The following is a 72089-nucleotide window of genomic DNA, read 5'->3' as shown; positions in this document are numbered from 1 at the left end:
CCGGAGTCCATTAAAACAAAAATAACACAACGCCGCTCGCTATCGGAGCTCCCTATTGTGTGTGCAAATCTAAGCATTATAGTCATCATCAAGGATCCAAACTGGTTATTAAGTTAATATTGTTTGGTTGAACTTTGTGACACAAGCGCTGTCGTGCTCAGTGACTCATACACACACACACACAAATGACTTCCACAAGAGGAAATCCTGTGTGACATCATGACAGGATGCACGGGGAGTTTTTACAGCAGGTGATGGAGCACCTTTTCCCATAATGCATCATCATTAAGTACATATGGGAATGGATTTGATCATATTCTGATCAGTTTCATTCATTCTAACCCTTTAAAGGAGACAGTTCCCCAGTGAACCAAAACATTGTGACCACTCCCAGATGAAGGGAAGAAAAACGACTTTAAAGGTCCCACTTGGCCCACGGGGTCAAACTGAGGACCTTCTCACTTCAAGACTAACATGTAAAAAATGTAAGGCTGACTAATATTGAATTGATAATGTTGTCACTCCTGAATGTTTAGTCTACTGTATCTCAACTGAACACAAAACAGCTGAGGTGTTCATTGTGTGATATATTTCCAGTTAGCTATACTTGCTAACTTATCTGTGTCATGATACAATAGGTGAACTGGAAAACAGTTGCATTAAAAATAACTCCTTATCATTGTTTTATTATTAATGTATCGTATATTTGACTGTAACTTAAAAGTCCATAAAAATCTAGTCACTGAATAAGTCAACAGACTCAATATTTGGGTTTTTTCTCAGATTCAACAATCGTATACTGTAGCACATCGGGATATATGAGATGTGCATGAATGTGTGTATTTGAATATGTATACAGGTGCATGTATCAATTACATATTAACTATGATATATGGATTAATATAAATGTAAGTCTTGGTTTTAGTTGCATTGAGGACCCCAGAATAGAAATAAACAAATACTTAACAAATGACCTATATGTCTCTCTATATATATTATTACTATATCTGACACTCACCACCTGTAGGCTGGTTGGATCTCTATTAAAGGTTTTTTAGCATGATTCCACTGCACTCTGTACTTGAACACTGACCCAGATTTGCCGCAAAAAAAAAAAAAAATGTCTGCAAGTGTGAAACTTATCAGACCACTGTTGCAGAATAATTCACTTCTCTGTTTTCCATTTGTATGCTCAGCCTCAAATATCACATATTTGCTATGAGAGAGACCACCTGTGGTCAAAACGCTGCTTCACGTGCAGCCGCCTTCTCCTCAGCAGATACACAACAGCTCTACATGTTGTTGCTGACGTTTGTCACATGCAAAAGAACTTGCTTTTATTGTTCCTGGCTGATAAAAACTGAAGCAGATACTGTGACTTCATGCACATTGGTCACACATTTTTTTTTTTTACATGTGCATACTTATATTATGTGAAGCAACTTGCTCTGAGCGTGATGTCAATAAGTGAGGAATGACTGTGACCTGACAGGCTTTTTATCAAGCAGACGGCAGTGGCTGTTTAACCCGCTAAATATCCTGCATGGTGTTGATCTTTTCATTACCCTGACATCCATCCCTCTGAGTCATGCATACAAGCACACACATGCTTGACTATGTGTGTATATGTATGTGTATGTGTATATGTGTGTGTGTGTGTGTGTGTGTGTGTTGTCTTTCTTTGGTGTCACGTAGCAAAGCAATGTGCCTCCTTCTCCTCGCTATAACGTCAGCAGCACGGAGCCTGAAGAAACCGTAGCTACGCTGAATATAACACGAGGGGACGTCTGCTGGAGTCGTGTTAGCGTGTTATAGCGATTAGACCAGTGCCAGTGGGTGAAGAAGGTCCATTTATGGGAACATATGAAACGTGACTGGCAGAGAGAGCAGTCTCTGGGAGCGGGAGCGGCGTGGAGACAAAGGGGCAGGAAGGTCAACGCAGAGGGCCTTGAGAAAACCAGAGGCAGAGAAAAGATGGATGGAGAGGGGAAGAATAGGAGAGAGAGAGAGGCGATGCTGAGAACTCATTAGAGAGAAATGTGGACGACAGCGTGAGGTTAAAGGGAGGGAGCGGAAGGTGAAGCCGAGAGACACGAAGAGAAAAATACCTCCTTCAAATGAACTGAACCTTTACAGCACGTTTCTGGTTTACAGTACGAGATATACACTGCAAAAACTCAAAATCTTACCAAGAATATTTGTCTTATTTCTAGGCAAAATGTCATTTCTAGTCAAAACAGATCTCATTATACTTAAAATAAGAAACATCACATTAAAAAGTAGCTTGTTTTTAGACAGTCTTTTTTTTTTTTTTTTTTTACTTCTTTCAAGCATATTTTCACTTGAAATAAGTAGAAAAATCAGATAGTGGAGCAAGTTTTTCTTCCTTATTACACAAAATACTTGCTTTCTTGCTTATTCTACTTATTTCAAGTGAATATTTGTTTGAAAAAAGAAAAAAATATATATCTAAAAACAAGTAAATTTTTAGGTGATTCGTTTTGACTAGAAATGAGACATTTTGACAAGAAACAGGACAAATATTCTTGGAAAGATTTTGAGTTTTTACAGTGCAGTCCATTAATTCACTCCTTTCCTACCTCTCCCACTCACTGACCATCTTCTGCTTGTTCCTGCATGAAGCTCAAACCATCTCAGATCGTGACGATGAGTTCACTGGACTCTGGGCTTTCACATTAAACCTGAAAATCAATTTCTCCTCCTTATTTGATTGTCCTGAACTGGATCCATGACTCTATAGACCTCACTACAGAAATGAACATGTGGAAGCTTGAATAGTTTTCTTTTTTTTAAATCTCAGTGACATTTGCTGAAGGAAACTATGGTTTAATGCAGCTTGGGTTTTATTTTTGTTGCTCTAACCATCGGTTCCAACAGTTGTGATTACATCGCTCTACCCAAAGTAAATGCTGCAGATGTTTGGAGCGTCTAAAAATAGGACGGAGGAACTGGACTCCATCAATCACATGTCCAGGTTAGTCAAGGTGGGAGAAACATCCACTGAGAGTTCACAGATGAACTCTGTGGTTAAACTTCGACCTGCTGTACCTGCTCTTGTTGTTCACGCTCTCAGTTTGGAGATGTTGTAACAACGCTGTCGGCCTCCAAATGACTGGTTTAGATCATCTGGTTAAAATGTCAGTGTGTTTGAAATGTTGAAGTCTTTCTTGCCCGGTTGGACCAACTTTTCAACAACGCTGCCATATTTCCACAATTACTTTGATGGGTATATTATTAGTTATAACCAACAGAACCAAAAGCCAGAGAGTTAAGAAGAATAAAACTCCCATTAAAATAAAAGTACAGTTTGTTTTTTTCCTGTTTTCATATGAACAAATTCTTCTATACAGCTTCCAGCTAAATCTAATAATGAAAAAAGATAAATCGGAGAGAAAGCAAAACAAGTTGTCAAGATGACAGATCCAAGTCTGTGACACCTCCTCTACAAATTGCTCAGTGATGTTTTACATTCTGTACATGTCTTTGTAACTAGAGGGAGTAGCTCCTCTGGTGTTCGCTTCACTTTAAAGAGGAGGATGAAAAATAGAAAAAATATGAGTTGTAATTCTGAGCTCAGTGGAGATTTAAAGGAAAAACAGCTCAACTCAAAAGTGAGGACAGATCACGGGACGTTTTCTGCTCCAAAATCTTAGGCTTACGTCGTCACTGTGTGGATTTCCCATCAGTGTCCAGCTATGAAATGTTACTGCAGGTTCTCCATCGCCGGTGTTTTGTTAACAGTCACATCCAAAACAATCTTCCCTGAGTGCCGTAATACTGTCCAGACGACGCTATTTATGATTGTGTAACTGCAAATGTGACATTTTCAGGAAGTCATTCAGTCAGCCGCTTCCTCCGGCCGCCCCAGATTACAGGGCCGTGAGTGAGCTGGTGGCATGGCGCCACACTTCACCACCACATTAGCCTTTCGTCACCTCTGAGACATTCGCCCAGGTGTTTCACCGCGGTCACTGTCACGGTTTATTGTAGCTCTGACTGACGGGGGGGCGGTTCCTCCCCTCGTCAAGGGGTGTAATTATGACCGTGGGTTTGGCAGCCGATGGTGTTACTGTCATTGTCTGTCTGCAGTGACACAGAGGGAGAGAGAGAGAGAAGGAGAAGAAGAGGAGGAGGAGGAGGAGGAGGAAGGGTGATGATGATAGAGACTCAGTGTCTCTGCAGAGGAGGAGGGGGCAAACACAAAAGGATGTTTGAGATAGACAACAAAGGACAACAGAATTCCAGCCATACATAAGTGATGTGTGTGTGTGTGTGGCGTACCTGTGCAAGTATGCACTCAAATGTATATTCAAATTCAATGACAATGACATAAATACAGTGTGACATGAAAAAGCAAGTACTGTAAATCTATGCCCATACTGTAGATGAGATATGACCAGAGGTGTATAAAGTAGCCTACTAAGTAATTACTAAATAAAAGTAGAAATACCAATAACTGAAAATGACTTTGGTAAAAAAAGTCACCCATAAGAAAATCACTTAAGGGGACAACGAGGAGTTTTGGAAAAGCGAAGTGTTTCCACACTACATTTATGAGCCTCCGCACTGTGAAATTCTTTGACCGGCGCAAGACAGACTCATGTTTTCATTCATCAAGAATTAAAGTCAGAGGTTGGAAGACGATCACATACCGTCGTAGTTCCCACCATAAACGGTGATTCGGCGGCGTTATTCTCATGACTCGCCACGAAACCGAAAGTAAAGAAACGCTGGTCGGCTCGCCCAGCATTTCCACCACCACTAATAATAACAAAATAACCATAGAGACAAAACCATAGATTTATCGAAAATGGGCCCATTAACAAGTGTGGGTAGCGTAGATTCATCCACATTAACGTGAGACTTCTTTATAACCAAATAGAAACTGCTCGTTGTCCCTTTAAAGCCGCTGTACGGACTTTTCATTGATTTTGGCGGCCCCTGAGGACGAAAGCGGCGGACTGCATTTCCCACCGTCATGAAGACGTTTGTCTGGCCGGCGTGTGTAGATTTGTTTTGAAACGTCGGAAAGAAGACGGGACTTGCTTTTTTTTTTTTTTTTTAGCAGTGTAATGTATCTATTCGTATCGTTTCGTCAGTGGTCCGACCCGGCCATGCCTTCCACAGGTATAGAATTAGACTACTTAGAAATAGCGTATCTTCACACTGATGGGCTCATTTGCTGTTGTAGGAAACAGAGACACATCAGCAGAAACCAGAGACTTTTGCGTATCCAGTTAAAGGCTCCGTACAGGGGTTTTAAGTAAAAGTCTACTTAAAGTAGCTCACATTAAATGTACCTAAGTATCAAAAGTATCTTGTGAAAAAATATACTCAAGTATCAAAAGTACAAGTACAAGTAAAGTACAAAGTATTTTGATCATATAAAGAAGCAAAACAACCACTTGTTCACTTTATTTCACTTTCAGGTGAATTAAATAGATGTGGCAGCATATATATATAAAGCAAGCATCTGTCTGTGTGTACGTATATGACCATTTAGTAGCCCGGGTGTTGAATATGCTAAATCAACTTGGAGTCCAGGCGTTTATAAGAACCAGGCGGATATGACAATAGGTCTGAATACAAGACCAGGTATAGCAACCAATAAAAAAATTGAAATTGTTTATTGTTTATTGGATGGATCCCCATTAGCTGCCGCCTTGGTGACCACTAATCTTTATTCCTTCATCTGAAATATACCCAAAATGTGCACATGATTAATTATTGAAGACGAATTAATAAATAAACGTACAGCAGATATGTAATAGATAAAGAACTATAGCAGCTGGTAAATAACTCTTCAAGTCTTAATGGTAGCAGCAGTGATGAGTCAAAGCTGCATGTGTTTGGACTCAGACAGACTCTCAGACCACAGGAAGGATGTTAACCAGGCTACAACAGACCAGTAGTTGCTGACGAAGGAGGGTTTTTTTTTTTCTTATTTCACAGTTCCTCATACATTTGTGGACCAAACTTCTCTGAGGAAAAGGGAAGAAGACTTCATTACATATTTAGTCATTTCTAGGTCATATTAGCCTTACCCCGTCATTGAAAACCAGTGGAGGGGAAATGAGAGGAAGCGTGGGGACAGAGAGAAACGGTGGCATCTCAAGATCTCAGGGCCAGACACAACCAGAGCCACATCAGACTGTATAATTAATTCCTGTGAATCATATCTACACAACTGATCTAGAAAACAGCTCACAACACTGCACTGCACTGCCAAACGCAGCGAAGCAGCAACAAAACAAGCTTTGTACGTCGCACCGATTCAGTTTTTGTGCTGGTTTTTGTTCCAAAAAAAGACTGTGAAAGTTTAGTGCAAAACTTCTGATAACTTACGGTATGTGTTATCTAAAAAACCTAAAATAACCCAGCTTTGAGAGAAAATCATGCAATGCTTAGTCATTTTATTTGGTCGGTATTAACACTCCTCGTGACCTGAGAAGTCTGTGCTTCCCTGAAAACACACTTCAAACAAACAGAGGCCAATATTCATGACACTAAAGCCATTTTTTCCAGCTCATATTTACATGATCAAGGATGATAAGCGATCTGTGATTCTTTGGGAAACATGTTGAACAAGAGCTGCCAGATTAATGCTTTGTAAAAAAAAAACAAAAAAAAAAAACAGAGTCACTTCTGTTAAAGTTTTTTTTGGCTAAAATCTCCAAACAGAATTTGCATGAATCACAGAGAAGTCATGATAGAAAACTCTGTCATGTCACTGGGGAAAAAACAAGTTATTAATCTGTGAATATGAAGCATCAGTACCAAGAAACCTCTTTCACAACTCCCCCTGCACACAATATATTTCTTGTTTCATATTTCACAAGCCTTTTGACTTTTTTTTTTTGCTGATTTACGACGCCAACTTTCCTTTCATTTGTCTCCTCAGTCCTGGACCAGGTGTGTGTGTGTGTGTGTGTGTGTGTGTGTGTGTGCACCATGAGTTTACTGTTAATCACAGCCTATTTAAAACAACAGTTTTGATGATTAACTGTGTCTCAAGCGCTTTTATAGATCACAGAAAAGCAGCGCAGAAGATGCAAATAATAGTGGTTTTTTAACAGCCTCTTCTGGTGAAACCTGTCAAGGCTTTTGAAATTTCCGAGCAGCGCTTTGAAGCTTTTCTCACGTTACAGCGAAAGAAACAGAAACAGCCGACTCCTGCCAACGAGTGCAGGTGTGTGGCTTCTGCCCCAGTTCCCAAGGAAAGGCAGGTGAAGCCGGCTGATTCAGGGTTATGATGTGTGCTGGTGTTAATAGCTCTTGTTTTGCGTGGCCAACATTTTCTGTGGCTGTGTGTGTGTGGACCGGACCTGTTGGACTTGGTCCCTCCCTGTGGTTGGTTGGTTTGTTTGTTTGTTTGATGCTGCTGCTCTCACATCTTCATTTGATGTCTTGTCACTTTCAATACATCACATTTTAGAGGAAATATTTCCAATTACATACAGTAGGGGTAAGTATATGGGGCTAACTAAAAGGTATACTTCACCCAAAATCAATAATTCACCAATTTTCTACTCACCGTCATGCCAAGGAAGGGTTTGGAGAACTTTCAGAGTCATCAGAACTCTTTTGGAGTTCCAGGGGAACGGATTTTCATATAATGGCGGCGGATAGAGTTCACTTTTGAATCGTCCAAAACACACACTATGAAACATCCAGATACCTCCATACTGCTCGTCTGTACTGACCCAAGTGTCCTGAAGCCGCCACATGGAAAAGGTGTTTGGAAAAAAAATAATTTGATCTGTTTTTATCCTTGTTGTAGCAGTAGCTCCCAGTGGCTCTGTTGATGTTTGTGCACAATGCACGAGATGCGCAAGATGTTCGTTCCACCATTGGATGTATGATGTAAACACGGAAGAACATCTAACAGAGCCACTGGGAGCTACTGCTACAACAAGGCTAGAAACAGAGATCAAATAAATTTTTTCCGAACTTGGGTCAGTACAGACAAGCAGTATGGAGGTATCTGGATGTTTCATAGTGTGTGTTTTGGACGATTCAAAAGTGAACTCTATCCACCGCCATTATATGAAAACCTGTCACCAGCCGGACCCCCCCTGGAACTACAAAAGCATTTTGATGACTCTGAAAGTTCTCCAAACCCTTCCTTGGCATGACGGTGAGTAGAAAATTGGTGAATTATCGATTTTGGGAGATGTATCCCTTTAAGGAAAAGTTTTATCTTCATTCATCCAGAATATCTCTCCAGGTTAACAACACAGTGAGACTAAAGCACATGGCACAAGAAGACCTGAGTCTCGCCCTTCCTTTGGCCTATAGTTTCTCTGTTTTAAAGGGGAACTATGCAAATCCGTTTTGCTAACCCTCCTCCCGGCCATGTGCATTTGTTTTCAACGAAGCCGCCGAGAAATCAATCCATGGAGCGGTGGATAACGTTATTTTATCATGTGTTATCATAAACAAGAATGGATTACAGGGCGCGTTTGTGTCGCAGTGAAACAGAGACTAGAGCTGGGACACCGGGTCGGAGGCTCTGATCTTGCAAGGTTGGTTTTCAGCCAAGAGACGCTGGGTGGAAGGCAGAGAGCCTCCATTCTCCCTGTAGCAAGTTACAAGTCATTTATTTAACCATCACAATTACTCTGAAGCTGTTTGATTAAGGTAAAAATATAGCAGAGTTAAGATAAAAAATCCTGCATAGTTCCTCTCTAAATTCCAGTTGAGTCTCCCACCACACCGCGAGCAGCAGCTGTTCCTCTCCATCTGAGTCATGCAGGAGTAATGAAAGTGGGAGAGGGCGGCTCCTGAGCTGATGCCAGAAACGACCTGATGGTGGAATTCATCCCAGTTGGACTCATGTCTCCTCCTGACAGATGTCACCTCCTGATGAACAGACATCTGTCAGCGGTGCGATTTTACCCTCAGTCAGATGGCGAAGCCCGGGTGGGAAGAGAGACATTCTGCTCTACGCCGAGCTTAGTGTCTGTGTGTGAACATGATAAATCCTGTGTAGCTGTTTAGTGTCACTGGATTATTGTCTCTATTGTTTCCCTTATTATTAATTACTGTTGTATTTAACTATAATGATAAATATGTCTTTTCCTCCAAATATTAGATATAAATGTAGTTTAATAAAATTTGAACACTCTACCTCTATAACCTTTAATTTTTCTAACTTTAATCTCTACAGCTTGGATGACACATGCATGTTTTCTATATTACTGGAAGATAGTCATACAGTGAGTGACATACAGAGTGTACTATAACTATAATGTCGAAATATAGAGCACACTTAACTCTTTTTTATACAAGACAAAACACAAATAGAGGAAATGTTATTTCAAGGCACTTAAACCTATATAACATACAAATTAGTTTTGATATAAAAACATATTTCATCATCTTAGATGTTTGTGTTTTTATTTGAAGGATCCTATAAAGTATGAATGTGAATTTTTTCCTCCTTCTAAATGAATGGAGTGTTTTTTTTTCTTCTTTTTTGTATTTGAGTCTTGTGATAAGGTAAATCAGCCAACACCAACTGTGCCTTCTATCCAACCTCTTCGTCTTGTCGCCCACCCAGGAGGAGTGAGTCTCTCACGGCCTCAGTCCCACCACAGGGCAGCTGACAGGTAAAAAAAGAAAGAAAAGAAAACACACACACACATGCACACTATCACACTTATACATGTTCATTCTCACACACACACACAGTCAGAAGTATCTCTCTTTCACACACACACTCCCACGTAAATCCGAACCCTGTGTGCCGACCCCGGCCTCGCCCTGAGAAATGTGTCATATCGATGCTGAGAAGCAGGTCAAGCATTCTGTAAGTGCAGCAAACTGAGATAATTGTAACATAGACTTGCTCTCGGCTTATTATTATTAAAACACCAACCGCCCCCGCCAAAAAAAAAAAACATCCAGACCCCGCCCCCTTCAGGCCCAACCCTCCTCCTCAACTCGCACAACATTCAAAACAACATGCTTTTCCACAGGCGGTGTGGCCTCTCCACTGGTGCAAAGGGCCGACGAGTGGCAGCAGCAGCGGCGGCGGTGGCGGTGGTGGTGGTGGTGGTGAGGCGATCGTTTTTAGGATGGACAGGTCATGAAATGCTCTGCGACAGAGTGATTAGTGAGCCGGGCTAACGAGCAGCCTGATTGGTCTGATCTCTGGCTCACCGCGGCCCTCTCCTGATCCTTCCCCTTGATGTGGATCCGTGTGATGTTCGACGGGTATTAGGTCACAGAGGCGGCAAGGCCGGTCTTAGAAACGCTCCGACTTTTCAAGTCACTCCCAACGACTGGTACCCCGTCCTCCTCCTCCACCGCCGCCACCGCCACCATGGCCTCTTAGCTATTCCTTTGAACCTCAGGGATGAAGGGTTGAGGGTGCAAGGAAGCATGACCAAGAGTGATCAAGCACATGTGAACGTATGTGTAGGTATGGGTGGATGTTAGAGAAAGGGGTGGGGGGACACAGCCAGCCTTAGGGAGGGGGAGTTGACTGAGGCCACAACGGGTTCACAGACAGTATCTCCGACTTTGGGTTGTTGTTAATTCCCGCTAGAGCTGGAAATTCTGTGGCCTGGTGCCCTCATTTATGGTGGGATGTGTGAGCTGCTGGTACAGACTTGTTGCAGGATTAACACCACAGACTTTGATGTAAAGCGAGTGACCAGAAAAAACCTAGAATAAACTGGTATAATGTGGCGTGGTGTTATAGGACGAAATCTCTCCAGAAACAACATGTAGAGTGCAATTTACATTTATTTATACCAATGATTTGTCCAAACCATTGACAAGACCAATGATGTGAACCTCTGCACTCTTTTTTTTTTTTTTACCTTCCATCCACTCTTTTCTGGGCAAATTGAGTCGTAGGCAACTGGACTTGTATTTGTCTGGGAGGACGTTTCGCCTCTTATCCAAGGGGCTTCATCAGTTCGTACGCAACAAGTCTCACTAGTCCACACTAGCTAGACAAAGACAGTGGAGTAAGACCCAGGTATTTAACCTCTGTGGGAGTGGTCCATCCACTCCAATCATTAATTAATTAATTAATTAATTAATTCATTCATTCATTCATTCATACTGTTACCACCTCACAGCTGTTTGCCTCCACCACACAGACTAGTTTCAGGTGGCATTTTTGCCATTTTTGCTGTGTGAATACACTTGAGTAATGGCTAAAAAGTGTTTTGTGAGGTCACACTGACCTTGACCTTTGACCTTTGACCACCAAACCATCAAATCAGTCCGTCTTTAAGTCCAAGTTGAACATCTAAACCAAATATGAGGACGTCACCCCACGGTGTTATGGCAACATTGCATTCACGTGATCAAAACTGCATTATGTGAGGTCACTGTGAACTTGATCCTTAAAGCCTTTGACCATCAAAACCAACAAAGCAAATGTAAAGGTAACGACCTGTGGTTTGATTCCATGTGACCATTATGTGCCAGTGGGAAGCCAGTTGGGGATCATCCATTCATCTTGTTGCTCCATAGCGACACCTACTGGTGGACGAGTCTGGTTCTCCCATGTGGCGCCTGTAGTGCAGATGTAGAGCAACTTATATGAGTGAAGGAAAACATCTACACCCACACACTGTAGTTGATATTCATCTGAACCAATATACTATCTGACAATGACAAGCTCTGCTATACATGGGAAACTGGGATGCTCCAACTGGAAGAAGAACAAGACGATGAAGAAGATGAAGACGAAGAACAAGAACAAGAAGTGATTTTTTTAAAAACAAAAAACACACACTTTATATACAATTAATCTACATTTCTAAGTGCAACAATGCCCAAAGACAATGCAGATTTACATATGAATAAAATCAATAAATATGTAAATAATTGGGGCAATCACTCAGATAGAAAACATCCAAACTGCAGTTCATCTCTAGCAACAGTACAAAGGATGTTTTTGTGGCACCAAATGTAGAAGAAAAAGAAAAAGAAGAAGTCTCAATAAAAATGTAATATTTTAAGGAGGTAGGTAATACCTATTACCATATCTATCAATGATTTATGGTTACTCAGTGAATGTTTGTGGTTCCTGAAATAAATAATGAAGAAAAATGTTAGAAAATTGAATTATCTGGAAAAAAAATAAAGCCAGGAAAATCAGTGTGTATTGGGAAAATATCTCAACCTTGTTACATTAGGTTGGAAGGATCAAGACCTCAAAAGCTGCTATTGAAAAGCCTGCAAGCCTTAAGAACCGCTCGCGGCCATCTACTGGAAATCTGTAACATCTGGATATAATGGGTCCATTCTGTACCGAACAAATATGAAAAATCCCCCGCCCCCAATATCGGCAGCATTGTGCATCATGTGTACTGATGCGGTCAATTCACATAAAAAAAAGAAAAAAAAGAGAGCAGTCCTATGTCTGTTTGTGTCAGATGACCTGGATCTAATTATAACCAACACACTTAGGGAGATATTCACCCATCAGACGTGAGAGTTCACTTCAGAGACAAAAAGCAGAGAAAAAATAATACTAATGTGTGAAATGTCACGTGTGCATCAGATTAATTGGATTAAACTACAGGTATAGCTGTTACATTGCGTGCAGTGGGCTTAAGGCTACTCTCTCACTCCTGGTGGGTGATTCCTCTCTTTGTGTACCAGCAGGTTTTCCCTCTGACCAGACAAAGAGATTAGGGAAGATATACAGCGACTGTCATTTGCCATTGCCCCTGCTCTTTTCATGCTGTGACCAAGTGGCCTGCAGGGAGCAACCACTTAAAGGCAATCCATGAGTCTCCTGGGCCTTGTGTCTGCTGACCTTTCCTTGTGTATGTGTGGTTTTTTTTGTTGTTTTTTTTACAGACACAGTCAAGACCCAACCTGAAAGAAAGGGAAGAGGCTGCTATACAACAGCAGGATTGTGGGTCAAACACTCAAAGGAAGATAAAAGCTTCCTTGGTGGAAATAATGCATGACGCTTCATTGGAAACAGATCCATATGTCAGAGGTTTTTGCTGAAGGAGCATTGAGGTTAATGAACTCTATTTAAATGGGTTTTGTTATGCTTCTTCTGATTGCGTTCTTATGGAGGAAGATATTTGACTTCAAGAGTGTGCACACATATGACACATCCAATAAATTCAATACTGCTCCCCTATACTGTACACCTCTGTGGAAACAAAGGAGCAGAAAGGGGGTGGGGTTGTTGTGTGTGTGTTTTTTAATAAGACCTTTGAGGTACACACAAATAGACAGCTTCCTATAGACATAATCTCCTGTCACATGAGATGACCCACAATAAGCGATTCAGGAAATAGCCGGATGATAACAATGAAGCGGACGGAGATCATCATGAGTGAGCTAACGAGACAACTCATCTTAATTAAGAGCATCATTAATGGGTAAATGACTCGATAAGGGGTTTTTTTTTTGGGGGGGGGGGGGGGGGGGGGGGTTAATGTTGCAGGAGGATTATTGCTCCTACGGAAACACGAGGGAAATCACCCGAGGATGGGGAGTGACCCACATTTGGGAGGAGTAAAGATGGGGGTGCACGCGACCCCCATTCCCCTAACCAGCACCCCCATATCCCCCCCTGGGCAGCCCACTGATTGGTTCATTACCCATGGTGAACACATCTACTACCCCCCACTCACACAAACACACACACATGTACTGACCCTGCCCCCCCTCTCCAGTCTGTCTATGATCATCCTGCCAGTGTCCAGATTCCTTCAGATTCGTAAATAGCTCCACACTTTCCCCATCTGCTGGAATGCAGAAAATATTTTGCCTCTTTGACGTTAGATTTTTACAAATCCTGCTCACAGAGAAGGAAATAATCAATCAACATAAACTAAATTTACAGATTATTTTTCCTAATTAGATTCTTTAAGACAATAAATTTGTGACTTTTGGTCGGTAAAGTGAAAGAAAAATGACAAATACTGTAGGTGCAACATCCATCTGGCCGTATAGATGTAAGACCAACAGATACAAGAATTCCTTTATTCCCACTGTCACTAGTCTTTTAAACACTATTACATGAGTCTTTTAACTATAGCTCCTTTTTTTGTCTTTACTGTATGCTGCTTTTTATTTTTATTGTATCATGTTTTTTATGTTGTATTTTATTATTTGTATCATGTTCTCATGCTGTATTTATTATGTCCACTGTTTGGTGAGTTTTCATGTGTCTATGTATATATGACGTGGTTCTTCTCTCTACTTGCTGCACAACAAATTGCCCCATTGGGGATAATAAAGACACCTTGAACCTTGAAAATGCTTAATTATATCAAACACTATCCAAATGAATATACTGTATGTTCTTTCTTTGCATTAGTCAGATACATTTAAAGTTTGAAATATCCTTGGGCAGATGTGTTAAATGATCTTGCACCTATTAGCAGACAGGTGTATAGGCTGTTTTATACCTGCAGGCGTTGTCACACCCTTGCACCAAGATGGTCTACTTTCACCTCAGATCAACACCAGGAGCTCTATTTATCTGGACACTTCTGCAGAGGCGGGAGTGGTACTGTTAAAACACATATATTTCAAGTTGTTCTTCAGGGCTGAATCCTGCCATCTCTACACGGAAAGACCCCCCCGCCTCCTCCACCACCTCCCCTTGATGGAGCACACTCTCATCACCTCCTCCAGGGGGGATTTGGATGAACACTCTCTGAAGGTCAAAGTTGTGACCGTGTTGCATACTAGATGGTTATACCTTTACCATCTGATGCCCGTGCCTCCCTGCTCTCCATTGGCTGTCACCCCTGGTTACTGCTGCTTCGCTGGGTCGCTGGCCATTGTCCTCAGGCGGCGGTGTTTGCTGGCAGCTGCGCTCAGATGGAGGCGGAGAGGACCACAGACGTGCTGCCGTTATGTGTTCGCAACTGGTTGAAAAGATAACAAAGGAATACATATCATACTGCAGAATAATGCAAGCAGAAACATAGCCTACCTTGTGATAGGGATAGGAGATCAGGAGATGGTAGATAATAGGGCGATTAGGACAAATAGTGTCTCAGCACATAGCTTCAGTTCAGACACATTAAATAGGCTACAATTGCACAAAATGAGCTTTCTTTGTTCACATTAACATACACTATCCTCTGAATAGCTTAACCCAGAGATCCAATGACAAGGGGATGGTTTAGAAGTGGTGATGCTCAGCAAGATGGAACCATAGATGTAATCTATTACAAGTAACATCCATCAAAAAATAACATAAAAGAGACCATTTGCTAATTTGAAGAATTATGGTGCATACAGTATATTTCCGCTGGCCTTTGTGAACCCAGTATCTCATTGACCACCTGTATCGCTGTAGCCTGTCTGCCTTAGTCTTTGGCGCCCTCAAGTGTGCAAAACAACAAAAGTACAGTGGGATCCAAACATCTGAGATTACTTCAGACTGACATTACAGTAAAATGATAAACAAGACATAATGAGAAAAAACTTTTGAACTTGTCTTGATTATATTAATTTGCACATAGTAAAAATAGATAGATAGATAGATAGATAGATAGATAGATAGATAGATAGATAGATAGATAGATAGATAGATAGATAGATAGATAGATAGTCTCTATTGTCATTCAGACATTAGGCCGCCTACACCAAATGCTATTGTAGAACGAATAAAAATTTGCATTAGGCCACAATAAAAACAAATGGATTAAAATATCGTAATAAAAAATAAATATTGATCACATGCTCAGAATGTGTTCAGTGTGTGTGTGTGTGTGTGTGTGTGTGTGTGTTTGTTGTGTGTGTCCAAACAGTCCGCAATGAAATACCATGGATGTAATGTGCTGCCATGATGTGAGTTTTTTTTTTTTTTTTACCCTTCGCGCTTTCCGTAGTGCAGCTGTGTTGCGTCTCCATAGCAACAGTTGCCGCGTTTACGTGCCTACGCCTGGACGTTAATGTTGGCATTTAAACAGTTCAGCTCGGTAATATTTGGACTAAAATTATCCACAAAGTACTTCAAAGAAGCGTGGTGGCGACGCGGGACCACATCTCCACATTTGAGACAAGGTTTGTCCACACGTTTGTTGTCTTTTGGTTTTTAAGATGAAAGTAATAAACTTTACAAAGGCTGTTTGTTTGTTTGTTTGTGCACATTTAGGTGTCGCGTTTAACGGAAGCTAATGTGCACGACGGAATGATAACCTTTATTCTTACAGACACACTTTGATGTTTTGGTAGTTTTTAAGAGCTAGTAACACAACTTCAATCGATGTCAAATGACAAAGTTGGCTTACCTGTACTTGAATTGTTGTTATGGTTAGCTCAAATTACGTCATTTGTTTACAGTTCTCCTTAAATGAGTTGGTTGTTTGGTCCTCCAAGGTCATAATATGGTCTGGGTCTCAATTATCACTTCCAATCCATTTTTTTTTTCTGATTTTCCAAACAAAAACAGAGAAAAACAAAATATCCGTCTGCTTTTTTCTGCTTTTATTTTGATTTTTATGCACATCACTTCCTCTTCCTGTCTGCCCCCGAGCTACTGACTGTACTAAATGAGAAATGAGAAATAAAATCACGTGTATTCATTTGTCCCCCATTTAATTACGGTTCTTTCTTTCTTTCTTTCTTTCTTTCTTTCTTTCTTTCTTTCTTTCTTTCTTTCTTTTATTTATCTGTTTATTTATTTATCTGTTTATTTATTTGACAATCCAAGTGTTGCCGTCATATGTTTGGTTCTCCAAGGTCATATGTGGTCTGGTTCTCAATCATCATTCCCAATCTATTTTGTTTTCTTTTCCTCCATACAAAAACAGAGATGTATTTATTTATTTATAGCTATATATACATATAGCTTTTATTTTGACACTTCCTCTTCCTGTCTGTCCACCGAGCTACTGACTCCACTAAATGAGAAATGAGAAATAAAATCGGATATATTCATTTTTCCCCCTGATTTACTTACAGATTATTTTTCATTCACATTTTTCAGTTTTATCCACATATGACAAAGAGTTAAAAAGAGTGAAACAGCAGCGTATCAAATCCAGGATTTGTTGTTCTTCTAACATAAATTATTTTATTCTGCCAGATGATGGAGCGGAAAAGAGTTGTTTCTTTCGGGCCACTGGTGCCACATCCTCCCAGCAAACCTCCTGAGCCCAAGCGCCCAACTCGAAGTGACGTACGCTTCCCTATAATCAGAAAATGCTCCCTGATTGAACAGAATGGCCTCTACTCAGATGATATCACGATACCCAAGTATCAGGTAAAAACACCATGAGCTCATCATTTATATGATGCTAAGTCCTCGCTCTGGTTTAAACTAAGAAGGACTGTTTATTTATTAGTTTCTTACAGCTGGACCTGAACTCTGGCAGAGGTCACGGGGTCAATCCAGCCTTCAGCCACCCAAATACAACATGCCAAAAGGTGAGATACAACATTTTAAGGCATGTAAACACTTTACATGATCCTAGTATTTCTCATATGCATGTTATTCTAAAATAAATGAATTGTTCTGTATAATCTCTGCCCGGCTGCACTGTTTTCCATAGTAACAACCATCAAGACCACATGTGACAAGTTGAGGTCTGTTGGTAAGGATTTCCGTCGACCTGTCTCACACCCCTCTCAGAATCCTTACTTCTGCCAACGTGGAGTTACGCCCAAAGTTCAGATTCCCTACCAAACCAATCCTGGGCAGATACCCCGCAAGTTAGAGATAGAGAGGTTTGTACTCTTTGTGCGTCTACATTGTATGGCAAAACAGCTCATTACATGCCCTGTAGTCATAATATACTACAGGACTAGTCCATGTAGTAGGAGGTCCATCGATTATTTCAACTGCTTACTGTTGTGACTTATTTACACTTTATTTGTTTTATTGTAGATGTCGAAGGGAATACTTGAAGATAGATCTTGAAGAGCTCCTGGAGGAAAAAGGCGTAAACTCTAGTCTTATAATGCCAAGACGTCCCAGCAGTCATGCTGAGGACGTGACACCTGAATCATCCTGTCTCCCGCTGGAGGTGAGCCAGTCACCGCTGCAAATCTTGTCTGTGCTGTTTTGGTTCCTGTTAAACAGTGATATCTAACACTTTGGGGTCCAGCAGCAGCAGCACCTCACACCACACTCATCTTCCCTGTGTTTCTTACTCAGATATTTGACAGTGTGGAGTATGACTGCTGGACTCCACAGGACTGGCTTGCCCTGGGCAAAGATGAAGTATCACCTGATCAAAAACCTATACCAGCAAAAGCGCTGCTACCTACAGACGACCCTGCATCCTCCGGTGAAATGTCCTCAGAAAAACATTTTAGCAGAGTCAACCAAGACTTTAGTTTTTTTGCTCTTTTTATTCTCTCTGTCTCGGTCTCTGTCTTCTCTCTCTTTAGACGAGGATGCAACCGACGCCTGCCTGGAGTACAGCTGGCATTTAGTTGGGGTCCTTAACTACAGTGAAAAGAAAGGCCAGTACCTGGTGGAGAAGGTTCGCCAACAGAGCGAAGTGACAGACGATGAGGAAAATCGTATTTCAAATGAAGAACAAAAAAAGAGCAAATTTCCTGGTTTGTTTTTATATCACTGTGCCGTAAATTGATGGTATTGACTCAGAATTTGTTGAATTGTTTTGTAACCCTCTCTCCCTCTCTCTCTCTTGCACAGAAAAAGTCCCTTTTCACCCAGGCACTCAGTACTGGGTGCCCAGGATCAGACTGTTCTTCTTCGCTGAGGACCCGCGGGTCTTTGTTGAGCGGCTTCAGTTTGCCCTGCACCTGAGGAAGCAAACAGAGGACCTGATCGCCTTCAACCGACCCGCGGACTGCATGCCCGTCTGGAGCGGAGGACCGTTTCTTGAAACCCACAGTCTTCAGTGTATTAAAAAGTTTGCTCTTTCAACCCCTGGGCTCAGGCAGGCAACGTAAGTGAAGTCTTTGTTAACTCACTGTTGTAATTTCCCCCACCAGTACTGGCCTGGTGTTTAAAGGGATACTTCACCCAAAATCGATAATTCACCAATTTTCTACTCACCGTCATGCCAAGAAAGGGTTTGGAGAACTTTCAGAGTCATCAAAATGCTTTTGGAGTTCACTTTTGAATCGTCCAAAACACACACTATAAAACATCCAGATACCTCCATACTGCTCGTCTGTACTGACCCAAGTGTCCTGAAGCCGCCACATGGAAAAGTTGTTCAGAAAACAATAATTTGATCTCTGTTTTTAGCCTTGTTGTAGCAGTAGCTCCCAGTGGCTGCGCGAGATGCGCGAGATTTGCTGTGAGATGTTCTTCCGTGTTTACATCTTTACATGTTTAAATCTCATGTGCACAAACATCAACACAGCCACTGGGAGCTGCTACTACAACAAGGCTAAAAACAGAGATCTGACTAAGAAGAGAATTGACTAACGAATGAAAGTTGAATAAGCAAATATTATCTTTGCAGGGCTGAAAGGTTTATCAGAGACCTGGAGAAGGATATTAGTCTGGAATTTCACTTTGCTACGAACCGTATGATCTATGACAAAGTTGCGATGAGCATCTCAGAGGAGTTTTCATACCTCAACGTGCAAAAGAAGAAACCTGAGTCTGTACCACAACAAGGTGAGATACATTTGTTCAAGTCACTTGAGTCAAGATTAAAGAAATGTTTCAGCATCCAAAACCTGGTATTCATCTCAAAATCTAATCACTGGGTTGTTTTACGCACAGGGTGCTTCCCAATTCCTCACATTGACTTTAAGGCGAGGCGAGCTGCATTCATCTTCCGCTCCTATCTGACAAGGGCAGAGGCGATTCATGCGATGTCTGCAGTGTGGTATGAGTGTAACAAAGTCACAACCATGAAGTTGTTCAACGTCACCTCGAACAAACCCCTGCGACTGGACGATTTCGAAGCCCTCCAGATTCAAATTCAAACAAAGGTATTTATTGTAGCATTAAAGCTTTTGTTTTACCAGAGCTAGGCAAGGAAAGGGAGAGCTTTTAATGAAATGGTGAATGCATAGTTTGCTTTAACAATGGGTCACTAAGTAACATGGCTCGTTGCGATCATCAAATCACTTTCAAACCCTGGCCAAGAAGCTGAACTGGTGCACAACAATTATAAAAACAAATGACATAATACAAACATTTCATCATTCAAGAATAGCAGGTGCACATTTCTGTTACTGTAGTTTATATTTTATAAGAGCCTTGAATTCACCCATGAGGAAATGAGACCAGACAGTTGAAGAGAGTTCTGAATGTGCTTAATCACTTGTTGAACAAACTAAAACTAAACTGAAATAAAAAATCAAGCTGAAAAACTAAATGAAAATAAAAACTAATGAAAATTTTAAAACTATAATAACCTTGGTGCTCACACAGAGACATAAAATCACAAACACTGATTCATTTTCTCTCGTCTTCAGACAAACCTGTTTCTTCGGGAGCAGTGGAGGATCATGCTGAGCAACATTGTCACCTCCAATCTGGGACGTATCGGGAAGGGCACGTTCAACCTGAACGAGTCTCGATGGGAGATGTACTCGACGTCCAAGCTGTTCAGCATGATGGGCGTGGTGCGCTTTAAGATGCAGGAGTCTCTACGTAACCTGGTGCACAACTCGCTGCTCAGCCTGACCGGCCTTGTGCTGGGCGCCTGCCACGGCGTGCTCAACTGTCCCCAGGACCTGGTCTGGGGGAAAGACCTCATCACCAGCCCTTACACGTAGGACAACATGCACTTCATCCTAGTCCTACTTAGTATAAACACACACCACTGGAAACAGGGCTGGGTATCACTACTGATTTACTGATTTAATTTGATTCCGATTCACAAGGTCCCGATTCGATTCAACGTTGATTCATTTAGAGATATTTCAAATATCAATTTTGCATGGTTATGAAAGAGATTTTCACAAAACTAATGTTGCAAATTGTACAAAGATGAAACTCTCTCTAACCTGTTGTATTATTAAAAATATTCATGTTTACATTAAATTGACCAAAAAGCAGTTACATTAATGCACATTCATTTAAGTTTTTAGTGTAGTTTTAGTTTATTTGTTCGCACCAAAAAAAAGACAAATGAGGATCGATATGAATCGGAAAATTGTTTTTTTTAAACCCAGCCCTAACTGTAAACATCACACACTTTTATTCTGTATTGTTTTATTCTCTCATTATATCCTGAATTCAAGTTTAGGTGACACAAGCATTTATACTGTTGAATAAGTAGCATTATGCTGCTGATGTTAATGCATTGTTCCTATCTAGCCCAAAAAAGAACGCTGTCTTCATGTTGGACTTGATCCTGGACCAGAACGGGGTTCACTATAGCACACCGCCGGAGAACTTTCAGCCATCTGTCATTAGCCTGTTTGATAGAAGCATCGCGGCCACGTACAATGTACCGCGGCTCGAGAAGGTGAAGTTGAATATGCACCTCTCCGTCACCTCAATCCCACAGCATCAAGTTGAAAACGTGAACAAGGAATTTAACTCCTCCTCTCTTGTCCACTCAAGTTAGTGATGCAGAAGTTGTTAATCGGTGGCGATCCGTTGCTCGAGACGGTGCATTCATGGGAGCCACACGTCAATGAGCTGAGGGAGAAGGTCCGCCACGCACTGATACAAGCAGTCATACCCCTCAAGGCTTACGCTGCTGAATATGTACAGTATTTGGATCTACACAACCAGGACATAGACACCCTTCTCAGGTAAATGTGTTCTTTTTAAATGACCTATTTTGCATATCTGTGAGTGGGGTAAGAAATAAAGCAATGTCCAAGTATAAAACTGTTATAGTATAATCTGTTTATAAAGATGTAATCCTCAATCAAATATAGGAATGAAGCAATTGTTAAATGGTTTAAATGTCATTTCAAATGACATTAAACTAATATGAATACAAAATTTACATTTTTAACAAATCTGATGCATGCTTTTAAAACAATTATTTATTTATTCATTTTCATTTATTTAAAACACATTTTTATTTGTTATTAACCCATTTACAAGGTGGTATAGGGTATTGTAGCAATTTTGGAGAAGACATATGTACATATAATATCTTTACACACGCTTACTGAGAGGAAGCAGATTACTTCGATCGTGTATTAATTCATGTAGAAGGGGTGGGAGCCAGTAAGTTTTACTTCTTACATACTTGCATATTCAAAATAAACACTTAAATCAAATCAAAAACAAATTCTCACCACTCCCTCTCTCAAGTGTTTGGACATATTTGCATATTTGTAAATGTCTACAAATTACAAGTTGTCCATTCGGGATGTAGTCTTTGACGTTTCCTTCTTCACTGGTGCTGCCAGCTCTCATACAGACACAGAACAGACAGCCCAAGAAGCGAAGAAGGAGGTGGAGCAACATCTCAAAAAGATGAAAGAGATCGACAACTCGATGCCGTCGTCCATTATGATTGGTCCATTCATTGTCCGTGTGGAGGCCGTGCGTCAGAATCTCTCCAGCAAGAGAAAAACTTTAGCCAAGACAATACTCGATCGTCTGTCTCTGAGGCTACGCAAGAAAGTCGATGATGTAAGTCATTTGATCAAACCATATTACTGTTTTACGTCCTGCAACTCAACAATAACCTTTCTTGTTTTTGTTTTTTTTGTGTGCATGTAGGCGTGTGAAAAGTGTATCGTCATTAGTAGAAAGCTACAAGAGAAGCCCAACAACATCGAGGACCTGGCTGAAAAGAGAGAATGGATGAAGCAAATCCCAGGAGAGCTCAAGAGTCACAGGGTACAGAATGAATTGTCTCTGTCTGTTCATATCATATGAAGAGTTACTTTGACTTTGTTGACTCCTTTATTCTAATCTGTCCACAACAGGATTTCATGACCAAGACCGTGTCGGACTATGATGTACTAGAAGACCTTCGTTACAGTCTCTCAGATGAGGACGCAAGTAAAAAGTAAGTGCATACTCGTCATTTCATATGAAAATATCATTAACATGCTTTAATGTGGAATTAAGAGTGATTTAATGGATTAGTTGTTAGAGCGAGCAGATGAAACGGAGGAGTCTTTATACGTATCTGTGCAGGTGGGCAGCTGTTGCGTGGCCTCAGAGGATAGTCAGCCAGGTGGAGGCCACAACTGTCCAGCATGAGGAGGATGAGGAGCGCTTCCGCAAGATCCAGCTCTCCGATCAGGACAACTTTGGGGAGACCCTGGACTCTCTGCAGGTCAGCTGAGGCAGCTTGGGGTTTGGGCTTCGGAGGTATTAATGACAGTATCAGCTACAGCCAAGTGTCCTCTGTTGGCTGAGTTACTTACAGATGATTCCCAGAGGAAATCTTTTTGAAATGTTCCCAACATTTACAGGACTTTTGATCCAGCAACGTCTAGAAGTGTGAAAACACGAAGAACAGCTTTGGTTTGTTGTGTTTTGGAAATGATTTTGTGCCGTTTCAGGAAATAACCATCAAAAAACAGTGGTTATAAATTACCCAAACTCTGTTTTATAGATGCTGGTGGCTGGGTTTGCGACACATACAGACATCCACCGTGTCCACGAGATAGCCAACGAGATGAGGCGTACACAGAAGCAGCTGAAGGAATGCCAGGCCATGGCCCAAACCTACAACATCAGAGAACGTCTGTTAGGTATTCCTGTCACCAACGTAAGTGAAAAAGATTTTTTAATACATTTTTTCATGGTTTAAATGTTTAAATGCGTTTTCTGACAATTACAACGTATATTACAGTATGACCGCCTGCAGAAATTGATGAAGGACTTCCAGCCCTTCAAAGACCTGTGGATGACCACCTCTGATTGGCTACACTTGCACGAGAGCTGTCTCAACGATCCACTGTCGTCCATCGACGCCGAGCAGCTTGAGCAGAGTGTCACAGACGCCCACAGGACCATGCATAAATGTATCAAACAGTTCCAGGAAATTCCTGGTAGGTGACACATCTCTCACCAAACTAGACAAAGTGAAGTGCGTTTGTCTGTGTGCTGGGGTTGACCTGTTTATTTTTCTTTCTATGTGACTCTAGACTGCCAGATGGTGGCGACGTTAATCCGCGGCCAGATCGAGGACTTCCTTCCTCACGTTCCTCTGATTCAAGGCCTGAGGAACCCGGGGCTGAGGAGCCGCCACTGGGGGATACTTTCCGAGCGCATTAAAGTGAAAGTCCAGCCCAAGGCGAGTCTGACCTTCTCCCGCTGCCTGGAGCTCGGCCTGCAGAACCACATAGATGACGTCACTCATGTGGCTGAGATGGCTGGGAAAGAGTACACCATTGAGCAGGTATTTCAAAACCACAGTCAAACATGCATTGCAGTATGAATGTTTTGTATAGGATTTGTGATTTGTGATTTTGTGTGAGTTATAATGGGAGGCATAGATAGGATTTGGGCGGCTTGTTTTACTGTCTAATTGCAGAGTATTTATTTATTTATTCATATATTTGATTAGGACAATGCACATTAATCAACATATCAGCGAAAAGCATCAATATAAATATGCCGGAGTTGCTAAATTTCATCCGTTGTCCTAAGGCCGGTATCATTAAAAAACATACAGACATTACACCATGACAAATAGATAAAACATGTAGAAATCTTACACAAAAAATAGCCTGCTTCACATCAAGGTTAAGATACATACACAAAATAGAAAAGACGAAGACGAGAGCAGGTCTGGGTTGTTTTCAAGGTTTTGGAAGCAAATCCACAAAGTAAGGTTTAGGAAAAAGAATGTGGATCAGAAATAGACTTCACCTACCACCTACACCTGCAAAATAATGTAATAGAAAAAAGTTGACTATGGTAATGTTTTTTTTTTTTCTCACACCTTCTCCCCCAGACACTGGAAAAGATGGAGAATGAGTGGGCGGCGATTCTCTTTGATGTGTTGCCCTACAAGGAGACGGGCACCTACATCATCAAGAGCCCAGATGAAGCATCGCAGCTGCTGGACGACCACATTGTCACCATGCAGAGCTTGTCCTTCTCTCCCTTCAAGAAAACCTTTGAGGAACGCATCAACGGCTGGGAGAGCAGGCTCAAAATGACTCAGGTACAGTATGCACACACACACAACAGCATCATGCAGTGTCATGTGCTGTGGCTTTGTGGTGCTACTGCCTTCCTGTCGTGCTGTCTTTGCAGAATGTGCTGGACGAGTGGCTGACGTGCCAGCGCTCCTGGCTCTACCTGGAGCCCATCTTCAGCTCCGACGACATCAACGAGCAGCTGCCCGTGGAAGGAAAGAAATACCAGCAGATGGAGAAAATATGGAGAGCGGCCATGAAAAGTGCCTTTAACAATCCAGTGGTCAGTGCTTGCACACAGGAAAGTGAATAAGAACGGATAATAATGGTGTCCAGGTGTTTGTTGACCACTCATGCGCGTCTCTGTTTGTGCGTCCAGGTGATTAAGCTGTGTCCAGACGCTCGACTGCTGGACAAACTGACGGAGTGCAACGTGCTTTTGGAGCAGGTGCAGAAGGGTCTCAGTGAGTACTTGGAGACAAAACGAGGCTCCTTCCCCAGGTAAGCCAGAGGGAAAACAGTGACACCATTCAGTTTCAGCATTTAAACAAGCTCTTGTATAGCCTGACAAGCCAGACTATATCATTAACATGTCTAGTCTGGCAACGAGCGGTAGACCTCGGCTCAATCCAGGGGGCGGGATGAAGGCTGTCCTTCAAACTGCCTCTGCACCAATAGGGTAGCGCTACGACCAATCAGAGCAAAGAGCAGGATGACGTTAGCCTGACAAGCCAATTAAAATGTATGTCGTCATGGCGTTAAGCCCGCCCAACGACTCTCTAAACAGATAGAGCGCTGTGATTGGTGAACACAAACGGTGTTCGAGACTCAAAAAGTTCCTATGGCTCGTTTCTAGACCCACCTACGGAGCAAATATATTTGCTGCCGCTAGGGTGCAGCTAGATTTCTAGGCTAACTGTATGTACCGTAAGAAAAAAAAGACCATCCTGAAACACACACCGACGATTTGATGTGAATATTTGTTTGTAGGTTTTACTTTCTGTCCGACGATGAGCTCCTGGAGATCCTCTCCCAGACCAAAGATCCCACTGCTGTTCAGCCGCACCTGCGCAAATGTTTCGAGAACATTGCACTGGTTTGTTTTGCCTGTTTCTTTCTTTTCAATGACTCTTTCGTATCTATTCGTACCGCATGTCTGAAACATCTGTCGGTTCTCAGCTTCAGTTCCAGTCAGATCTACTGATCACCCACATGTACTCCGGAGAGGGGGAGGAGGTGAAACTGTTCCTGCCAGTGAATCCAAGTGGAAATGTGGAGGACTGGCTGAGGGACGTGGAGAAGTCCATGAAGGCCACGCTGAGGGATAACATCGACCGCTCACTCAAAGTTTACCCTGAGGTCTGCAATCTTGATTTGTTTATCTTTTGTTTTGTAATTGACTCTTTTATTAATTCCATACAGCATTATCTCATTGACATTTTACATCTTGTATACAACATTTACAAATATATAGAACATACCCATACTCCACACACAGAAGCAAAGACAGAAATAGACATAAACTCACAATTAACCACAAAGTAGAGTAAATGAGAAGTAATATCAAGTACTGCTTTTCTACTCTCATCCCCCAGTCCCTTTTCCCCTAATACAGAAAATAAACATATGAACAATGAACAATTAAACCAACACTAAGTAACTTTTCAACCTTCATAAAATATTTTCATAACTTTTGTGATGATACATCGACTTACAACAAGTTGAATGACACCTCTGTCGTGGTCTGAGGGGGTATGTATCTCTTTCTCTGGCACTAAGCAGCTTTGAGGAGCATGGTAGGAACCCTGCTCTCACTTTACTTTCACTTTCACTTTTGCGAGTCACAACAAGGAGGGAACAGGCAAAACGGCACTTTAGCAATGGATTATGTTTGTGTTTTCACTTTGAAATGATCCACTGGAAACAGAAACTTAGTTTTGATGTCTTCTGTTAATTTTAATGCAGGATATTTACAGGGCTTCACGCTAGTGTTCATGGGAAATGGAGTCTTCCTTCAGGCAAAACACTACCACTTTGGTCCACAGGCGCCGCCAAACTCAACCAAAACTGAAAGTTCTTTAGTAGTGCTGTAGCGTGAACCAAGGGACTCTATAATGCACAATGTCCTTATTGCTCAAAATCTGCTCGCAATGGTGACACAAAATCAACCCAGTTTTCCCAGTAGTTCTTAAATTTAAATTGATTCCTGCTGAGAAAGTCAGCTTCTCCATCCTATAAATCATAAACATTACCTCGACCCAATCCTGATTTGATTTTCTTTTACACATTTGATGGTTAAAGTGTTTTTTTCTAGTTTAAGCATTTTTAAAGTTTCTAGCTTTTTAAGTGAGCTCTTTGTGTGTCCTGTCGACCCTCAGCATCCCCGTACAGAGTGGGTGTTGTCGTGGCCCGGTCAGGTGGTGATAGCTGGCTGCCAGGTCTTCTGGACCACTGAGGTGTCTGAGGCTCTGGAGCAGGGAGACTTGGCCGAACGCCTTTACCCCCAGTTACAGACACAGGTGTGGACAGGTGTCAGACGGGCAAATATTAAAATAAAATAAGATTAAAATACAAAATGATCATGCACTGAACACATTACGGAATACGTAAGTATTTTGTTTTTCATTTGTGCAGCTGGGCGACTTGGTGCAGCTGGTGAGACAAGGCCTCTCCAGGATGCAGCGAGCCGTGCTGTCAGCGCTCATCGTCATTGAGGTCCATGCAAAGGATGTGGCGGCCAAGCTGGTGGAGCAGCAGGTCTCAAGTGTCAACGACTTTGAATGGATCAGTCAACTCAGGTTATCTGACTGATTTTGCTCTATTTTGTTTAGTTTTTTTAGTTTAGTTTTTTTTTTACTCCTGTTACTGTTATGTCTATTCTGACGTGCATATTTGTGTGCAGGTACTACTGGGCAAGAGATGACCTGTACATCCGTGCTGTGAACGCAGAGTTCTTGTATGGATACGAGTACCTTGGTAACTCTGGACGCCTGGTCATCACACCGCTCACCGACAGGTAGGCACCTAGCTATTCGGAAATACATAATGTTGTCCACTCTTTTATTGACTGAATGCCATGAGCTCATTTGAACATGGTGCATTATCCAAGAACATAACAAATACAGATTTAAAGATCTATTGAAAGAACATTTATTAATCAAACAGCTCTCTATCTAGCTGAAGCTATTTGGCACAATCAATTAGTGTTTGTCTGATTAAGTTAATGTAACTATGGTAATGGCTACACTGTGGAAATGAATAAGGTCCAGTAATATGTATATGTTGTTTGTATTGTTTATGTATTGTTGTTTTGTCTTGTTTTGTCCTGTAGATGGTTGTGAGTTGTTGTGGTTATGGATGTTGTTATTGTGTTTATGGTGTGATGTGTTTTTGTATTTATCGACTGCAATGGAGAGTTCATCTGTAAAGGTAGACTCCAGGAAGAATAGCGATGGCCTTTGCCAAAGCTAATGGAGATCTAAATAAATGAAATGAAATTAAATGTATTGCGGGGGCTTGCAGATGCTACCTGACCCTCACAGGAGCCCTGCACCTGAAGTTTGGAGGAGCTCCCGCTGGTCCAGCAGGAACAGGAAAGACAGAAACCACTAAAGACCTGGGAAAGGCTCTCGCCATCCAGACCGTGGTTTTCAATTGCTCTGATCAGCTGGACTTCATCGCTATGGGCAAGTTCCTCAAAGGACTGGCCAGGTGAGAGGCAATCACCATCAAGCGTAGTGGGATTGTTAGATGACGCCATCAGACACATTCTTATAAGATTTCTCATCTGTCCGTCACTCTGCAGCTCCGGTGCGTGGGCATGCTTTGATGAGTTCAACCGTATTGACGTGGAGGTGCTGTCTGTGGTGGCACAACAGATCACCACCATACAAAAGGCCCAGCAGGAAAGGGTGAGAAACAGAATCACAAGAAATTCACACAGTGGCACCCACAGTCACTTAAGTGTCAAGGACTTTACATTATTACAGTGATCTTCTTTATTTACTGTGAACATACAATACAAATATGTCATGCAAAAGTAGATTTTCATAAGTTTGATGATTTGTAAATTCCTGAACAACTCTCCTCTCCTGAGAGCACGACACAGACTTGGAAGCACTGGTGTACAGTGAAATGTAAAAATCCATTGGCATGTCAGCATCAGCATCAAACATGACAAACGCAGCTCATGTCAAAAATAAAAAAGTAAATTACATGTTATATTATCATGCATAGTTTTTATAGGAGTTTAATTACAGAATATTCTAAATACAAAATTTACCATTATCTCATTTCATTTCCACAGCACCAGCAGATCACAATGTGACCACAAGGGGGCAGTGTTGTCTTTCTCTGAAATGACTTTGTGCACCTTGTGCTTTCAGGCCGAGCGCTTTGTGTTTGAAGGGTCAGAAATCCCTCTCGTCACTTCCTGTGCTGTATTCATCACTATGAATCCTGGTTACGCCGGCCGCACAGAACTGCCAGACAATCTGAAGGTTTGAAATGATGATTGAATCATAAATGACAGTACAAAAAACACTGACGATGAGGCAGATGGGTTTCAACAAATTATATTTTAACCTCTTGCAGGCCCTGTTTCGTCCCGTGGCCATGATGGTGCCCAACTATGCGATGATCGCTGAGATCTCCCTGTACTCGTTCGGCTTCAGCGATGCCAAAGTCCTCTCCAAGAAGATCACCACCACTTTCAAGCTCTCCTCTGAACAGCTCAGCTCTCAGGTACTGTGAGGATGCAGAGGCTCAAATCTGGATTTAGTATGAATGCACATGCCTGTATATCAGAATAACAAGGATGCTGATGTTCGTTCTTGTTTATCTGAAGGATCATTATGATTTTGGCATGAGAGCTGTGAAGACTGTGATTTCAGCTGCTGGAAACCTGAAGAGAGAAAATCCCCAGATGAATGAGGTAAGGAATGCTTCATTTGTTTTTCATAGAAATAAAGTTTAAGAAAACAAAGCATTTGAAAAACTCCAGCGGTCCATTTAAATATCTTCCCGTTCTTGAATCCTCCAGGAGCTGATCTGTCTGCGAGCCATCCAAGACGTCAACGTGCCAAAGTTTTTACAGGACGACCTGAAGCTCTTCAACGGCATCGTGTCCGATCTTTTCCCAAAGATAAAACAGGAGCCAATCGACTACGGCACACTGGAAGAGTCGATGCGCAACGTCTGCACCAAGAAGAACCTCAAAGATGTAGATGGTTAGTGTTGTTGGTGTGTCTCATCAGATATCGATTGGCTTTCCCCTTTCCTACTGTAACTTGATTGTATTGTACTTTTTGCTGATTTTATTGTATTCTATTTTATTTGTTATTGTTTGCTTGTTCCGGGTTTTTTAATTTCAATAAGTGCTATAGAAATAAAGTTATATGCTGTTGCCTGTGGTATAGAATTTGTAGATGACAGTTTTTGTTGTTGCTGTGATTGCAGGTTATATCAGTAAGTGTATCCAGCTGTACGAGACTACAGTGGTGAGACATGGCCTGATGTTGGTGGGACCTTCTGGATCTGGTAAAACACAGGTTAGTTTTTTGCTGCAATGCTCAAAGTCAGTTAGGACTTTTACTTTGCAGTGTAGAGCTCAGTACATAACTGGTACTGTTACATACAAACTGTGGAATAATTTGCCTCTTTCAGTTCGTTCTTCACCCTCCATTCATATCTTCAAAACACGCCTAAAAACCCATCTCTCTTCCTTAGCATTTGATTCGGCATAGTACTAATACTTAGTATACATAGTCCCCCGAATTTATTTTATTATACCCACTGTTTTAAATTGTTCTATTATTATTCCATTGTCATTGCTGTTCTTGTTTGTGCACATAATTGTAAAGCACTTTGGTCAACATTTGTTTTTAAATGTGCTCTAAAAATAAAGCTGACTTGACTTGACTTGACATACGTATGTTTCAGTGTTACGAGATACTGTGTGCAGCGATCACAGCTCTGAAGGGCAAGCCCTCTGTGAGCGGTGGAGTGTATGAGGCCGTTCACACATATGTCCTCAACCCCAAATCCATCACCATGGGACAACTGTACGGGGAGTACGACTTACTCACACACGAGTGGTAAGGACGGTTTTGTTCTGCAGAATAAATAGAAAAAAGCCACACATATTATTATCATTACTGCACAGATGCACTTGGCCTCTATCTGCACACCTGTAGGACGGACGGCATCCTGTCATCTCTCATACGAAGCGGAGCGGCGGCTATGGACAAAGTGAACAAGTGGTACATATTTGACGGGCCGGTGGACGCCGTGTGGATCGAGAACATGAACACGGTGCTGGATGACAACAAAAAACTCTGCCTCAGCTCGGGGGAGATCATGAAGCTCTCTGACGTACGGCTGAGTTTTTTTTTTCAAAGTCTTGGGTTTTCAGTCGCTGTGTTGCCTTTGTTCCACACTCCAGCACTCGGGATGTTCTGTGTCTCCGTCCTCTAGGTGATGACCATGATGTTTGAGGTGCAGGACTTGGCGGTGGCTTCCCCGGCCACAGTGTCTCGCTGTGGCATGGTCTACCTGGAGCCCAGTATTCTGGGCCTCGTCCCTTTCACAGAGTGCTGGCTGAGGCGGGTCCCTCGGGTGTTCAAACCCTTCACGGACCAGCTCAACGACCTATTTTCCAGATTCCTGCAGGTGAGAGTTAAGACGAGACACAAGCAGGGAGTCTTACAGTATTTACATTATCAGAGTTAAAGGGATAGTTCACCCAAAATTCAAATTTCACTCATTACCTACTCACCCTCATGTCAACTAAGAGCTGTGAGAATTTTCAGAGTCCCCCGTTCCTTCTCTGAGTTACGGGGGGGTCCACGCAGCAGTATTTGTCCATATAATGGTTATGAATGGATACCACTTTTCTTCGTCCAAAAAGACACACCAAAAAACATCCAAATACCTCCATACTGCTCGTCTGTAATGTCCCTCTTGTATTGAAGCCCCGACATGAGAAATTGTTCTGAAAAAATTAAATAAGTCTATATTACTGTACGTGCTTTGGGTATTGGGTAACGGTAGAAAAGCGCTATATAAATGTAATCCATTATTCATTATTATTATTATATTTTAAGCTTGTTTTGTAGTGGAAGCTCCCAGTGTCTCAGTTCACTGCTCTTCCTGTGTGACCGGCAGAACAATTTCTCATGTCGGGGCTTCAATACAAGAGGGACATTACAGACAAGCAGTATGGAGGTATTTGGATGTTTTTTGGTGTGTCTTTTTGGACGAAGAAAAGTGGTATCCATTCACAACCATTATATGGACAAATACTGCTCCCCCACGTAACTCAGAGAAGGCATGGAGGACTTTGAAAATTTTCATAGCTCTTGGTCAACATGAGGGTTAGTAGATAATGAGTGAAATTTGAGTTTTGGGTGAACTATCCCTTTAAATAATGACACAATGGTTTGCTTTTGTTCTTTCTTTTTTAATTCTTTTACGCAGGACTCCATCACATTTGTCCGAGCTTCAGTAAAGGAGGTCATCACCTCCCTAGACAGCAACCTTGCCTGTAGTCTGCTTAAACTAATGGACTGCTTCTTCAAGCCTTTTGACTTCAAAGAGGTTCGTGTTAAAGAGGAATATCGTGTTTTCTGTACAAATATGCGAAAAAGGAACTGGTAGAAGTTTCAGCTCTGTGTCCTACGCTTTGTCTCTCCTTGTCTCACTCGTCTCGTAGGACGAAAGGCCACCACCCAAGAAGAACGTGGACCGTCTGAACGAGCTCATCGAGCCCTGGTTCTTTTTTGCTTTGGTGTGGAGCGTAGGAGCCACGGGAGACGCAGCCAGCTGCCAGCGCTTCAGTGCTTGGCTCAGGAAAAAGATGGCAGAGGAGAAGGTCAGATCACACACCTCTGCACCAAGTTATTTTTTATCTCTGTGGTTTAAATTAACACGCATCTATTTGTCCATCAGATTAATATGTGTTTTCCAGAGGAGGGCCTGGTGTATGACTACAGGCTCGATGATGCAGGGATAAGTAACTTTGACGATGACGAGGAAGACGGGGACAGAAGAGTAAGATGATGATCCATATAAGGAGACCGATTACATATGGACAGCACATCAGACACTCTCTCTTCTGTTGATTCATTCATTCATATTTTTGCCTGTGGCCTAGGTTGAATGGGTCAGCTGGATGAAATACGCAAAGGATGTAGTCATCACCCCAGAGACAAACTACTCTGACATCATCATTCCCACCGCTGATACAATCAGAATGTCTTTCCTCATGGACATGCTCTTAACCAATAAGAAACCAGTGAGTACTCATCTGTCTACATACCATAAGTGTGAATGTTTTATATTAATATTATATATAAGATAAGAAATCATTATCCAACTATTTTAATGCTTTCCTTTCCTTAAAAAAAAAAAAAAAAATTCAAACATGTAAAACAAAATAAGACACAATTTCAGTTAGTTCCTTTATATGTTAATAACATAAATGAAATTTGGAAACAAAAACACAAAAGCATAATCATACATATTCGAAAAGGAGTGAGAAGAAGCTGTTCTTATTGAATCCCTTAAACTGGTACCATTGGATTAAATCTAAGTTTGTCTGTGATTGTGATCCAGGTGCTCTGTATTGGACCAAGTGGCACAGGAAAGACTCTGACCATGTCAGACAAGCTCCTGAAGAACATGCCTGCCGAATTCATCACACATTTCCTCATGTTCTCTGCCCGCACCTCGGCCAACCAGACCCAAGATTTAATCGACAGTAAACTTGACAAAAGGTACACATCGTCTACTGCCATAAATACAACACATACATACAGGTGTATATACTGTATATATTTATATGTGGCTCACAATTTGAATGGTGTGTGTCAGGCGGAAAGGAGTGTTTGGGCCTCCGATAGGGAAGTACTTTATCTTCTTCATTGATGATCTAAACATGCCAATGCTGGAGACGTACGGTGCACAGCCTCCTATTGAGCTGCTGCGGCAGTGGATGGACCACGGAGGCTGGTATGACAGGAAGCAGATAGGTGAGAACATTGAAGTATGTTTATATAGACTGTTCCTCCGTGTTTCACCTTGATTACAACTTAAATTGTTCATCATCATCATTTCTTTTGTTTTGCCTGTCCTCGCTCCACAGGCACTTTCATGCACGTGGTGGACTTAAATTTTGCCTGTGCCATGGGACCCCCCGGTGGAGGCCGAAATCCCATCACCCAGCGCTTCACACGTCACTTTAACTTCCTGTCTTTCACCGAAATGGACGACACCAGCAAGAAGAAAATTTTCTCCACTATTCTCGGCAATTGGATGGGTAATGTGTTTAAATTTAAGTTCATATGTTTGTGGCTGGACAGAAAGAAAATACATATAAAGAGTATAATGAGTTAACAGTTTCTGACTGAATCTTTGTTTCCTTTCAGGGGGAAATATGAGTAAAAAGGAGTCAGGCAGTAAGTCAGGGACACAGTGAAAGGAGTTGTTTAAATGCTTGGCGGGTCATTTTATTTATACAGCACATTTATAGCAAATATAAAAACAAAAAGTGATTATCAATGTTTGTAAAATATCTGTAATACTTTTTTTTTAATCTATAAGGAAATAGATATTCAAGTGAACGTTTTGCTAATATAATTTCTCTCTGCTGCCCTGCTGTTTTTTTTAATCAGCACCTGTGGCAGCAATCCAGCCGCTGAACGAGCCTCTTGTAGACGCCACTATCCACGTCTATACCACCATTACCTCCCAGCTTCTCCCAACTCCATCCAAGTCCCATTACACCTTCAACCTGAGGGACCTGTCCAAGGTCTTCCAGGGCATCCTGATGGCTGAGGCGCGCATGATGGAGGTAGTCAGATCTGGTTAATGTGAAAACACCACGTTACTATAGTTCATGAGTCGCCGTATCCACCTGAAATAACTGGCATGAGTGTGATTATTCACGGTGCTCTTACGCAGGAAAAAGGGCAGCTGCTGCAGCTGTGGTACCACGAGAGCTGTCGGATCTTCCAGGACCGGCTGGTGTGTGCCGAGGACAGAGACTGGTTCACCCGGCTCCTGAGAGATTGCATTCAACAGTTTGGGTGCAGCTTTGAGGAGGTTGTGCCATGTCACCCTCTTCTGTACGGAGATTTCATGGCACCTGGAGATGACAACAAAGTCTACAAATTCATAGACGACGAAGAAAAGGTCAGCGAATAGACATTTAGTATAATATAATTAATTCATTCTTGTGGTTATCTGATTTTTTTTTTTTGCAGTGTCATGGTTGTTCACAGTTATCTTGCGCTTTCCGTCTTTTATCCAGTTAGCAAAGGTGATGGAGGAATACATGGACGACTACAACCAGACCAGTACCGCCAAGATGAAGCTGGTGCTCTTCATGGACGCCATCGAGCATGTGTGCCGTATCAGCCGCATCCTCCGCCAGCCGCTGGGCAACGCCCTGCTGCTCGGAGTGGGCGGCAGTGGACGTCAGTCGCTCACCAGGCTCGCAACACACATGTGAGTCATATGTTTTTATCCTCCAGTTATTTGCTTTATTAAGGGAACACCCTGTTGGTTTTGTGTGGTTTTTTCTTCTAAATATTTGGACTAAGGCTTTGTCCAATTTTGTATAGTCCTGTAGCCTGTGGCACTGATTACGTGTTCCTATGTTCAGTTCAGGATATGAGTGTTTCCAGATTGAACTGGCGAAGAACTACGGTCAAACAGAGTGGAGGGAAGACATTAAAGGCATCATGATGAAGGCTGGCCTGCAGAACCTGCAGATCACCTTCCTCTTTGTGGACACACAGGTAAAACAACAGTATGCCATGTGCTGCACAGCTGTGGGAAGAGGGATGTTTTTTAATCAGTCTAATGTAAACATGTAGTGTACTGCACATGTTTACATTAGAGATTAAAAAGTCAAAAGTTTGGACACACCTTCTCATTCAATGTTTTTTCTTTATTTTCATTACTTTGGATTCGGACTGAAGACATCAAAACTATAAAGGAACACATATGGAGTTATGTAGTAAACGCAGAATATGTGTAATATTTTAGATTTTTCGAAGTAGCCACCTTTTGCTTTGATGGCTCACCCCAAACTTTTTGTTTTAATTAAGGCTTTTTTGATTACTATATAATTCCATACGTGTTCCTTCATAGTTTTGATGTCTGCTATACCAATCTACAATGTAGAAAGTAATAAACATAAAGAAAAAACATTGAATGAGAGTGTGTCCAAATGTCATTTTTTTTTAACACTTTATTTATAAAACATTTTAAGTTTCATCCACATGTAAAAACAGAAACAATATACAACAAAACAAACAGAACAAAATAAAACGAAACAAACTGCCAGCCCACAGAAATATAAACATGTAAAAATTACTGTTATGCATGTCAGTCCACACACTGAATCAAAAGTACAAAAGTGGATTTTAAAGTCCAAGACAGAGTTCAGAGAGCCAGGACCAAGTGAGGTCAAGGTGCGTCCAAACTTTTGACTGGTAGCGTATCTCTGTAAGACACCGTGCCTTTACTCATATTGTACTGCATGTGCTAACCTCGCAGATTAAGAGTGAGTCGTTCCTGGAGGACATCAACAACATCTTGAACTCCGGGGATGTTCCCAACCTGTACGCGTCGGACGAGCAGGAGCGCATCATGGCATCCATGAAGCCCGTGGTGATGGAGCTGGGGCAGCAGCCGACCAAAGCCAACTTAATGGCCGCCTACATCAGGAGGGTTCGCAACAACATCCACACTGTGCTCTGCATGAGGTCGGTGAATGTGCTGACTTCATTTGGACTGAATGAACGGAAATGAAAATAGATAATAATCCTGTTGCTCACACCCCGGCAGTCCTATCGGTGAAGTGTTTCGTGCACGGCTGAGGCAGTTTCCCTCCCTGGTGACGTGCTGCACAATAGACTGGTTCAGCGCCTGGCCGGAGGAGGCTCTGCAGGCCGTCGCTACGTCGTTTCTTCAAGAGCTGCCTCAGCTAGACGCCAGCCCGGAGGCCATGAGGGGAATGGTGAGTGCTGCTCGTCGTGTCTTTATGCGTGACTTTCCTTTCTTGGTGTTCATTAATCACGGTCTCCTCCTCGTTGATTTTCTTCTCCAGACAATTATGTGTGTGAAGATCCACGAGATGGTGGCCAGGAAGTGTGCTCAGTACCTGGCCGAGCTTTCTCGCTACAACTACGTGACGCCCAAGAGCTACCTGGAACTCCTCAAAATCTTCTCGGATCTCATTCGGCTCAAGAAACAAGAGCTGTGTTCTGCTCGTCAGAGGATGAAGACGGGTCTGGACAAGGCAAGCTGTCTAGTTTGGCTTTAGTTTATCAGAATCAGAATCAGAATGCCTTTATTTGTCATTATACTCGCGGTATAACGAAATTAGAGCCCCCCTTCAGTGCAAAACAAGCAATACCATAAAAATACAATATAAAAATAAATTATATGCACAGTATATTGCACAGTGAATTATGTATATTGCACATTACATTGAGGTAGTTGGGTATATTGCAATATATGTTATTTGTCCTTTCCAGGATAATCGTTTTCATATTTAGTTTATTTGTCCTCTCCAGGATAATCATTTTTCATATTTAGTTTATTTGTCCTCTCCAGGATAATCATTTTCATATGTAGTTTATTTGTCCTCTCCAGGATAATCAGTTTCATGTTTAGTTTATTTGTCCTTTCCAGGATAATCATTCTCATATTGCATGACACATTCCCCAAAAACACCCAAAAGAAGCATAAATACATGACTCAGACCATTGATACAATACGGAACAAATGATGTGGCAATATACAGTATATCCACTGCCATCTACACAGTCATTCAAAATACAATCAATTACATTAATACCATTGCTGTCTCTTAAATGTTTTGTTTAGTTCAGTTATTGCAGTGAGAATGAAGCTTTCACTGAACTTGACCTTTTTCCAGGCGAGCGACCTGCTGCTGAAGCTGCTGGAAGAAAATAGCAATACAACTCATTATAGTTTGTGTGCCTTTGTATTTTGTAATTTGTGTACATGTCACTACTACTATACTACACTGTGATCCCGTAGCTCCTTAGCACGGCAGAGGACGTGAGTAAAATGCAAGAGGACCTGGGGACAATGAGGCCTCTTCTTGAGGAGGCTGCAAGGGAGACTGAAGTCACCATGGAGACCATCCAGGCAAGGAAACGTTCATACAGTTCGAAGTCACACAAAGACGCGTATTGCATATTTTGCATTGCGTATATTTATATTTTATATTGACAGAAAGACACAGCGGTTGCGGAGGTGACCCGAAAGTCGGTGAAGGAAGAAGAAGACAAAGCCTCAGACAAAGCCCGGTTTGCCGGAGCCATCGCCGCCGACGCCCAGAAAGACCTGGACGAGGCTCTGCCGGCCCTGGACGCTGCCCTCACTAGTCTGAAGTCACTCAACAAGAACGATGTCACTGAGGTCGGGGATTTTGATGATGCTAATTTGTTATACTGTAGGTGGACTATGACCACCTTTTAAAGGGATAGTTCAACAATTTGGCAAATTGGCCCATTGCCATAATCCCTATAGTCATAGCAGTAGGTTCGTTACCATTAATTGTCAGTGCAAGCTATTTTCAGAACAGAGGAGCAGAGCCGCGAGCTGCTCAGAGCTATGCTACGGAGTTGTTTTCGAGGTAAATTCATGCAAAACCGCTGATGTGCATTCCTGTTGGGGGCAGTTTTTCAGCAAGCAGTCTCTGCATTTACCTCTAAAACAACTACGTCTCGTAAGTCTGTCTCTGCTCCACCGTTCTAAAAACAGCTTGCACCGACAATTAAAGGTAACGAACCTACTGCTAAAACTATAGGGGTTATGGCAATGGGCCAATTTGCCAAAATGTTGAACTATCCATTTAAATGGTTTTATTGAATTGGGATCAAATGTTTTTCACAGGTGCGAGCGATGCAGCGGCCGCCTCACGGGGTCAAGCTGGTTATCGAGGCAGTGTGCATTATGAAGGGCATCAAACCCAAAAAAGTACCCGGAGAGAAGCCTGGCACCAAGATCAACGACTACTGGGAGCCTGGGAAGGGTCTTTTACAGGACCCTGGCAAGTTTCTGGAGAGCCTGTTCAGTTATGACAAGGTAGAGCACATATCTAATGAATTTACATAGCTTCCATGTTCTGGTTACGCTGTTGATTATTTTCTTTTTCTTTTTTCTACTGAATTTCACTCTCAGAGTGCATGTCCTGTTACTACTAATAAGAGAAGCTTTTTTTGTGAGAATAATTCCTCCATTTCTGCAGGACAACATCCCCGATAGTGTGATCAGTCTGGTGCAGCCCTACATCGACAATGAGGAATTCACGCCAGACTCCATCGCTAAGGTTTCAAAAGCGTGTACCTCCATCTGCCAGTGGGTGCGAGCCATGCACATCTATCACTTTGTGGCCAGAGCTGTGGAACCCAAGAGGGTAAAAAGAAAAAAGAAAAACATGTTTATTGTTTAAAAATATTTGGTGACGTGAATGTATTTAATGTGGAATTTCCTCACTTGACAAAGTCGTCTAAACATTGAAATTGTATTTCTGCAGAAAGCCTTAGAGGAGGCCCAGGAGGACTTAGCGGCGACTCAGCTGATCCTGGATGATGCTAACGAAAAGCTGGGAGCGGTGGAGGCCGGCATCGCCGCTTTACAGGCCAAGTACCGGGACTGTCTCGCGAAGAAAGACGAGCTGGACAACAAGTATCAACTGTGTGAGGCCCGACTCGTCCGAGCAGACAAGGTCCGATAAGTTGAGAAAGAGGGACGAGATGTTTACACGACGGATATAAACGGCCCTAAAATGAGACATATTGAATGATCGTTTGGTGATTTATGTCTCCTCAGCTTATAGGCGGGCTGGCAGATGAAAAAGTGCGCTGGAAGGAAACAGTGGAACATCTGGATTACATGGTTAATAACGTAGCAGGCGACGTGCTTCTGTCTGCAGGATACATAGCGTACCTGGGCCCCTTCACTGTGAGTCTGTTGTAACTAGGTTAGCGTGTCCTTCGCTGCACTTAACTTCATCCTTATCAGGACAGACTAATAAGGATAAAGAGAGACAGGTTTGAAGATGAAATTACATTTATTGTGCACAAAAATAAACTTTGGCGCTTGGCCCCGGGGAGAGTTTTGCTGAAATGACAGCTGGATGACGGCAGAGAAAGGGAGTGCTTTGACATCTAATGACTGTGTTCGGTAGAAGAGAGAAGGTGGCAGACTGTGATTGGATGTATTAGGAGAAGAAGGAAGAGAAGAGGAGAGGAGAGGATAGCGGGAAAACTGAGAGGAGGCTTGGAGGCGTGCTTAAAGAGATAGTCTTCTTGGCTGAACTTTCGCTTATCTCCATAAATACATATTTCCTTTGTGCATAAATGGCACAGAGCAATCAAAACAAGGACAAACTGATTCAAAAACATTTTCCACACCAAATAACATAATCACAGTGCAATATGAGAGTGCAATTTGGCAGATTTAATTTAATGAATGCTTGTGTGTTTGTTTTGTTTATTATTAATATTATTAATTTTAGTTTTTTTTAATGCTCCCTTATATATATATTTTTTTTTATTTACCTTGAAGGCTGCATTGGCTGGTTTGGCATTTTAATTTCGTTGTACATGTGACAGTGACAATAAAGGATATTCTCTTCCTTTCTATAGGGAGAATACAGGGCAGCCATGGCGGAGGATTGGCTCCGTTGCTTCACAGAGCTAAGTGTCCCACACACCGACGAACCCAACCTGATGAACACCCTAGGAGATCCGGTCAAGATCCGGTCCTGGCAGGTCGGACCCACGCTTCTACACTCAAATCAACTCAGTCGCTTACCTTTACTTTTTCTCATACGTCGTCTCTTTTGTATGTCTAGATATCAGGTTTGCCCAAGGACAACCTTTCAGTGGAGAACGGTGTGATCGCTCAGTACTCTCTGCGCTGGGCTCTGTTCATCGATCCTCAGGGACAAGCCAACACGTGGATCAAAAACATGGTAAAGGACGGTTTCCTCTCTCTGTTCTGATCTCAGCTCAGCTGCAAAGGATACAAGAGAGATAACAGATTACAAAAAACAGATATCATACATATCGCCAAAAGTATTCGCTCATCCGCCTATATTCTTAATAGAGTTTGATATGATATCGGCCCACCTTTTGCAGTTTTATCAGCTTCAACTCTTCTGGGAAGGCTTTTCACAAGATTTAGGAGTGAGTTTATGGGAATGTTTGACCACCCTTCCAAAAGCACATTTGTGATTTGAGGTCAGACACTGATGTTGGCTCATCCATGTCTCGATGGACCTTGCATCATGTTGGAACAGGAAGGGGCCATCCCCAAACTGTTGCCACAAAGTTGGGAGCATGAAATTGTCCAATATCTCTTGGTATACAGAATAATTAAGAGTTCCTTTCACTGGAACTAAAGTGCCAAGCCCAAATCCTGAAAAAACTATCCCACACCCATAATCCCCCTCCAGACTCGTCCATCAGATTGCCAGACAGAGAAGCGTGATTCGTCACTCCAGAGAACACGTCTCCACTGCTCTAGGGTCCAGTGGCGGCGTGCTTTACACCACTTTGTGGCTGAGTTGCTGTTGTTCCCAATAATTTCCACTTTGTTATCAGAGAGTCAGAGTCAGAGTCATTTTATTGTCCCTCAACAGGGAAATTCGTTTTGCAGTGTTGGGCGAACACAGACGGTCATATAAATAAAAACAATTACAATCACGTCAATAGTAACTGTCACTAAAAATGGGTAAAAGTGGAGTGCTTGAGACAGTGCAGGCATTTTTTTGTCGTTTCAAGTTAAAAGCCTAGTGCAGGTTGTTCATTCTGAGTGCAGTAGGGATAAAAGAAAATTTTTATTTATTTCTTTTGGCCCTCTGAAGCCTTTAACACCGTCCAGAGGGGAGAAGGACAAACTCCTTTGACAGAGGGGGATCAGGCCTGGACAAGATTTCCTGTGCCTTTTTCAAGACTCGACCCTCGTAGATGTCAGCTAAAGAAAGCTGCTGAGTGCCGATTAATTTACTGGCCACTTGGACAATGTCTTGCAAGCAACTGTTTTTTGTTTTTGCACTGTTAAGTTGCCGTACCATGAGACAATATAAAAGGTTAAGATGGATTAGATGAAAGACTTATAAAATAACTCCAGAAGTTTTTTAGTCCACATTAATCTGCGCAGAAAATAAAGTCCTTGCAGGCCCTTTTTACAGATGATAGATGTGTTAAGGTCATGGCCAGATGTTACCCAGATGTTACTGCTACTGTATGTTCTGACACTGTACTGTTTTTATGTTTTGGGACTCCGGATGGAAACTAGCACTAGCTGCTACAATCCGGCACATTTACATGTTTTTATATGTCCATTAATGTGCATTGTCCCACCCAAATAAACCAATAAATAAATAAAATAAATGTTTGTAACTTTCTACCATACTACGCACGTATACTACTGAGAGTTGACTGTGGAATATTTCGTAGCGAGGAAATTTCACGACTGGACTTGTCGCACAGGTGGCATCCTATCACAGCTCCTGAGAGCGACCCATTCTTTCACAAATGCTTGTAGCAGTCTTCATGCCTAGGTGATTGATTTTATACACATGTGGCCATGGAAGTGATTGGAACACCTGAATTCAATGATTTGGGTGGGTGAGCGAATACTTTTGGAAATATAGTATCTACAGTGATCTACTGCTCATATATATTTGCTTTCCTTCACCAGGAGCAAGACAATGGGTTAGTGGTTATGAAGCTCAGTGACGGCGACTTTCTGAATAGACTTGAAAATGCCATTTGCCTCGGTCAACCCTGTCTTCTGGAAAACGTAGGAGAGGAGCTCGATCCTGTTCTGGAGCCCGTCCTGCTGCAACAGGTGACGACACACACACACACACTGATGAAACAAACCAAAATCAAATGAAAATCACTTGTACGCTGATGTTACTGTACACGCTTCACCACCACACACTGTTAGTTAAGTTTATTTGCACATTATATACAGTAGCCTACATAAAAACAATGAAAACTGTGAAATTAAACATTGTGCAGGAGAGGTGGAAGCCAAAAAAGGCTTATGAAAATACCTCCCCTATGTAAAAACAATAGTGGTGGTCTTCAAAGTAAAAATAAAGATGATAATACAGAAATTCATAACAATAGCAATGTACATACAAAATGAAAAATAAAGATTGACAGATGCAGAAGTGCTACAAATCTTTTCTAAAGAATGATTTGTTTCAGTTGTTCTCGGCTTAACACATTGATTCGTGCCTCTCAGACATTTAAGCAGCAGGGCAGCACCAAGCTGAAGCTGGGCGACTCGGTCATCCTCTACCATGAAAGCTTCAAGATGTACATCACCACCAAGCTGCCGAACCCACACTACTCTCCTGAGACCTCCTCCGCCGTCACGCTCATTAACTTCACTCTGTCTCCCAGGTAACATCACATCATGTGGAGTTTGGGTATATAATGAAAGTTCGGGTTAAAGTCCTACACTCTGTCATAGTGTTTCTTTAAAGGGATAGTTCAACATTTTGGCAAATTGTGACCTGCACATTCACCACGCTATGAGATAATAACAGAACATTACGAGATGGAGTTGTTTGCGATGTAAATTCATGCAAAACCGCTGATGTGCGTTCCCGTTGGGGCCAGTTTTTTGGCAAGCAGTCTCTGCATTTGTCTCGAAAACAACTCTTGGTGAGTTGGTGAATGTGCAGGTCACAACTTGTCCACCAGAGCGATTTGGAGTTGTTGGATTGTGTATTTGATGAGTTTGATGGGGGAAACCAAGAAATCCCATGAGCCTCTGTAGCGTAGCTCTGAGCAGCTCGCGGCTCTGCTCCGCCGTTCTAAAAACAGCTTGCACCGACAAATAAAGGTAACGAACCTACTGCTATGACTATAGGGATTATGGCAATGGGCCAATTTGCCAAAATGTTGAACCGTCCCTTTAAAAGTGCACCGTGTGTGTATTCAGTGGTCTGGAGGACCAGCTGCTGGCCCGCGTGGTCGCTACGGAGCGCTCAGAGCTGGAGGAGGCCAAGAACCAGCTGATCATCAGCAACGCCCAGATGAAACAGGACCTGAAGGAAATCGAGGACGAGATCCTGCTGCGACTCAGCTCCACAGAGGGAAACCCTGTGGACAACGAGGAGCTCATCCAAGTGTTGGGCGTCTCCAAAATTAAAGCTGCAGAGATCCAGGTCGGCGACCTGCTTCATCGATACAACACCGAACACCAACAAGCTTCTTCCCCCCCCTGTTGGATTTCCTAATAACACACGATGGTTTTCCCGGCAGGCGAAAGTGGCGGAAGCAGAGAAGACGGAGCAGCACATCGACGCCACCCGCCTGGAGTATGTACCGGTGGCTGTGCGCGGGCAGATCCTCTTCTTCTGCATATCGGACCTGTCCATCATAGACCCGATGTACCAGTACTCTGTGGAGTGGTTCCTCGGCATCTTCATGGGCGGCATTACCAAATCTGAGAAAACAGGTACGGAGAAAGTACACACAGGAAGTAACTGTATCTCTGTAGTTGTAGATGTTACAAGTAGTTCACGGACACACGCACGTAAAACATATGTTTCTGCTACCGATGACTAATTTTTCTCAACATGTTTCTCGCAGACATAGTGAAGGAGCGCGTCGACAACATCAACAACTTTTTCACCTTCAGCCTCTACAGCAACGTGTGTCGCAGTCTGTTTGAGAAGCACAAACTCATGTTCGCCTTCCTTCTCTGTGCTCGGATCATGATGAACGAGAACAAAATCAACATGGTGAGCGCCGGTGGAGTTTGTGTACTGTTGTCTCGTCGCTTTAAAGGAATAGTTCAAGAATTAGGCAAATTGGCCCATTGCTATAATCCCTATAGTTTTAGGAGTAGGTTTATTACCTTTAATTGTCGGTGCAAGCTATTTTTAGATCGGCGGGGCAGGGAAATGAGCTCTGCACTGCGCGTGGTATTTCTGGATTTCTCTCATCGAACTCATCAAATACACAATCCAACACCTCCAAAACGCTCTTGTGGACAAGTTGTGGCCTGCACATTCACCACGCTATGAGACAATCATGTAACATTACGAGACAGAGTTGTTGTAGGCAAATGCGTAGCCGGAACTACATTCCCGACACGGCTGCTGGGTGGAGTGATTTCAAAAGCGAAAGTAGTTCCGAGTACTTGCTTCATGTGTCGTAATTTTACAGAATTATACGTGATCATTTCATAGCGTGGCGAATGTGCAGGCCAGAACTTGTCCACGTTTTGGAGTTGTTGGATTACATATGTATTTGATGAGTTTGATGAGGGAAACATGGGAATACTGTGCACCTCTGTTGCGTTAGCTGAGCAGCTCACATCTCTGCCCCATGATCCAAAAATAGCTTGCACCGACAATTAAAGGTAACGATCCTACTCCTAAAACTATAGGGATTATGGCAATGGGCCAATTTGCCAAAATGTTGAACTATCCCTTTAATCTTCTCCTGAGTTAATCCAAGTATGTTTATGACTCTATATCAGACTGAGTGGCGCTACCTGCTGTCTGGGGGGATGCCCGCCCAAATGCTGCCCAACCCGGCAGCGAGCTGGCTGTCGGAGCGCGCCTGGCTGGACGTCCTGGGCCTCAGCGCTCTGGACACCTTCAGCAAACTGGCGGCGAGCTTCACCAGACACCAGCTGGGTTTCAAGAGGATTTTTGACAGCAACCAGCCTCACAGGCACGCAGCCTCTTTTCCTTCCTTTACACGGTGCAGACAGAGTGGCATTTCCATTACTTTTCAAATTGAGACGCTGTCCAGCATTGTTCTTGACAGGCTCCCGTTTTGTGTTAAAATCTGGCATTTATAAAAATTGATTGTGTGACAGAAGCAGTGAGGGCTGTCGGGCTGTGCGATCATGACTACACTGGCTGATTTGATTCACATGAATGTCAATCAAACTAGGAGGTGGAACTTTAATGCAGGTTAAGGGCGCGTCCACCAACAACAAACAAACAACAAAAAAGTGAGCGAGGATGGAGGAAAGGGAGACAACGACTGCGGCGAAGAAAAGAAAATGCAGTTATAACAAGAGACTGGGAAAGCCTTGACTGCTTGTTCTGTTTGATTGTACATAGTTAAAGGGATACTTCAACATTTTGGCAAATTGGCAAATTGCCATAATCAAAAAATTAAAATAGCTTGCACCGACAACTAAAGGTAACAAACCTACTCCTAATACTATAGGGATTATTGCAATGGGCCAATTCCCCAAAATGTTGAACTATCCCTTTAAGGTGTGTTACAGTAACTTTAGAGGAACTGTGAAATGGCATGACAGCTTCATGCTTACTATGTGAGATATAAGAGACAAGTTGAATCTAAATTAAATACATAATACATAATTGATAAGTTTTTATAGTAATGTTAGAATAAAAGTTATTTTAAACTTTATCTTGATGCATTGGAATCTCACATTGTCCCACACACATGTAGTCTCTGTCCCACATTTGGTGAGTTGGGATCTGGTCTTCCTAAATACAGAAGCTGTCAGTCACTGTCTAACGAAGAGTGTGTGTTTGTCTACAGGGAGCCGCTCCCAGCGGAGTGGGACACGGGGCTGGACTCGTTCCAGAAGCTGCTGATCCTGCGCTGCCTGAGGGCCGACTGCCTCGTTCAAGGCCTGCAGGACTTTGTCTCGGCTCACTTAGGGCAGCGCTTCATTGAACCTCAGGTAGACAGCCAGTCCCGCCTCTAGCTCAGTGGTTATAATTGCTCCTCGTAGGGCTGGGTCTGCGGCAAACATCCAGTATAGAATAAACTGAAAATGATTTATGTTTATATTTCTGCTTGCGATGATCAATAGTGCGCAATAAGCTGTTCTTATCTCAATTTGTGTTTTAATTATTTAAATCTGTTTTTTTTAATGGTTGCTGTTTCCTTTTGTGTCTGTATCTTGATATGCTCGATATGCATCAGTGCTTCTCTCTCCCATCCTCCCACAGACTTCAGACCTGTCCGCCGTGTTCGCAGAGTCGTCCCCCTCCACTCCGCTCATCTTTGTCCTTTCCCCTGGCACCGACCCCGCTGCCGACCTCTACAAGTTTGCGGACGTCATGGAGTTCTCCAAGAAGATGAGGTCCATCTCTCTGGGCCAGGGCCAGGTCAGAGCCACGGGGACACCTGGGAACTCTCTGTCTTTGTGCACTCGCCTCGTGATATTTGTTTTCTCCATTTCCGACAATGTAGCATACTAATTTGATTGACAGATGCTAGATATTAAAGGAGAATTCAGGCCATTTTTGACCCCGAAATCATTTTCCTGATGGTCACCAAGTGTTGGGGGGAGCAAAAAGCGCGACTAAAATTGATGCAGACAAACTGGAGTTACACCATGGCTAGACGGCGTGAGCCACGAGACACCACTGAACTCATATAGTGTACAGTATAATCAGTAAACTTTGTGTTTTTGCATGTGGTCACTCACCTCAGACAGCCGAACTCTGAAACATCCTGGAAAGACATTACTAAGCGATCGCAGAGCGCCTTCTCCCCGCCACGGAAACAAACACTTTTTCCTTGTTGTGATGATTTCTTTACAAAAATAAACGGTCGAGCAGTGCAGTGGTAATGTCCAAAATATCTCTGACCTCTTTTTCTGCTCCCCCCAACACTGGGTGACCATTAGGAAAACAATTTAGGGGTCAAAAATGGCCGGAATTCTCCTTTAAGGCATACAACAAGCGTAAACACTGTGTAGGTTTTTAAGATGAAACCAGATTCTTTGACCATGAACACAAGCAGCTGTATTTCAGTTTACCGTGTTCACAGTGGATTGAGAGCCAGACCGTTAGGAAATCTAAATGTTGTCTCTTAACTGAAAGCCTGATATTCATCTTGATGTTGTCCTCACATCTGTAGTCATATCTGTCCTCTTCTCTGCTGTCGTGTGTGTGTGTGTGTGTGTGTGTGTGTGTGTGTGTGTGACTCAGGGCCCTTGGGCTGAGACTCTGATGCACGCTGCCATGGAAAAGGGTCAGTGGGTGTTTTTCCAGAACTGCCACTTGGCTCCAAGCTGGATGCCCTCACTGGAAAGACTGATTGAAAACATAAACCCGGCAAAGGTCAGAACCGAGGCGTACATAAGAGCACGGACACAAACCACACACACAAAAGACAGAATTCACTTTTAATATAGTTTATTGCCACTTCCATGAAAATAGGCATGACGTCGTGTTGCTTGACACAATAGAAGCAGGCACATTTAGGACAGGAAATATTAAAATTCACAAGGCAATTCACGGAGGCAGAATTAGGTCACACAAACAGACTGATGCCGTGTAGACTCACCAAAGACACTGAACACGTCCGATCCTCTCCACAGGTGCACAAGGACTTCCGCCTGTGGCTCACCAGTCTTCCCAGCAACAGGTTCCCAGTGTCCATTCTCCAAAATGGCTCCAAGATGACCATCGAGCCTCCCCGGGGCATCAAGGCCAACCTACAGAAAACATACCTCAGGCTCACTAACGATTTCATCGCCACTTCCACCAAGGTCCGTCTCTTCCTCTGTTACGCCTCCTCATCGTTTCCTCTTGATTCAAAAATCTGCATTCCTCTGCTGTTTTGTGTTGTGTTACGTCCTCACACGTGCCTCTTTATGTTTCCTCTGCAGGTAACAGACCTCAAGTCTTTGCTTCTGTCTCTGTGTCTGTTCCATGGAATCGCTTTGGAGCGAAGGAAGTTCGGCCCTCTGGGCTTCAACATCCCCTACGAGTACACAGACGGAGACCTGAACATCTGCATCAGCCAACTCAAAATGTTCCTGGACGAGTATCAGGACATTCCCTACAAGGTTATTAACAAAGCCTAATTTTCTCCATTGTTTTGTCATCATCCCTCTGTTCTCTTTTCCTCCTTTGCAGCTGTTTTATCATTCAGCGTTTGTCTCCGTAACCTGTCAATCATTTTGTGTCTGTTGTTATTTCACGGTGAAATGTTTCTTGTCATTTCTCTCAGTCATACAGTGTGTTAATGTTCCTCCTCCACCCGTCCAGGTGCTGAAGTACACCGCAGGGGAGATAAACTATGGCGGCCGTGTGACGGATGATTGGGACAGACGCTGTCTGCTCAGTGTGCTGGAGGATTTCTACTGTCCCGCTGTTCTCACAGAAGATCATGTCTACTCCAAGTCTGGAGTCTACCGGCAGATAGACAGAAGTCTGGACATCCAGGTTAGACACTGGAAGATAGAGAGCGATCACAGGATTAGTACAATAGATTTGCACCTTGATACTGTGTATTTTGTGGAGTCATTAACCATGTCATCCAACAGGATGTTACAGGGTTTATGCAACTAAGCAACAGAAAAACAAGAAGGCAATGTTTATCTAAATTATGACAGAACTGCGTTATTTGTGTCACCTCATATTGTGCCATTTAAAACCAAAAAAAATGTACAAATTAGAAATATTCTGTGTGCGCTTGTTCTCCGATGAGTTCACAATAACTAAAACTTTTCTCTTTGTTCTTGCTGCATTTAACAAACAAGGAAATGTAAGAAGTGAGACTGTAAGTATATGTTGTGTTGCAAAAAAACTCACGACGTGCAGTAACACAGGAGTTGCACATGCTGAGTCCAGACTACAGCACCTGGATTTTCTCTTGTGTTACTTTTTAAATGTCGCACATATGAAATCAGAGAACAGCAGCTTGTGACCTGCTGACTGTCAGACTGACTGATGGCAGTCGTGACAGTCTCCAGTGACCAGTCTTAATGGAAACTCTCATCCCCCTAGGGCTACCTGACGTACATTCGTGGTTTACCCATCAACGATACACCCGAGATCTTTGGTCTCCATGACAACGCGAACATCAGCTTCGCCCAGAGTGAGACCTTCGCCCTGTTGGGAGCCGTGGTTCGTCTGCAGCCTCGAGCTGCCTCTGCAGGCGGGAAAAGTCAAGAGGAGGTACAAACAACACTGGTTTACTGTGTCTGTTCTTTGTTTGAGTATATTAAAGCAGAAGTAAGTGATATATTTGTGTTAATATAAGTCTTAAATAGTTATATCTTCCGACAGCAATCACTTACATAGAGTGTTTGGTCTGAAACACGGGTCTGTCAGTCACTCTGCTCTGCTCTGAGCCCAGGAGAAAACATTTATCGTATCCTACAGTTTTTATCCAATGAGGAGAGAGAACGGCATGCAGGGCTGTGTGTGCAGCCAAGGGACGCCGTGAATGTGGCGACATAGGGACGAGGACTGTTATGGTGTGTTCAAGGAAACTCGTATTTTTCCGACCGTGAAGTCGTACCAGTTCGATCTGGTACGAGTTCACCGGTCGGAAGTTACGAGTGGCTGTTATAGTGACTTTCACCGGTAAAACAGGTCGGAAAAACACGAGTGGGTTGCCTGGAACGCTACAAAGTCGTAAGTTGTGACTTGAAGCTGTAATTTACGATTTCAAAAGCCTGCCTGGAACGCAGCATTAGCGAAAACGACCGGACCACTTACTTCTGCTTTAATCAAACACAAACTGTGGAAAAACACTTTTAGGAAAACGTACCTAGGTGCGCTTCCACTGCAGGAGTTCCTGGTAAAGGGAGGGGGCAGGAACTTTTACAGGAACCGTTCTCTCACTCGGCCCTCTCGGCGGTGTCTCCACTGCAAACCAGGCTCTTGCAACATTGAGCAAACTTATCATACTTTTCTTTTACTACGACTATTCTCATACGTCTTTTACTGACTTATTCTCTTTTTTCCGTGAAAATGCTTTTTTTTTTTTAAGATAACGCTGGGATTTAAAAATGCCTCTTGGCGCCATATCCCGTTTTGAGTCTGTCCAATCCTCACAGAGTAAATCTCAAGCCCCACCTGGGAATTTTTCGGGGCCGATCTGAGTACCTACCCCCAGGCAGGGACTCTTTTTGGCCCCGTAAATGTTCCAGTAAATGGCCCCACGGGGGAAGCTCCTGCAGTGGAGTCACGCACCAACGGCCCCTGGCCCCGTAAAATTACCCCGAAGTTCCTGCAGTGGAAACGCGCCTCTTGACAGCAAAATGTCAGGTAGTGTCAGGGCTCTAGGACTTGTTAAATTCCATCTGTAATCTGCCTCCTTCTGGGCCGCAGATCGTGGAGGAGATAGTGGGAGGCATTGCTGAAAAGATCCCGCGGCCTTTCAGCATCCAGGAGGTGATGGAAAAGTACCCGGTCCTCTATGAAGAATCCATGAACACTGTGCTCATCCAGGAAGTCATCAGGTAGCAATTACCGTACACAGTACATCACACCGCAAACCACATGGGTATAAAAACACACGTCAGTTGCTGGTAAAAAATGAATAAACACAAGAAATGCACATGTTCTTGCGATTGTTTATTGTACAACTAGTTGAATTAGATCCCAGTAATCACACGTCATTGTATATGCCGTGTCTTTCAGATACAACAAACTGCTGGCGGTCATCTCCCAGAGTCTCGGTGATATCGTCAAGGCTCTGAAGGGTTTGGTGGTGATGTCATCAGAGCTGGAGCTTATGGCCAACAGCCTGTTCAACAACGCCGTGCCTGACATGTGGAAAGCGAAGGCAAGACAGACACACACACACACACACACACACACACACACACACACACACACACACACACACACACGTACCAGTTATGATCAGATGTCATAATATATACATAACCAGTGGCGGCTGGTGGTGAAATTAGTTGGGTGGGCTAATAAATAAATTATAGCCTACCCATTAAATGGTTAACACAGTAGCTAAAAGTTACATCTCATCTGACTGGCACAAAAGTATAGCAACTAACTAGGCCTACACACTGTATTAAGTAGAAGGGTCTAGTCAAAAAAAAAAAAAAACTTCACCTGGTTATCTCACACACTCACTCACACATAGCCTAACGTTACCTACACACACAGTTTCTCTCTCTCTCTCCCTCTCCCTCTCTCTCTCACACATGCACGCACGCACGCACACAGAGTCACACACACGACGATAATGCTCAATCAATAAAAAAAAAAAAAAAAGACAATATGCTTATAGCTCATATCGACGGCCTTTGTGGTGCTCCTGGTGGGTTTAGAAACTTTCGTTCATGTTAGCAAATACAGTTTAGAGCAGCAAAGTATGCTGCTACCTGTGATGCTAGTGCCTAGCGCCGCTGTTTCTGTCTTCTCTCTCCCACAACAACACAACTTTTCCTCCGGTTCCTGTCATTGGTCTGAAAACAGCGGTGTTGGGCTAAATGAAATTAGCCCCAATGACAAGTAAACCAAGGGGGCGGGTCATGACGCCTGTCAATCACTGACCCTGCGTCAGCCCGCTGCTGATTGGTCAGAGCCGATCGGCCTGTGGGCTGAATGAAATTAGCCCCAACAGTCGGTCAATGGCGAGGGCGGGACATGGAACCTGTCAATCATCCACAGTCGGAACAAAGACGGTTTATAAACCAAGACCTTTCATGACGAGTTAGCTTCCTGTATGCATGTCACGTGGGCTTCTGCACGGCCACGCCCCTTTAGAGAGACCAGAGGCAGCTTGGAGTGTATTGATTCCTATGGGACAATTTAATGTGAACACCGATTATGGTCGGGCCTTTCTCCCCACGGTCACTGAAGCAAATTTCGGACTCATTTTTCACAAGCCACATCTCTTCTGAACAGTTTGACACCAAAATGGTAATTTTCAGACGGAGAGATCCGGAGAAAATCCACTTTGTTCAAGACCTGTCTCTGTCTCTACGACACACTCTCGCGAGATTTGGCACAGATCTCCTAGGCAACGTCAAACAAACGGCCGCGAACTCCCGTGAAAATGATTTAAATTATTTTTGGCATGCTAAATATTACTGTTAGTAGTGTAAATATTTAATGTTATCATAAGAAAATATAAATATCTCACTTTCATCTACCTACAAATTGTATAAATCCACACACACACGATCACAGACGAGGTGGGGTGACGGTTGGCCACGCCCACTTAGAGAGACAGGAAGTGTATACTATTTCATATCATTGGAGCAGCCGCTCATGGAGTATCTTTCCATTTATTGAATATCTTTGGTCGGAAAATGAATGAGAGCAGACTCGGTGAGCTGGGGCTGATTAAAATTAGCCCATTTAGAGATATCCTGTGTTTTTCTTGAAACTATTTGATATTGTTGCCACTTCGGATTTCACTAAGACTTAGCACAATCTTTTGTATATTATTTAGAAAATATTTTTTTCTCATCTTTTGTTGTGTAGGTTAATGCAGGGAGGGCTTAGCCCCACTAGCCCATTGATACCAGCCGTCACTGTACATAACCCATTTACAGCCCCTTCTTGATTATTCACAAACCTGAACTCTCCCTGCAGGCCTACCCGTCTCTGAAGCCTCTGGCCTCCTGGGTGTCCGACCTGCTTCAGAGGATCAGTTTTGTGCGGGGGTGGATCGATGAGGGCATCCCCCCCGTCTTCTGGATTAGTGGCTTCTTCTTCCCGCAGGCGTTTCTCACCGGCACCCTCCAGAACTACGCCCGTCGCTCCAGCATCTCCATCGACACTATTGGATTTGACTTTGAGGTCAAAATGAAATGATATTTTCAAGTTTTATATTACAGATTTAGAGGATTAAGTAATATCTGCTGCATGCATGTTAATGTATACAATATTTTGTTCTCATTTAAATATTGAAGGGATAGTTCAAGTCTTAGCAGTAGGTTCGTTACCTTTAATTGTCAGTGCAAGCTATTTTTAGAACGGCGGAGCAGAGCCACGAGCTGCTCAGAGCTACGCTACAGAGGCTAATGGGATTTTTTGGTTTCCCTCATCAAACTCATCAAATACACAATCCAACAACTCCAAAACGCTCTGGTGGACAAGTTGTGACCTGCACATTCACCACGCTATGAGATAATAACAGATGAGACGATGAGAGTTGTTTTCGAGGTAAATTCGCTGATGCGCGTTCCCATCAGCGGCAGTTTTTCAGCAAGCAGTCTCTGCATTTCCCTCAAAAACAACTCTGTCCCGTAACGGTCTGTTATTATCTCATAGCGTGGTGAATAGCATTGATGAGTTTGATGAGGGAAACCAAGAAATCCCATTAGCCTCCGTAGCGTAGCTCTGAGCAGCTCGCGGCTCTGCTCCGCCGTTCTAAAAATAGCTTGCACCCTTGCAACCTACTCCTAAAACTATCGGGATTATTTGCCAAAATGTTGAACTATCCCTTTAAATTTAACCTGTTTCCTTCCCATCTCTTTTGTAATGCGTTCTCCCACAGGTGATAGGGAAGTCATTGTCAGAAATAAGACAGAAACCAGATGCAGGCTGCTACATCCACGGCCTCTTCCTGGAGGGGGCTCGCTGGGATAACGAGGCGGGTCAGCTCACGGAGTCCAGGCCCAAGGAGCTCTACACGGAGATGGCCGTCATCTGGCTGGTCCCCCAACCTGACCGCAAACCTCCCACCTCTGGGGTCTACCTCTGTCCCATTTATAAGACACTGACGCGCGCTGGGACACTGTCCACCACCGGTCATTCCACCAACTACGTGATTGCAGTGGAGCTGCCTACGGATCGCAGTCAGGGACACTGGATCAAACGTGGAGTGGCCCTCCAGTGTGCACTGGACTACTGAATACAGTCTTTTTTTCATTTGCCATTGTTGCTTCATACTCTGTAATTTAGAGTCCAAAATGATGATGACTGCAGGTGTTTTTGCTGAAAACCAATTCAAATCAAACAGATTCTTTACCTAGACATGATATTTTACGAAATAAATACAAAATAAACATTGATTGTTAAAATAATAATAAAAAATCACAATGTTATATTTTAATTTATGAGCAATTGCTGCGATGAAAATAGATCCAGCTTCAGTGTTTTTAATATAAAATGGTGTAACTTTTCAGGACAATAAACATTGTTCTTTTTACATTTAAAAGCAATTAATGCAAGTATTTGTGTCTTTCCAATAAAAGTACATAAATATGGTTTTAACAGTATGTATTTTATCCTTAAAGGGGAATTGCCATTTTTTACAATCTGGACCTTATTTTCTAGCATAAAATACGATCATTTACTCACCCAGATAACTTTGGTGTCATTACAAGTCGTTCTGACAAAATTAGCTCCAGCCGAGAGCCGCGTATATCTGTATAATGCGAGTACATGGGGCAGCGCAATGCAGCCTCTAAATAACACATTATCTGCTGCGAAACTCGTTGATTTCACCAATATTTTGTTAAGATACGCTAGTGCTATTCCCCTTTGAGTCCGGGGTTAGCTGTTATCAACATCCGGGTCTGTAGAGTAGAGTAGAGTAGAGAATACTTTATTCATCCCTAGGAGGGAAATTCAAATTAGTCCAGTAGCTCACACGACAATGACACAAAGCAGGACCTCTGGATGGAGCAAGGCCGCCAGGTGGAGCAGGACTGCTGGATGGTGCAGGACCGATGGTGAAGGGGCAGCTGGGTGGATCAGGATCATTGGTGGAGGGGCCAAATCATTTTGCTTACCGGTATCTGCCCCACTACTATATTCCTCCATCTTGCAGCAAGGAGAGAGGAGCCGTCCACCACCGCTGCTTTCCTGGTCAGTCAAGGTGCCATGAAGTGGATGATCCAGGCCATCCAGAATAGGCTATTGACCCCTTGCACGTGACGTCACGTTCCATTCGCGGTAGCTACGGACGCCATGATGGACGGCAAAAGAACAGTGAACCTCCAGATCTGTCCATTTTCAATGAAAGAAGCTCATCTCTGAAGAATCTCTTCTCCCCACAGAAGCATCCATCAGTAGATAACAAAAAACACAACAAAAATAAAGCAAATGTTGAGTAAAAACTCAGAGCTACCAGACTTTGCTGCTCCCAGTTGAAGCGCATGTGGTCTTACTCTTAACCACTATGAATTACAATTTTCAACAACTTTCTCAACAAAATGCTCAATATTCACACCGTAAAGCAGAGCAGATCTGCAATTTTTTTGTTTTTTCAAACGCGCCCACGATTTGAAATTTAACCGTCCGCGTCACGTCACAGCAGCGAGCAGAGCAAGCGGCAGTTAAAAAAAAAAAAGCAAGCTGCAGTTGGACATCAGGAGGACAGCAATCAACAGGCGTTGAGTGAGAAACATTCAAAGTAAGTACTTTATTTAAAAAAAATACTTGATATGAAAGTTTCTGTATGCTTTTCTCTTTCATTCTTGGGCTCTCATTAAAGTTATCTTTTGAATGAGAGACATTCAGCATTGCTAGCGTTAGCGTGTTAGCGTTAGCATAACGTGTTAGAGATTCTTACTGAAGATGTTATAACAACAAACTACACACATCATGAATCCAGTTCCAGTGGCATAATATCTCTGTTTCTGTTCGGACTGCATTACTGTGAAAGTGTTAGCAGCGCAAACAATTTTCAAGCACCAACTAGCATACAAACTGTTATCATTAATGTAGCCTTTAGCTTTACCATGAATCAAATTGTGTGTCTGCCCTCATCGGGAAGTGTCAAAGTTAATTTTAGCACAGCTCAGAAGCCACAGGCTGCTTAACCTTACTGAATTTTAATTATAATGTCAGTAACATGAGCTTTAATGCTACGAAAAGTGAGTTATGCTTGGTTCACAATGTGACAGTTGAGGTTCCTGTCACTATGCCCCCAATTGATCGTGCGCCCTGCCTATTTGGCCAAGGGGATGTCCCTTTGGCCAAGTGGCAAACGCGCGTGACTCTTAACCGGGTACCTGGGGGTACCTGGGTTCAATCCCCTCTTCACCTTGCCACATTCTGGCGTTGTCGGCAGGATCCATGTAGCACTAGGGGTGGGTCCATGGATTCCTAATGTGTGGCAGCCTGCGCGGAAGCACGAGGACGTGCTTGTGAAAAGAGGGGGAGAGATGTTGAGGTTCCTGTCACTATGCCCCCAATTGATCGTGCTCCCTGGCTACTTGGCCAAGGGGATGTCCCTTTGGCCAATGGGATGTCCCTTGGCCAAAGCACGCGTGACTCTTACCCGGGAGGTGTGGGTTCAATCCCCGCCCGGGCCCTCTTCACCTTGCCACAACAACATGCATTAATTTTAAAGTTTTTGTGCACATCTGCCTGCACAACTGCTTCTCCCGCCTGTGTTGTGTCAGCCGTGCTGTAAAGGGTAGGTTAAATATAGGATTTATCACAGGATGTCTGTCTGATCATTCAAGTCAGCACTGGCTGTATATTTTGTGGTCATGCCTTTACTGCAAAGATTGAAACAGTAGGTAACATTGTTCAACGTGATCTCCATATTTGGTGGGATGTGAGCAGTCTGTGGTTTATGATTTGGAAGAACATTGCCATTGGAAAAGGCAGAAAAATTGCACATTTGCATTGAAATTATTAATGCCAGCTGGCATTCAAATAGCAGTCATATTTATTGTTGATATTACACATTTTCTTTGGTATGTACATTTTCTTTTGTGTTAATAGCCACCACTCAGGTGATACAGATTAAAGGAAGAGGTTCCTCAAAACAACCAGGCCCGATCACCACAGCCTTCAAAATCTAATTCTCTGCAGTCCTCGTCGTGCCCTGCACCACCAGCACCATCCCCTTACCAGTCATCACTTCCTGAGAGGCCACGGTCACTTCCACGACCACCAGTGTCTTCTCCTCGTGCATCTTCTCCAAGTTTAAATCAAAGATGACTGGATTGTTTTGAGTTATTGTTATAAAATAAGTGAATAGGCTTTATGCACAGCTCCACTATTTACTGAACTCACGGAAAAACATGGGTTACAGGTTGCCTAGAACGCTACAAAGTCGTTAGTCGTGATTTACGGGTTCAATAGCCTGCCTGGAACGCGGCATTAAACCTGCTCCTTTATTTCCTGTCTTACATTATTGGACAATCTGATTAATCCAGGTGTGTCTGACCATTGTTGTGACTACTGAGGTCAGAGTCAGACACACCTTGATTAATCAGTTTGTCCAATATGAATTGTCTGTTGATTGTTTCTGTTGATTATGCCTTCAATCCACCAGTTCTTCATGTCTCTCCTTTCTTTACACCCCATATTTAGACACCAAATTCCATCTTCAAATTGGTCGTCTCGGAGCCCCATTCAGTCTCCTCATCCTCGGCACACCACTCAGTCGGTCTCAAGACACTCCTGAACTCTTCAGGCCATCTTTGAGAGTGGGGCGATCAGAAGTAGAGCAGATACCTTGCTCTGGTAAGTTTCCACAATTGTTTTTCCTAAGTCCACATCAGCTTAGTGATCATTACTTCATCAATCTGCAGATCTTTAACACATGAAGCACCAGCTAACACAACTGACTGCAATGGTCAGCTTGATCCCTGGGAGGATGGCTGATGAACTGCTCCAACTGAAGAACCTGACGGCATTCAGTTTCCCTTTGGCTCACTGGAGGGGCTGAAAGAACCACGCAATTCCTCACAGAAAAAGAACTTGGTATGAATTAGTTGTTGTAACATTTTAACTATTAGATCCACTATGACTATCCTTAATTTCTCTCTCGGTGTGAATGCTGACGACCATCTTCTTCAGAATCTGCACTTTAAACCCTTTCATTTCACATACTTTGAACTAGATAAACCTCCAAACCATTTCCATCTGCAGAAAACCAGTGTATATACTTTTAATAATGTTGTTGAATGATCATGATCCAAATCGAGATAGTTCAGTGCAAAGTATAAAATCTGCACTTTATTCTAAAAATGTCCCTTTACCGGTTGGCAGCCTCTCTAAGTCATAGTGAAATACAGTGGTTTCCGATGGGAATATAGACATGGGTCTGAAATAGGTAGTGCATCCCAAAATGTTCAGTGTTAACATTCATTTATTTTCAGATAGTTTTTCTGTCTGTGACATTGCTGGAACACTGATTCATCCATCAAAAGCATGTTTACTTTTAGCTTCACTGCTGTTTTGCTCTGGGCGCGTTGAGCTGCTACGTACCGCGTATGCGGGTCAGTTTGATCGGCCGAAAACCGTAAATTACGACAGTGACCAACCGGTCACCGATTGGGGCCGATTGGATATAAAACCGGCTTTTTTAATCGGCAGCCGATTGATCGGTGCATCTCTACTTGTAAAGTTATCTGGGTGAGTAAATGATCGTATTTTATGCTAGAAATAAGGTCCCTGGCCCGTAGCCAAGGGGGATCGGAGGGTTCGTTCGAACCCCCCCCCCACACCGCTGCCGCAAATGCGGTGCTTGTCTTGTATTAGGCTCTCTAATAACTCTCTGATTGGTGTGGGATGCGTGTCCCCCAATATAATACATCCATGGTGTCCCCGTGTTGACTGGACTGCTGCTGAAGCAAACAGCCCAAAGCCTGTGAGTTCTAGCCAATCATAGAGCAGTAGGGCGCCGCGCGAGTTGACGCTCTGCAACCTGCGGTGCAGTGGTGCGGTGCGTCAGCAGCACTGACATGCTGCTCTAAAGTCCTGCTCCTGGCATCAAGCTGAACGGGCCTGAAAGTTAAAAGCCGAACCCGGTCTGACCCGCGGGTGTTGAAACCCGGACCCTGAATTAAGTGGGTCCGAACCCGGCCAAAAGAAAAGAGAGAGAGAGAGAGAGAAGCCGAGTAGGAGCGCGACCTGACCTAATTAATGTCTACATATTTTCGGACTGAACTGACGCGTCCGGTCCATGAGAAGGTCCATGCACACCTGGTAGCCCAAAAGAACAGCCAGGCAGCCCAGTCCAGAGAGCAGAGGAGAGGGAGACAGCAACAGGTGTGTGCGTGTGTGTGTGTGTGCGTGCGTGCGTGTGCATGTGTTATACCTGCAACCTCCAAATGGGAATGGGAGCCTCCTTTCATTTATTAATATCTGACAGTAGCTACAGCCATCATACAGATGAGAACAGGGCAGAAGTGGTGGTGGTGTGGTCTTAAAGAGGCTGAAGCAGAGGAAACTGGCCTTGAAAGGCTGGTCCAGGTCAAAAGATTGAAAAAAAAGTTTTGTTTTTTCTCACCAGCCACAGCTCCCCACTAGACCAGTGTCATACAGTCCAGCCATTCTTGCCATTACAAAGATAGAAACCTCAGTCAGTAGTATTTTTTTTTGTTTTGTTTTTTTATCTGAAGTGAATGTTGTCTTCCCATTATATTCTTCTCAGAGTACACCAGAATGCTTCATTTACCTCTTAAAATCATAAAAACTTTCAGACCCCCCCTACAGGGGTTTACTTTATCATCATTTCCAGTTTGCAGGTACCTCTGTGTGTGTGTGTGTGTGTGTGTGTGTGTGTGGGTGTGAGAGAGATACATTTAACTACATTAAACATTATTATGATTATTGTTATGAAAAAGCTAAGCCTTTTTTTATATATATAGGCTATAATAAATGAATTACATGGTGAAAATTTTGTTGTAAATGAGAGCAACAGTAAAGGATAGTGGAGGAAGAGAAACATGTGATGTCAAAGTGAAGTTATAATGGGGGAAAAAAGAAGTGTGTGCCTTTATTATTATTATTATTATTATTATTATTATTATTATTATTATTATTTATTTACTTTTTTTGGGGGGGGGGGGGTCCACTTTTTGGGAAAAAAGAACCCCCCCCTCCACAAGGCTGGCTACGGGCCTGGATCCAGATTGTAAAAAACGGCAATTCCCATTCAAGGTTCATTGTAATTAAATATTTATTAACCAAATTCATATATTTCAAACATCTGGGATAATTACACTGTGTTCACAATTAGGCCTACATATTTTCCAACTTCAAGTCATATAAACTTGAATGTTTGTTGGATTTAAATATCTGTGCTTTATTGCAACACTTTACATACTATCAAACAAATAACTAATGTATGTCACAGCAAAAATGTTGCCGCACACGACTAGTATAAATAAAGAAAATGCCATGTCTTTATTAATTAACAGTGGGGATTAGAGGTGCATGGATAGATGCTATGCCTGTAACACATAGGGCTTCATTTCAAAATAAAAGCTCACAGGAAAACAGTATAAAAAATTCTGTACATGATACAAGGTCTTAATTTGATTGAAGTTTACATACAAACTACAAATACAATAAATACATTTCATCTGAGATGAATCTTCATTTGGGATTCTGATATATAAATACTATACATATAGGACTTCCCTCAGCTACTTCTTATACATGCCATAGATTTGTCAGAGCAAGTTAGACTGTATAAGTTAGTGTATCAAACAATTGCCGATTGTGAACATTTCTTGGCCGGATTTGCAGGCATTAGGTATCGTACTCTCTTCCAGAAGCGTGAGTTCCACGAGGCAGCTCCCCGTGAACCGTCAGGCCACCTCAGCGGGGCGCTCTTGCGAATCAGGTGTTGCAAGCCGATGGGAAGTTGTGTGTATCCCTGCGGCCCGGTCTCCCCGAGCTGGATCAGAATCACACTCATCTCCCTCTGGACCAATGCATGGTGGAGCCCCACCTGGAATATGACCAATAACATTTTTCTTTTTACTGCTTAATCACAATCAAATAATTCTCATTAGCAGAAGAAAGCCACAAATGACAAATTTTATTTTAGTCTTAAGTTAATACAGGGCACAACTTGATAATCAAGTGTCAAGAAATCAAACAGTTATGGTGATTCAGTGTTGATTATCTCAACATTTTAGGACAACAAATTATAATATTCTGGTACCTTTGCTCAACTCTCTATAGCTACTTGATCATTTTCTGAATGTTAAAAAGTCAGACAGATGATTGGAGAAACTTTATTTTGAACAAATCCAAACTAGGGATGCTCATTTTTCTTAGTTTAGGTTCCGTTTATTTCAGACAAGTTAAAATAAATAAGAAATAATACAGTAATGGACAGACATAACAAATAAATACTTTACAAAGACAACACATGAAAAAAAATTAAATAATTGAAAATGAAAATAATTAGATTTTTCATATCCGAAAAGGAGTGGGAAGAAGTATAACTTATTTATTTTGAATTTCTTTTCTAACCGATTACCAACGCACATTAACCATTAAACTGTTGACCAACAAGATTAAATAGTATCTGTGACCCTTTAAAAAATACCAATACAACATGGTTGTTTTCATTTTAATAAGATAATAATAAGAGGTATATTTTAAAATGTGCAAAACTGAACCAATAAGAACTTGGATCTCCTATGTAGGTAAATATTTTATGACTTTTATGATAAATAAACTGTCTATACATGAGAAAGTCTAACTAAATCAAAACACACCTTCATTGTTTAACTAGTAGTATTTATCAGTCCAAATTCTTACTGTATTGTTAAAGCAGATAACAGCGGCACGGCCGTTTCGGCTAATGCTGTGTTCAAGGCAGGCTTTTGAAACCGTAAGTTACAGCTTCAAGTCACAACTACGACTTGGTAGCGTTCCAGGTAACCCGTAGCTCGTGTTTTTACCGTCCTGTTGTCTGTGAAAGTTCCCTATAACGGCCACTTGTAACTTCCGACCCGTGAACTCGTACCAGATCGAACTGGTATGACTTCACAGGAAGGAAAAACACAAAGTACGAGTTTCCTTGAACGCACCATGAGTTAGCAGCCCCCGCCCTTGTCAGGCATCAATTGGTCCTCGTGCTACGTCACCACATTCACGCGCATCCCTTGGCTGCACACACAGCCCTTCATGCCGTTCTCTCCCCTCATTGGATAACACTTGTATCCCACAAGGAAAATTTTCTCCTCGGGTTACAGCAGAGCAGAGTGACGGAGAGACTCGTGTTTAGGCTGAAATACTTCATGTAAGTGATTGCTGACGGAAAATAGGACTATTTAGGACTTATATTAACAAAAACATTCCACTGATATCTGCTTTAATGGTGAACAGTCAAGATCCCTAAGGCTTTGTGACTCCTACCTGCCAGTCGAACCCTCCTATCGCTGACTCTTGGGTGGAGGCGGGACACTGGTCTGTGACCTCAGGCGCTGATCCTGAGTCCGGGGTGAGGATGACCATCAGTCTCCTGCTCTGCTTTATGCTGTCCTCCACCAGCTCCAGGCGATCTGTGGGGTCGGAGAGAAGGCTTAAAAAACAAACTACCTTTTAAACCACAACAAGCAGCTCCACAGCCTCCATCCATACTTTATTTATCTTTGTTTAAAGCCAAAATACAAGAGAGTAAAGGCAAAAGGAATTCAGACCTTCCCCAGGTATGTCGTCCCTCCCGTGGATGAAGAGCCGGTAACCGCACTTGTCCTCGAGGACAGAGGGTAACATCTGTGTGACAAACCGACTGAGTTTGTCCTCGGTGACCTTGTCCATGCTCTGCGTCTGGTAGACCACGTAGGCATCGTACATCCTCTCATCTGTTCAACGCAAACAAAATGTAAATTGGAGTTAACGTGATCGTCTTGAACAAAAAGACATCTTCCCTCCCCCTAACTGTACCTTTTCTCTGACTGCTCAGGGGGACGTAGCGTCTGAAGAGGAGAGCGAGGTCGATGGCGAAGCACTTCACCAGCACGGCAGCGCACACACAGGCGAGCAACACACAGATCGGGGCAACGATGAGAGGAGTTCTTGACTCTGGAAAACAACAGTCAAGTAAGTCACGTGTGTGTTTGGATACAGTCAGCATTTTTCATAGTATCTACAAATTTCACTACAAGACTAAAACCAACAATTGTATAACTTAACCCTCAGGCCAAAAAAAATACAATTTTGTCTTTTTTCTTTTTTTATTTGGGGATCATTTTGGCTGTGTTAGGGCTAATGGCATGAATTTCTGCAAGAAGGATACTTCTTTGACATTAAAAAAAACAATAATAATGTGATTTACACTCACAGGTCTATTGTACACTACAGAGCATCTTTGCATACTTTGGGGACCTTCGAGCCAAACATACAAGTAAAAAAAAATGCTTTAGAATCATACATCAGTATTTTTTTCTGCTTCTTTTTTTGCAGATCCTACTTTGACCTTTTAGTCACTCCTGATACGATCAGTGCATGGGCGTACACACAATAGTGCTGCACGGTTTGACACTACTTGCTTGATTATGAAGGACAACACAGAGAATTACATAGATTTGACTGTGTTTCTCAACTCAAAACATTCACGTTTTAAGTAACATTAGAAATACAAAACCAGAGGTTTTTACAGTAATGTTTTCCAAATAACTAAATATTCTAAATAAATAAACACATAAAAGTAACTCCTGTCCAGTGTGTGGATCATTTTCCAGTGTTTCCCTTACTGTTCATTTTGGGTGTTTTTTTATTATATAGAAAAGAGCTAACTTTTTTTGTGAAATTTCATACTGTAGTCTATTGCTATCATTTCATTAGATTTATTACAATGCATGTGTCTCCTCTGCAATGATAGGGGCTCCCCCCTCCCTCCTCTCTACAGTATCACACCAGTAACACAGACACATCCACCCACACTAACGACAGATGACTAACCCTAACCCAAGGGTATTTTCCTATTTTACAATTCAATTCAATTTACAATACAATTTTACAAATGGACAACGATCTATCATGCTATCACTGACCTCTCTGTTTAAGGGTTAAAGTTGCAACCTTCCGCTCAAAATAACATGAGCAAGTGCATTTAAATGTCCGTTGAAAATCCTCCACTGACACTTTGTCAATGGTCAGGATGGCGGTGGCGATGGTCCTATTTCTATTGTCAGTGGTTCTGAAAAAGGACACACAAGTTGTCATCAACGTGAAGCGGTTCACCATGAAACCAGAGACAAAATATATAAATTTAAGATACAGTAGTAGAGATGTTTTATACTTGGGGGAGCTCTGGAGATCTGGGATAGTTCTATTTAAAGTACTGTAAGCTGAGTTTTTGGTATTTGTAACAATATCATGTTGGTTTTCTATACAGCAAAGATAGAGTCTTTACATTACGCCATCAGCAGCTGGTTTGGAAACCATCTGACCTCTAGTCTGGACCGGGAAGATCATGAGGCGACCCACACACCCCCATCTGCCCAGGACCAATATTGAAAAGCCCACCCTTAGACATGCAGGCCAATATAATCTCATCTGACATCTCATGGTTTGAACTCTTAACATGTCAGGGAGGATGTACAAAATCACTTTACAGACACATCCTGTACAAACACTGATTCCCTCAAACACGGTTGTAGCAGCTGCATGAGCAGGTTCTCAGGAATGACATGAAGGCATTTACACAGTTTAACACAAGCATATGTTTTGCATTATGTTTTCTATTTTTGGTATGTTGAGGTAAGTGTCCTTATCCCAATAAACTTGACCATGACCATAACTTTGCCCCCAGGAGCCCAAATAATCAAAAAATCTGCTTTGTCCCTGTTTTCAAATAAACTTATAAACTAAACTTATACAAGATTGAGTCAAAGGATGTACATGTGTTGATGTTTGATTTGTGCTGTATTTTTGGTCGGTATTAAACCAGCACTAAGGAACTTTTCAAACTTCATATAATATTTTCATAACTTTTGTGATGGTACATCGACTTACAACAGGTTGAATGACACCTCTGTCCTGGCCTGAGGGGGTCTGTATCATTATGGTCTGTATCTCCTTCACTGGCACTAATGCTGCGTTCGATTGCACTCGGAACTCGGAAAGATCCGACCTCCAACTCGGAAAAATGCAATAGAACGGCCCTTGAAGTCGGAACTCCGACTCGGGAACTCGGGTTGGATCCAAGCAGCCCGAGTCGGTCGGAATTACGTCACAGCAATATGGCGTCGCACACCGCGAGAGGTATTTATTTATTTAGGCTATTTATTTTCCAACCTAGAAGGGAGAAGTTATGGAAAAGGGAATATAGCCTAGTTCCATGCGTACTGCAGCAAGAGTTGAATCTGCACGGCTCGCTGTGACACATGCAGGATTCCCCTCTCTGGTGCGTTCAAGACTGTGTGTTGCAGAAGTGGCGTTTCTATTTCTCTCTCCCCCAAGCAGCTAATGTTCTTCCCCAGCAGTACTTTTTGATGCTCGAAAGATATATGAGCTTACTGTGGCCGGCCATGTTTTCCGAGGTTGCGCAATGAAACGCATTTACCTCGGAAGTCGGACTTTCCGACCGGGATCTTTCCGAGTTCCGAGTGCAATCGAACGCAGCAACTTTGAGGAGCATGGTAGGAACCCAGCTCTCACTTAAGTTTCACTTTCGCGAGTCACGACGAGGAGGGAGCAGCAATGCGGCACCTTTCCGTCGGATTGTGTATGTGTGTTTACTGTGAAATGATCCGCTGGAAACAGAAACTTAGTTTGGACGACTTCTGTTAATTTCCATGCACCGGGAGATCAGGAAGTCTACGGCGCTACACGCTAGTGCTCATGGGAAATGGAGTCTTCCTTCAGGCAAAACACTACCGCTTTGGGCCACTGGCGCCGCCAAACTCAACCAAAACTGAAAGTTCTTTAGTACTGCTTTAAGTGTGGGTGAACAATAATGTTTAAACAAGTGGAAAAGCTTTCGATCAGTCTTACACATTGGTGGTTTCTTTGTATCTGTCACTCATGCCTTGGTCAAGTGGGAGCCAGCTGGCATTACAGCGACGTTTAGCCCTAATTCCACAATAAACTGAACAGTTCAACTTGATCCCAACACCTGGTGGACAGAAAAAGAGATAATACACAGATGAAGTGACAGTGACTCTGTGAATCATTGAGACATTATTGCCTGAATAGAGCTGCTTTGAACCATCGCACACAAAATCAAAACAGTTTCGCTTCTGCTCCACTGAAAGTATTTTCTGTCGTTGGTTCAAAAGTTCAGCACAGTTAAGGACATCAAAACTCTTCAACTTCCTGTCTTCGTTTTGTTCTTCTCCTTTCAAAGGGCTGCTCTTAATGCTTCAACTTTTCATCCTTGAGATTGTTCAGCTGCTGCACAAACTTGAAACAACTTACTTTTAAAGGACCAGCAGGGTGAGTCCACTCACCTGAGCTGTAGCTTTGATGGCATTTTTTGTCATGAAATATTTCAAAATAAACAACATCCATAAAGTTTAAATTGGCAAAATTATGAGTAAAAACTTGAATATTCTCTGACATTATCAAGTCACAAATTAGCAAGAAATAAAACTCACAAATTTACGAAAAATAGCAGATAATTTTTTGACTTAAAAATTTAAAATTCTGAATTTTAAACTCCCCTCTCTCAGCTTGTTACTTGTGCCTTCACATTTTATTTACCTAACTGAATATCTACTCTGTATATTAGACTTTATCATTAACAATAAGCCATAACTTTGACTTTCTTGCAGCACTGTGCAAACCAGAATATGCCGCTACACAACACTTCCCATAATTTGATATTTTTATATACAGTATTTATAAACACACGTTTCCACCGAAAATTAAGTATGCTTCTCTGGCTAATGATATTTCAAATAAATACCTAACATTTTGTGCTTTCATTACTTCACGTTTCTCGCTCCAGAAAACAGTCGGTAAAAACTTATGTTCCATGTTTGAACTCAACACTAACAATTCACAAAACAGATACCTCATCATCGGTTATGTAAGTGTAGAATCATATCTATGTGGGAAACTTTCATACCCTCATCAGCAAACTGCTCCGTGTTGTTGATTGGAGCTTGGATTTCACAATGTTTCTGGGTTAAGTCTGCAAACAAAGATAAAACACAGCGATGAGTGCTCCCTTCTCTTCTCTTTTCTTCAATGCTCCAGTGTTATAGCCATTATCAGGTTTATTCTACGTGATATACCTGATATACCGTGATTGAAACTGTAACTCAAAGTTGTTGGATGTAGCTCCTTTAAACTCCCACTACCCAAACTAAAGGTTTATAAATTTGTATTATAAAACAAACTCTCTCACCTTCAACCTTTAGCATCCTGGAGGCTGATGAGTTGTACTTGTTGTTATTGTATGGCCAGGTACAGATGCAAGTGTAGAGGCCGTTATCATCTTGGCTGGCCTTCATCACCCTTAATTCACTTTCATTTTTACCTGGAAGATAACTGAAGTTCTGCAGGAGAGAAAGAACAGCTCTAGTTTAAAGGAACCCCAGCTAAATATTACACGCAAGAGTCTAAAATATGCTTAACAATAGTACTGAAAATCCTGGTGATCATAAACTCTGTGTTGTTGTTTGCACATTATACTTCCAGTTGCTCAACAGCCAGTTTCTACAGAACTTCACAGGAAGTAATGGTTTCATATCTACGGAGCCCCAGACATGACTTGGGGAAAAAAAGATTACATTGTGGCCACAATATGTGCACAAAATACTAATTAGTTCCCACAAAATACTATTTTTTGGCCATGAAATAGCGTGCAGACGAAATACTAATTAATAATATATCATTCCTGGACTGGGTAAGCAAATCGAGCGCACCTTCTCTAACAGTTAGAGAAGGAACAGAGGAAGAGTCGTAAGTGGAAACATAATAGTTTCAAGGATTAAGTAGCACATTTAACTGCAGAGACTGATCAATAATATAGTGAACTTTTAATCTGCTGTGATTCTATTGAAGGACACATTCAGCAGTTCGGTCAGAGCTGTAAATCGATACAAACTAGTTACTGATCACTGATAAAGTGAGCACTTTATGCGCGGCGTCGTTCGGTTAGCATCATTAATGTTGCAGCTTATGTTTTCCCTCAGCTGAGCTTCTGACACATGCTATTTTCAAATAAAATAATCAGTGACCTTTTTTTAGCCGATTTCAAGCTGAAACTCTGAACAGAATTTGGCCGGGATCAGGTCTGCAGAATAAGTTAGCGAGGTTATCTAGACAGGTTAAACGAGACACCTTTGTGACACGCAGAAATCTGGCTTTATGCTCAACATACTTCGCTCAGTAGACGAGTAGCTAGACCCCTCAGCTCTACTTGAATGTATGCTGCAGCTCCTACAGACATGGGTTTACGACCACCCATTGGCACAACAAAACACCGTATAGTAAGGAGGATACAAAGTTTCTTAAAGTGTTAAACACAAGCCTAATTAAATAACTGTCTAAATGTTGGACATATCGAGAAGATATTGACAAGAACAGAATAAGAAAAGACAACCTTGGACATCACAGAAGCTACTGCGGTTTTTTAGGGGAGCTCGATTTGTTTACCCAGCTGTCCAGGAATACCATAATATACAGTATTATGTTTTAGTATTTCGTGCACACGTTATACCTATGTCGTGGCCAACAAATAAGTACTTTGTGCGCACATTATATTTAGTAGTATTTTGTGGTTATGAACTTATTTTTGTGTATTTCGTGCACACTTTATATCTACATATTGTGGCCACAATTACGCCCCCCCCCCCCATGTCATGTCTGGGGCTCCGTACATATCTTTTTCTTATAGCATGAAATAGGAACCAATGGTAACGCCTACATGAGTCTTGGTGACAGAATGGCACATTATCTAACTGGGTCATTGCATCAGTTGCAGGGATAAGGGCACAATATGTAATACTACAGTAGAAGTGTGAACACAATGTACACAAATATGAGTGATTGTCATTACTGTTTGAAAATGTTTTTTATGCTGTCCAACTAGTGATATTCTCTGATATTGATACCAAAAGTTGGTGAAATCACAAGTGACCATACCTTGTACCAAGTGTAGTTTCCATTAAACTTGCCACATGTTTCGACAACAGTTTCTGGACAGTTGATCTTAATATTGTCATTAGAGCTTTCCTGTTTTCCGTAGGAATAACTTGAGTTCTCTCGGTCACTTGCATTGTAGACGCCAATGTATACATTAATGTTGAAGCAGCGTCCTGATTCTTCAATGAGCCTAAAAGAGACAGTGCAGATTATTAAAATTGGCATTTACAACCACGTCTTAAGTATGGAAGTTGAGAATGCGAGCAGGCAGGATATTCAATGTTTGGGGCGGAACCAAGCTCGGGGTGTGTTTAGCTAACATAGCTAACTGTTAGCTAGTAGGCTTGCTACGTTATAGCTTGCTAACTTAGCTAGCGAGGCTAAGTGATGGACCGCAGGGATCCAGAGAAGGAGAGTGGAGTAGGGACGGAGGAGAGTTTGTTTCGGTGGTGGTGGGCGAGTCTCCTCCATCGTACCCCTCGTTTTTCTCAGACGTTTGATTGACAGATGACGGATCCTGATATCACTGGCCGATGAATCGTGAGCAACGCGACGCATAATTCGTGCGCCTGCATTATCCAATGTGAAAAAAACTACCCCACTTTCACCCCGGATTTACTCGAAAATATAATTTTGCACAGAGTGTTTGGTCCGAAACAAGTCACTCTGCTCTGCTCTGAGCCCAGGAGAAAACTTTCCTTGTATCCCACAACCTTTATCCAATGAGGAGAAAGAACGGCATAAAGGGGCAGTCCTCTCTGTGTGTGCAGCCAAGGGATGCGCGTGAATGTGGTGACGTAGGGACGAGGGCGGGGACTGCTAACTCCATCGGCTGACAGGAAGTTAGCCAAAACGACCGGATCGCTTACTTCTGCTTTAAGATAAAGTAAAGGTGAAAGTGATAGTAGATCATCTCAAAGACAGAATACAAAGTTCAAACAAGGATTCTTACTGAGCAGTGTAATTGCCAGAGTCTTCACGTAGGAGGTTTAAGAAGAAGAGCTCTCCAGCGTGATAATGTACCCTCTCTGTCTTGTTAGGAAAGATGGGGATGGAGTTTGTGGAGTTCTTTTTGTACCATCTGAACTGTTCATGTGGTATTTCATCCAGATCTTGGTGCATAAACATAACATGTAAGGCTTCACCATCCGGTCGGTGCCGAGTACGCTCCTGTATGTCCGTACAATTGGGCTTCTCAGTCTCTGAAAAGAACAAAATGAAGTGATGTACCTACATGTTATTCATGAAGACACCTGTTGGTGTGCAATATAAAATCATTTATCAAAATAAAAAACTCATCAAGTCTTTGACTAATCTTATATTTAGATCCTGTCTCTTCTAAAAATGATAACTCAGGTAAAACACTTATACCAATACCAATACCATTACCCACCATTAATATATTTTACAAAAATGGATATCTATTTAAGAGGTGCACTAATGCACTTCATTTCCTTTGTATCATAATGTGAACACTACCTGAACATTCAACTGCAGACATCACCATGAAAATGAGGAGGAGGAGTTGGGAAGGATCCATTATCTGAGGGTGATAAAGTAAATTAAAACTTTAGGCTGGATTCTTCATACAAACAATGGAGAGAGGAGAGAGAGGAGCCTCTTGATGGATCATTACACAAGCTGATAAGTCCTTTTAATTTGACGCAGCAGAGGAAGCTGCTCCCTGCTCATCCATTATAAATTTATAAGGGTTTTGTGTGGGCCAGTTGTTGACTGCTTATTTTCTCAATGTGAAATGCCTAACCACAGCCAGGCATAGCTACAGTACCACATCATCACCAGACTGGTCTGGCACAGTTTCTCTCAGTCGTGGACGAGATCCCAGGACACTTAAACTGATTAATATTCACTTTAAACTCCTTTCTTTTTCCAGTTTGTGAAACCTCAGTTATTTGGTTCATGGGAACCGCAACCGTAATTAATCATAGACTTCGGGGTGTTCTGGTACCAAGTGTACATATGAACAATACAACACCTCCATTGTTGTCTTTCCAGGAATCCACACACTGATTTTTTTTTTTAGTTCAGCTCAGGAGCACAAACAATAGCTGGAGCCACTTTCCTGGGAACTTGAAGTTGTTTGGATGCAACCGAACACTGCTGTGAACTGTAAACTAAACTGTTTTCTTGTCTGTAACAACATCTATTGCACGTCTGTCCGTCCTGGGTGAGGGATCCCTCCTCTGTTGCTCACCCTGAGGTTTCTCCAATTTTTCCCTGTTAAAAGGGTTTCCATGGAGTTTTTCCTCAGTGGATGTGAGGGTCTAAGGACAGAGGATGTTGTTGTGATGCCATGTAAAGCCCTTTGAGACAAACTGTTTGTAAAAACGGGCTATACAAATAAAATTGCCTTGCCTTGCCTTGCCTTGCAACACTAAAAACTGTAAATTGTAAACGAGTAAAGGCAAGAACACCAACAGACGAAACACCTAAATTCGGGCTCCAACTTCTCAAAATTAACCTTTTATTTAGTATATATAATGTAGGCTGCAAAATGTGAAACAGTAACTCTTCCTGTCAAATGATAAAC

The 72089-nt window shown here is 42.4% G+C and overlaps 2 protein-coding genes across 2 annotated transcripts; one reads left to right on the top strand and one right to left on the bottom strand.

The window, feature by feature from the left end:
• The first annotated feature begins 15897 nt into the window (after nucleotides 1-15897).
• Nucleotides 15898-54662, top strand: dnah1 (dynein, axonemal, heavy chain 1). The gene is made up of 78 exons (XM_085764346.1): nucleotides 15898-16038; nucleotides 17063-17239; nucleotides 17322-17403; nucleotides 17529-17703; nucleotides 17864-18002; nucleotides 18134-18266; nucleotides 18370-18543; nucleotides 18641-18896; nucleotides 19422-19579; nucleotides 19688-19899; nucleotides 20389-20687; nucleotides 21236-21386; nucleotides 21485-21678; nucleotides 22291-22516; nucleotides 22607-22726; nucleotides 22816-22898; nucleotides 23030-23171; nucleotides 23454-23609; nucleotides 23694-23892; nucleotides 23989-24242; nucleotides 24801-25013; nucleotides 25106-25270; nucleotides 25367-25488; nucleotides 25978-26083; nucleotides 26167-26346; nucleotides 27366-27506; nucleotides 27622-27785; nucleotides 27890-28003; nucleotides 28510-28698; nucleotides 28793-28898; nucleotides 29373-29486; nucleotides 29581-29730; nucleotides 29834-29920; nucleotides 30029-30215; nucleotides 30445-30536; nucleotides 30928-31082; nucleotides 31182-31359; nucleotides 31462-31656; nucleotides 32464-32583; nucleotides 32699-32857; nucleotides 32935-33036; nucleotides 33140-33280; nucleotides 33601-33761; nucleotides 33859-34016; nucleotides 34130-34303; nucleotides 34413-34442; nucleotides 34659-34837; nucleotides 34948-35178; nucleotides 35297-35493; nucleotides 35651-35786; nucleotides 36550-36758; nucleotides 36841-37012; nucleotides 37103-37294; nucleotides 38062-38172; nucleotides 38260-38445; nucleotides 38923-39114; nucleotides 39278-39445; nucleotides 39566-39757; nucleotides 39862-39993; nucleotides 40680-40805; nucleotides 40889-41008; nucleotides 42742-42891; nucleotides 43297-43457; nucleotides 44002-44227; nucleotides 44325-44520; nucleotides 44655-44806; nucleotides 45550-45746; nucleotides 46596-46740; nucleotides 47012-47170; nucleotides 47999-48130; nucleotides 48391-48561; nucleotides 48682-48861; nucleotides 49064-49240; nucleotides 49805-49975; nucleotides 51137-51267; nucleotides 51449-51593; nucleotides 53375-53581; nucleotides 54282-54662. The coding sequence occupies exons 2-78, from the start codon at nucleotides 17063-17065 to the stop codon at nucleotides 54636-54638; spliced, it is 12633 nt and encodes a 4210-aa protein (XP_085620472.1). The 5' UTR covers nucleotides 15898-16038; the 3' UTR covers nucleotides 54639-54662.
• A 6182-nt stretch (nucleotides 54663-60844) lies between these two features.
• Nucleotides 60845-71083, bottom strand: LOC146965365 (interleukin-1 receptor-like 1). Its single transcript, XM_085764373.1, has 11 exons — nucleotides 71018-71083; nucleotides 70491-70740; nucleotides 69539-69728; nucleotides 67797-67947; nucleotides 67515-67580; nucleotides 66440-66560; nucleotides 64495-64640; nucleotides 63386-63523; nucleotides 63139-63303; nucleotides 62855-63000; nucleotides 60845-61433 (listed from the first exon to the last, which is right to left on the bottom strand). The coding sequence occupies exons 1-11, from the start codon at nucleotides 71076-71078 to the stop codon at nucleotides 61185-61187; spliced, it is 1683 nt and encodes a 560-aa protein (XP_085620499.1). The 5' UTR covers nucleotides 71079-71083; the 3' UTR covers nucleotides 60845-61184.
• Between the last annotated feature and the right edge of the window lie 1006 nt (nucleotides 71084-72089).

This window comes from Trachurus japonicus, chromosome 21 (genome assembly GCF_045865225.1).
Source record: "Trachurus japonicus isolate A0001 chromosome 21, Traja_1.0".
Lineage (NCBI taxonomy): Eukaryota > Metazoa > Chordata > Actinopteri > Carangiformes > Carangidae > Trachurus > Trachurus japonicus.
This window is presented reverse-complemented; position numbering and strand designations above follow the sequence as displayed.

Coding starts and splice junctions, on each gene's coding strand:
- LOC146965365 (XM_085764373.1), bottom strand. CDS start 71,078: ATGGATCCTTCCCAACTCCTCCTCCTCATTTTCATGGTGATGTCTGCA. Junction 70,741..71,017: donor GTCTGCAGTTGAATGTTCAG/GTAGTGTTCACA, acceptor TGTTCTTTTCAG/AGACTGAGAAGCCCAATTGT. Junction 64,641..66,439: donor TACAAAGAAACCACCAATGT/GTAAGACTGATC, acceptor GTCCTTTTTCAG/AACCACTGACAATAGAAATA.
- dnah1 (XM_085764346.1), top strand. CDS start 17,063: ATGATGGAGCGGAAAAGAGTTGTTTCTTTCGGGCCACTGGTGCCACAT. Junction 24,243..24,800: donor AAGAGTACACCATTGAGCAG/GTATTTCAAAAC, acceptor CTTCTCCCCCAG/ACACTGGAAAAGATGGAGAA. Junction 42,892..43,296: donor AGCCCGTCCTGCTGCAACAG/GTGACGACACAC, acceptor CGTGCCTCTCAG/ACATTTAAGCAGCAGGGCAG.